The sequence below is a fragment of the Schistocerca americana genome, chromosome 2 (assembly GCF_021461395.2).
Source record: "Schistocerca americana isolate TAMUIC-IGC-003095 chromosome 2, iqSchAmer2.1, whole genome shotgun sequence".
Taxonomy (NCBI): domain Eukaryota; kingdom Metazoa; phylum Arthropoda; class Insecta; order Orthoptera; family Acrididae; genus Schistocerca; species Schistocerca americana.
In genome coordinates this window covers 1128466472-1128538560 of record NC_060120.1, presented here as the reverse complement: position 1 = coordinate 1128538560, position 72089 = coordinate 1128466472, and positions in this window count along the sequence as shown.

Sequence of the window (72089 nt, the reverse complement as noted above, 5' to 3'; positions counted from 1 at the left end):
AAGTACAAGTAATCTGACGTTTCTTACTGTTTATGTTTTGAACCATTCCTGTGACACTAGTTATAGATTCTGATGCTTCACTTCAGGTTTACTGTATCAATCTGATCTTCTTATTGACGATGAAACACAGATATTGCATCGGAATAAAAATCCAAAAGGCACAATGCCGACTTAAGTACAAGAAGTCTGACCTTTCTTACTGTCTATGTTTTAACCATTCCTGTGACACTAGTTATAGATTCCGATGCTTCACTTCAGGTTTACTGTATCCCTCTGACCTTCTTATAGACGATGAAACACAGAAATTGCATCGGAAATAAATACAAAAGGCACAATGCCGACTTAAGGACAAGAAAACTGACTCTTCTTACTGTCTATGTTTTGAACCATTCCTGTGACACTAGTTATAGATTCAGATGCTTCACTTCAGTTATACTGTATCCCTCCGACCGTCTTATTGACGATGAAACACAGAAATTGCATCGGATTTAAATACAAAAGGCACAATGCCGACTCAAGTACCAGAAGACTGGCTCTTCTTACTGTCTATGTTATGAACCTTTCCTGTGAGACCGGTTTTAGATTCCGATGCTTCACATCAGGTTTACTGTTTCCCTTGGACCTTCTTATTGACGACGAAACACAGAAATTGCATCGGAATTAAATAGAAACGGAACAATGACGGGTTAAGTACAAGAAAACTGAATCTTCATACTGTCTATGTTTTGAACCATTCCTGTGACACTAGTTATAGATTCCGATGTTTCACATCAGGTTTACTGTATCCCTCTGACCTTCTTATTGACGATGAAACACAGAATTGCATCGGAATTAAATACAAAAGGTACAATGCCGAATTAAGTACAAGTTAACTGACTCTTCTTACTGTCTATGATTTGCACCATTCCTGTGACACTAGTTATAGATTCCGAAGCTTCACTGCAGGTTTACTGTATACCTCTGACCTTCTTATTGACGATGAAACACAGAAATTGCATCAGAATTAAATACAAAATGCACAATGCAGACATAAGTACAAGAAAATTTACTCTTCTTACTGTGTATTTTTTGAACCATTCCTGTGACACTAGTTATAGATTCCGATGCTTCACTTCAGGTTTCCTGTATTCCTCTGACCTTCTTATTGACGATGAAACACAGAAATTGCATCGGAATCAAATACAAAAGGCACAATGCCGACTTAAGTACAAGAAAACTGACGCTTCTATCTGTCTATGATTTGAACGATTCCTGTGACACCAGTTATAGATTTCGATACTTCACTTCAGGTTTACTGTATCCCTCTGACCTTCTTATTGACGATGAAACCCAGAAATTGCATCGGAATTGGATACAAAAGGCACAATGCCGTCTTAGGTACGAGAAGACTAACCTTTCTTACTGTCTAGGTTTAGAAGCATTCCTGTGACACTAGTTATAGATCCCGTTGCTTCACTTCAGGTTTACTGTATCGCTCTGACCTACTTATTGACGATGAAACACAGAAATTCCATCGGAATTCAATACAAAAGGCACAATGCCGACTTAAGAACAAAAAGACTGACTCTTCTTACTCTCTACGTTTTGAACCATTCCTGTTACACTAGTTAGCGATTCCGATGCTTCACTTCAGGTTTACTGTATCACTCTGACCTTCTTATTGGCGATGAAGCACAGAAATTGCATCGGAATTAAATAGAAAAGGCACAATGCCGATTTAAGTACAAGAAGACTGACACTTCTTACTATCTACGTATTGAACCATTCCTGTGACACTAGTTATAGATTCCGAAGCTGCACTTCAGGTTTACTGTATACCTCTGACCTTCTTATTGACGATGAAGCACAGAAATTGCATCGGAATTAAATAGAAAAGGCACAATGCCGACTCAAGTACAAGAAGACTGGCTCTTCTTACTGTCTATGTTTTGAACCATTCCTGTGACAGTAGTTACGGATTCCGATGCTTCACTTCAGGTTTACTGTATCCCTCTGACCTTCTTATTGACGAAGAAACACGGAAATTGCATCGGAATTAAATACAAGAGGCAGAATGCCGAATTAAGTACAAGTAAACTGACTCTTCTTACTGTCTATGATTTGAACCATTCCTGTGACACTAGTTATAGATTCCGATGCTTCACATCAGGTTTACTGTATCCCTCTGACCTTCCTATTGACGATGAAACACAGAAATTTCATCGGAATTAAATAGAAAAGCCACAATGCCGACATAAGTACAAGAAAACCGACTCTTCTTAATGTCTATGTTTTGAACCATTCCTGTGTCACTAGTTATAGATTCCGATGCCTCACTTCAGGTTTACTGTATCCCTCTGACCTTCTTATTGACGATGAAACACAGAAATTGCAGCGGAATTAAATACAAAAGGCACATTGCCGACTTAAGTACAAGAAAACTGACGCTTCTTACTGTCTATGATTCGAACCATTCCTCTGACACTAGTTAAAGATTCCGATACTTCACTTCAGGTTTACTGTATCCCTCTGACCTTCTTATTGACGATGAAACACTGAAATTGCATCGGAATTAATTTCAAAAGGCACAATGCCGACCTAAGTACAAGAAAACTGACTCTTCTTACTGTCTATGTTCTGAACCAGTCCTGTGACACTAGTTATAGATTCCGATGCTTCACTTCAGGTTTACTGTATCCCTCTGACCTTCCTATTGACGATGAAACACAGATATTGCATGGGAATTCAATACAAAAGGCACAATGCCGACTCAAGTACAAGAAGATTGCCTCTTCTTACTATCTATGTTTTGAACCTTTTCTGTGAGACAGGTTTCAGATTCCAATGCTTCACTTCAGGTTTACTGTATGATTTGGACCTTCTTGTTGACGATGAAACACAGAAATTGCATCGGAATTAAATACAAAACGCACAATGCCGACCTAAGTACAAGAAAACTGACTCTTCTTACTGTCTATGTTTTGAACCATTCCTGTGACACTAGTTATAGATTCCGATGCTTCACTTCAGGATTACTGTATCCCTCTGACCTACTTATTAACGATGAAACACAGATATTGCATGGGAATTCAATACAAAAGGCTCATTGCCGGCTCAAGTACAAGAAGACTGCCTCTTCTTACTGTCTATGTTTTAAACCTTTCCTGTGAGACCGGTTATGGATTCCGATGCTTCACTTCAGGTTTACTGTATCCCTCTGACCTTCTTATTCACGATGAAACACAGATATTGCATGGGAATTCAATACAAAAGGCTCAATGCCGACCTAAGTACAAGAAAACTGACACTTCTTACAGTCTATGATTTGAAAAATTCCTGTGACACTAGTTATAGATTCCGATGCTTCACTTCAGGTTTACTGTATCCCTCTGACCTTCGTATTAACGATGAAACACAGAAATTGCATCGGAATTAAATAGAAGAGGCACAATGCCGACTTAAGTACAAGAAAACTGACTCTTCTTACTGTCTATGCTTTGAACCATTCATGTGACACTAGTTACAGTTTCCGATGCTTCACTTCAGGTTTACTGTATCCCTCTGACCTTCTTATTGACGATGAAACACAGAAATTGCATCGGAATTAAATACAAAAGGCACAATGCCGACGTATGTACAAGAAAACTGACTGTTCTTACTGTCTAAGTTTTGAACCACTCCTGTGACACTAGATATAGATTCCGATGCTTCACTTCAGGTTTACTGTATCCCTCTGACATTATTATTGACGATGAAACACAGAAATTGCATCGGAATTAAATAGAATATGCACAATGCCGACTTACGTACAAGAAAACTGACTCTTCTTACTGTCTATGTTTTGAACCATTCCTTTGACACTAGTTATAGATTCCGATGCTTCACTTCAGGTTTACTGTATCCCTCGGACCTTCTTATTGACGATGAAACACAGAAATTGCATCGGAATTAAATACAAAATGCACAATGCCGACTCAAGTACTAGAAAACTGGCTCTTCTTACTGTCTATGTTTTGAACCTTTCCTGTGAGACCTTTCCTGTGAGACCAGTTTTAGATTCCGATTCTTGACTTCAGGTTTACTGTATCCCTTGGACCCTCTTATTGACGATGAAACATAGAATTTGCATCGGAATTAAATAGGAAACGCACAATGCCAACTTAAGTACAAGAAAACTGACTCTTCTTCCTGTGTATGTTTTTAACCATTCCTGTGACTCTAGTTATAGATTCCGAAGCTTCACTTCAGGTTTACTGTATCCCTCTGACCTTCTTATTGACGATGAAAAACAGCGGTTGCATCGGAATTAAATACAAAACGCACAATGCCGACTTAAGTACAAGAAAACTGACTCTTCTTACTGTCTATGTTTTGAACCATTCCTGTGACACTAGTTATAGATTCCGATGCTTCACTTCAGTTTTACTGTATCCCTCTAACAATCTTATTCACGATGAAACACAGAAATTACATCGGAATTAAATACAAAAGGCACAATGGAGACTTAAGTACAAGAAAACTGACTCTTCTTACTATCTATGTTTTGAACCATTCCTGTGACACTAGTTATAGATTCCGATGCTTCACTTCAGGTTTACTGTATCCCTCTGACCTTCTTATTGACGATGAAACACAGAAAATGCATCGGAATTAAATACAAATGGGACAAAGCCGACTTAAGTACAAGAAAACTGACGCTTCTTACTGTCTATGGTTTGAACCATTCCTCTGACACTAGTTATAGATTCCGATACTTCACTTCAGGTTTACTGTATCCCTCTGACCTTCTTATTGACGATGAAACACTGAAATTGCATCGGAATTAAATACAAAAGGCACAATGCCGACTTAGGTACAAGAAAACTGACTCTTATTACTGTCTATGTTTTGAACCATTCCTGTGACACTAGTTATAGATTCCGTTGCTTCACTTCAGGTCTACTGTATCCCTCTGACCTTCTCATTGACGACGAAACACAGTAATTGCATGGGAATTCAATACAAAAGGATCAATGCCGACTCAAGTACAAGTAGACAGGCTCTTCTTACTGTCTATGTCTTGAACCTTTCCTGTGGCACCGGTTTTGGATTCCGATGCCTCACTTCAGGTTTACTGTATACCTTGGACCTTCTTATCGACGACGAAACACAGAAATTGCATCGGAATTAAATACAAAACACACAATGCCGACCTAAGTACAAGAAAACTGACACTTCTTAGTGTCTATGATTAGAACCATTCCTGTGACACTAGTTATAGATTCCGATGCTTCACTTCAAGTTTACTGTATCCCTCTGACCTTCGTATTGACGATGAAACACAGAAATTGCATCGGATTTAAATAAAAGAGGCACAATGCCGACTTAAGTACAAGAAAACTGACTCTTCTTACTGTCTATGTTTTGAACCATTCATGTGACACTAGTTATAGTTTCCGATGCTTCACTTCAGGTTTACTGTCTCCCTCTGACCTTCTTATTGACGATGTAACACAGAAATTGCATCGGAATTAAATACAAAAGGCACAATGCCGACGTATGTACAAGAAAACTGACTGTTCTTACTGTCTAAGTTTTGAACCACTCCTGTGACACTAGATATAGATTCCAATGCTTCACTTCAGGTTTACTGTATCCCTCTGACCTTCTTATTGACGATGTAACACAGAAATTGCATCGGAATTAAATACAAAAGGCACAATGCCGACGTATGTACAAGAAAACTGACTGTTCTTACTGTCTAAGTTTTGAACCACTCCTGTGACACTAGATATAGATTCCAATGCTTCACTTCAGGTTTACTGTATCCCTCTGACATTCTTATTGACGATGAAACACAGAAATTGCATCGGAATTAAATACAAAAGGCACAATGCCGACGTATGTACAAGAAAACTGACTGTTCTTACTGTCTATGTTTTGAAAGACTCCTGTGACACTAGATATAGATTCCGATGCTTCACTTCATTTTTACTGTATACGTCTGACATTCTTATTGACGATGAAACGCAGTAGTTGCATTGGAATTAAATAGAAAAGGCACTATGCCGACTTATGTACAAGAAAACTGACTCTTCTTACTGTCTATGTTTTGAACCATACCTGTGACACTAGTTATAGATTCCGATGCTTCACTTCAGGTTTACTCTATCCATGTGACCGTCTTATTGACGATGAAACACAGAAATTGCATCGGAATTAAACACAAAAGGCGCAATGCCGACTCAAGTGCCAGCGGAATGGCTTTTCTTACTGTCTCTGTTATGAACCTTTCCTGTGAGACCGGTGTTAGATTCCGATGCTTCACTTCAGGTTTACTGTATCCCTTGGACGTTCTTATTGACGACGAAACACAGAAATTGCATCGAAATTAAATAGAAAAGGCACAATGTCGGGTTAAGTGCAAGAAAACTGACTCCTGTTACTGTCTATGTTTTGAACCATACCTGTGACACTAGTTATAGATTCCGATGCTTCACTTCAGGTTTACTGTATCCCTCTGACCTTCTTATTGACGATGAAACACAGAAATTTCATCGGAATTAAATAGAAAAGCCACAATGCCGACATAAGTACAAGAAAACTGACTCTTCTTAATGTCTATGTTTTGAACCATTCCTGTGACACTAGTTATAGATTCCGATGCCTCACTTCAGGTTTACTGTATCCCTCTGACCTTCTTATTGACGATGAAACACAGAAATTGCAGCGGAATTAAATACAAAAGGCACATTGCCGACTTAAGTACAAGAAAACTGACGCTTCTTACTGTCTATGATTCGAACCATTCCTCTGACACTAGTTAAAGATTCCGATACTTCACTTCAGGTTTACTGTATCCCTCTGACCTTCTTATTGACGATGAAACACTGAAATTGCATCGGAATTAAATACAAAAGGCACAATGCCGACCTAAGTACAAGAAAACTGACTCTTCTTACTGTCTATGTTCTGAACCAGTCCTGTGACACTAGTTATAGATTCCGATGCTTCACTTCAGGTTTACTGTATCCCTCGACCTTCCTATTTACGATGAAACACAGATATTGCATGGGAATTCAATACAAAAGGCACAATGCCGACTCAAGTACAAGAAGATTGCCTCTTCTTACTATCTATGTTTTGAACCTTTCCTGTGAGACAGGTTTCAGATTCCAATGCTTCACTTCAGGTTTACTGTATGATTTGGACCTTCTTGTTGACGATCAAACACAGAAATTGCATCGGAATTAAATACAAAACGCACAATGCCGACATAAGTACAAGAAAACTGACTCTTCTCACTGTCTATGTATTGAACCATTCCTGTGACACTAGTTATAGATTCCGATGCTTCACTTCAGGATTACTGTATCCCTCTGACCTACGTATTAACGATGAAACACAGATATTGCATGGGAATTCAATACAAAAGGCTCATTGCCGGCTCAAGTACAAGAAGACTGCCTCTTCTTACTGTCTATGTTTGAAACCTTTCCTGTGAGACCGGTTATGGATTCCGATGCTTCACTTCAGGTTTACTGTATCCCTCTGACCTTCTTATTGACGATGAAACACAGATATTGCATGGGAATTGAATACAAAAGGCTCAATGCCGACTCAAGTACAAGAAGACTGCCACATCTTACTGTCTATGTTTTGAACCTTTCCTGTGAGATCGCTTTTAGATTCCGATGCTTCACTTCAGGTTTACTGTATGCCTTGGACCTTCTTATTGACGAAGAAACACAGAAATTGCATCGGAAGTAAATACAAAACGCACAATGCCGACCTAAGTACAATAAAAACTGACACTTCTTACAGTCTATGATTTGAAAATTCCTGTGACACTAGTTATAGATTCCGATGCTTCACTTCAGGTTTACTGTATCCCTCTGACCTTCGTATTAACGATGAAACACAGAAATTGCATCGGAATTAAATAGAAGAGGCACAATGCCGACTTAAGTACAAGAAAACTGACTCTTCTTACTGTCTATGCTGTGAACCATTCATGTGACACTAGTTACATTTTCCGATGCTTCACTTCAGGTTTACTGTATCCCTCTGACCTTCTTATTGACGATGAAACACAGAAATTGCATCGGAATTAAATACAAAAGGCACAATGCCGACGTATGTACAAGAAAACTGACTGTTCTTACTGTCTAAGTTTTGAACCACTCCTGTGACACTAGATATAGATTCCGATGCTTCACTTCAGGTTTACTGTATCCCTCTGACATTCTTATTGACGATGAAACACAGAAATTGCATCGGAATTAAATAGAATATGCACAATGCCGACTTATGTACAAGAAAACTGACTCTTCTTACTGTCTATGTTTTGAACCATTCCTGTGACACTAGTTGTAGATTCCGATGCTTCACTTCAGGTTTACTGTATCCCTCGGACCTTCTTATTGACGATGAAACACAGAAATTGCATCGGAATTAAATACAAAATGCACAATGCCGACTCAAGTACTAGAAAACTGGCTCTTCTTACTGTCTATGTTTTGAACCTTTCCTGTGAGACCAGTTTTAGATTCCGATGCTTGACTTCAGGTTTAGTGTATCCCTTGGACCCTCTTATTGACGATGAAACATAGAATTTGCATCGGAATTAAATAGGAAACGCACAATGCCAACTTAAGTACAAGAAAACTGACTCTTCTTCCTGTGTATGTTTTTAACCATTCCTGTGACTCTAGTTATAGATTCCGAAGCTTCACTTCAGGTTTACTGTATCCCTCTGACCTTCTTATTGACGATGAAAAACAGCGGTTGCATCGGAATTAAATACGAAACGCACAATGGAGACTTAAGTACAAGAAAACTGACTCTTCTTACTATCTATGTTTTGAACCATTCCTGTGACACTAGTTATAGATTCCGATGCTTCACTTCAGGTTTACTGTATCCCTCTGACCTTCTTATTGACGATGAAACACAGAAAATGCATCGGAATTAGATACAAAAGGCACAAAGCCGACTTAAGTACAAGAAAACTGACGCTTCTTACTGTCTATGATTTGAACCATTCCTCTGACACTAGTTATAGATTCCGATACTTCACTTCAGGTTTACTGTATCCCTCTGACCTTCTTATTGACGATGAAACACTGAAATTGCATCGGAATTAAATACAAAAGGCACAATGCCGACTTAGGTACAAGAAAACTGACTCTTATTACTGTCTATGTTTTGGACCATTCCTGTGACACTAGTTATAGAATCCGTTGCTTCACTTCAGGTCTACTGTATCCCTCTGACCTTCTTATTGACGATGAAACACAGTAATTGCATGGGAATTCAATACAAAAGGCTCAATGCCGACTCAAGTACAAGTAGACAGGCTCTTCTTACTGTCTATGTCTTGAACCTTTCCTGTGAGACCGGTTTTGGATTCCGATGCCTCACTTCAGGTTTACTGTATACCTTGGACCTTCTTATCGACGACGAAACACAGAAATTGCATCGGAATTAAATACAAAACACACAATGCCGACCTAAGTACAAGAAAACTGACACTTCTTAGTGTCTATGATTAGAACCATTCCTGTGACACTAGTTATAGATTCCGATGCTTCACTTCAAGTTTACTGTATCCCTCTGACATTCGTATTGACGATGAAACACAGAAATTGCATCGGATTTAAATAGAAGAGGCACAATGCCGACTTAAGTACAAGTAAACTGACTCTTCTTACTGTCTATGTTTTGAACCATTCATGTGACACTAGTTATAGTTTCCGATGCTTCACTTCAGGTTTACTGTATCCCTCTGACCTTCTTATTGACGATGAAACACAGAAATTGCATCGGAATTAAATACAAAAGGCACAATGCCGACATAAGTACATGAAAACTGACTGTTCTTACTGTCTATGTTTTGAACCACTCCTGTGACACTAGATATAGATTCCGATGCTTCATTTCATTTTTACTGTATACGTCTGACATTCTTATTGACGATGAAACGCAGTAGTTGCATCGGAATTAAATAGAAAAGGCACTATGCCGTCTTATGTACAAGAAAACTGACTCTTCTTACTGTCTATGTTTTGAACCACACCTGTGACACTAGTTATAGATTCCGATGCTTCACTTCAGGTTTACTCTATCCATGTGACCGTCTTATTGACGATGAAACCCAGAAATTGCATCGGAATTAAATACAAAAGGCGCAATGCCGACTCAAGTGCCAGAGGACTGGCTCTTCTTACTGTCTCTGTTATGAACCTTTCCTGTGAGACCGGTGTTAGATTCCGATGCTTCACTTCAGGTTTACTGTATCCCTTGGACCTTCTTATTGACGACGAAACACAGAAATTGCATCGGAATTAAATAGAAAAGGCACAATGTAGGGTTAAGTGCAAGAAAACTGACTCCTGTTACTGTCTATGTTTTGAACCATTCCTGTGACACTAGTTATAGATTCCGATGCATCACTTCAGGTTTACTGTATCCCTCTGACCTTCTTATTGACGCTGAAACACAGAAATTGCATTGGAATTAAATGAAAAAGGCACAATGACGACTTAATTATAAGAAAACTGACTCTACTTACTGTCTATGAATTGAGCCATTCCTGTGAGACTAGTTATAGATCCCGATGCTTCACTTCAGGTTTACTGTGTCCCTCTGACCTACTTATTGACCATGAAACACAGAAATTGCATCGGAAGTAAATACAAAAGGCACTTTGGCGACTCAAGTACAGGAAGATCGGCTCATTTTACTGTCTATGTTTTGAACCTTTCCTGTGAGACCGGTATTAGATTCCGATGCTTCACTTCTGGTTTACTGTATTCCTTGGACCTTCTTATTGACGACGAAACACAGAAATTGCATCGGAATTAAATAGAAAAGGCACAATGTCGGGTTAAGTGCAAGAAAACTGACTCCTGTTACTGTCTATGTTTTGAACCATTCCTGTGACACTAGTTATAGATTCCGATGCATCACTTCAGGTTTACTGTATCCCTCTGACCTTCTTATTGAAGATTGAAACACAAAAATTGCATCGGAATTAAATACAAAAGTCACAATGCAGACTTCAGTACAAGAAAACTGACTCTTCTTACTGTCTATGTTTTGAACCATTCCTGTGACGCTAGTTATAGATTCCGATGCTTCACTTCAGGTTTACTGTATCCCTCTGACCGCCTTATTGACGATGAAACACAGAAATTTCATCGGAATTAAATTCAAAAGGCACAATGCCAACTTAAGTACAAGTAAAATGACTCTTCTTACTGTCTATGTTTTGAACCTTTCCTGTGACAGTACTTATAGATTCCGATGCTTCACTTCAGGTTTACTGTATCCCTCTGACCTTCTAATTGACGATGAAACACAGAAATTGCAGCGGAACTAAATACAAAAGGCACAATACCGAATTAAGTACAACAAAACTGACTCTTCTTACTGTCTATGTTTTGAACCTTTCCTGTGACACTAGTTATAGCTTCCGATACTTCACTTAAGGTTTACTGTATCCCTCTGACCTTCTTCTTGGCGATGAAACCCAGAAATTGCAACGGAATTAAATACAAAAGGCACAATGCCGACTTAAGTACAAGAAAACTGACTCTTCTTACTGTCTATGTTTTGAACCATTCCTGTGACACTAGTGATAGATACCGATGCTTCACTTCAGGTTTACTGTATCCGTCTGACCTTCGTATTGACGATGAAACACAGAAATTGCATCGGAAATAAACACAAAAGGCACTTTGACGACTCAAGTACAGGCAGATCGGCTCATCTTACTGTCTATGTTTTGAACGTTTCCTGTGAGACCAGCTTTAGATTCCGATGCTTGACTTCAGGTTTTCTGTATCCCTTGGACCTTCGTATTGACGATCAAACACAGAAATTGCATCGGAATTAAATACAAAAGTCACAATGTCGACTTTAGTACAAGAAAACTGACTCTTCTTACAGTCTATGATTTGAACCATTCCTGTGACACTAGTTATAGATTCCGATGCTTCACATAAGGTTTACGGTATCCCTCCGACCTTCTTATTGACGATGTAACCCAGAAATTGCATCGGATTTAAATAGAAAACGCACAATGCCAACTTAAGTACCAGAAAACTGACTCTTCTTACTGTGTATGTTTTTAACCATTCCTGTGACTCTAGTTATAGATTCCGATGCTTCACTTCAGGTTTACTGTATCCCTCTGACCTTCTTATTGACGATGAGAAACAGCAGTTGCATCGGAATTAAATACAAAACGCACAATGCCGACTTAAGTACAAGAAAACTGACTCTTCTTACTGTCTATGATTTGAACCATTCCTGTATTACTAGTTATAGATTCCGATGCTTCACTTCAGGTTTACTGTATCCCTCTAACCTTCTTATTGACGATGGAACACAGAAATTACATCATAATTAAGTACAAAAGGCACAATGCCGACATAAATACAAGAAAACTGACTCTTCTTACTGCCTATGTTTTGAACCATTCCTGTGACACTAGTTATAGATTCCGATGCTTCACTTCAGTTTTACTCTATCCATGTGACCGTCTTATTGACGATGAAACACAGAAATTGCATCGGAATTAAATATAAAAGGCGCAATGCCGACCCAAGTGCCAGAGGACTGGCTCTTCTTACTGTCTCTGTTATGAACCTTCCCTGTGAGACCGGTATTAGATTCCGATGCTTCACTTCAGGTTTACTGTATCCCTTGGACCTTCTTATTGACGACGAAACACAGAAATTGCATCGGAATTAAATAGAAAAGGCACAATGTCGGGTTAAGTGCAAGAAAACTGACTCCTGTTTTTGTCTATGATTTGAACCATTCCTGTGACACTAGTTATAGATTCCGATGCATCACTTCAGGTTTACTGTATCCCTCTGACCTTCTTATTGACGCTGAAACACAGAAATTGCATTGGAATTAAATACAAAAGGCACAATGACGACTTAATTATAAGAAAACTTACTCTACTTACTGTCTATGAATTGAGCCATTCCTGTGAGACTAGTTATAGATCCCGATGCTTCACTTCAGGTTTACTGTATCCCTCTGACCTTCTTATTGACCATGAAACACAGAAATTGCATCGGAAGTAAATACAAAAGGCACTTTGGCGACTCAAGTACAGGAAGATCGGCTCATCTTACTGTCTATGTTTTGAACCTTTCCTGTGAGACCAGCTTTAGATTCCGATGCTTGACTTCAGGTATACTGTATCCCTTGGACCTTCTTATTGATGATCTAACACGGAAATTGCATCGGAATTAAATACAAAAGCCGCAATGCCGACTCAAGTGCCAGAGGACTGGCTCTTCTTACTGTCTATGTTATGAACCTCTCCTGTGAGACCGGTATTAGATTCCGATGCTTCACTTCTGGTTTACTGTATCCCTTCACCTTCTTATTGACGACGAAACACAGAAACTGCATCGGAATTAAATAGAAAAGGCACAATGTCGGGTTAAGTGCAAGAAAACTGACTCCTGTTACTGTCTATGTTTTGAACCATTCTGTGACACTAGTTATAGATTCCGATGCATCACTTCAGGTTTACTGTATCCCTCTGACCTTCTTATTGAAGATTGAAACACAGAAATTGCATCGGAATTAAATACAAAAGTCACAATGCAGACTTAAGTACAAGAAAACTGACTCTTCTTACTGTCTATGTTTTGAACCATTCCTGTGACGCTAGTTATAGATTCCGATGCTTCACTTCAGGTTTACTGTATCCCTCTGACCGCCTTATTGATGATGAAACACAGAAATTTCATCGGAATTAAATTCAAAAGGCACCATGCCAACTTAAGTACAAGTAAAATGACTCTTCTTACTGTCTATGTTTTGAACCTTTCCTGTGACCGTACTTATAGATTCCGATGCTTCACTTCAGGTTTACTGTATCCCTCTGACCTTCTAATTGACGATGAAACACAGAAATTGCATCGGAATTAAATACAAAAGGCACAATACCGAATTAAGTACAACAAAACTGACTCTTCTTACTGTCTATGTTTTGAACCTTTCCTGTGACACTAGTTATAGCTTCCGATACTTCACTTAAGGTTTACTGTATCCCTCTGACCTTCTTCTTGTCGATGAAACCCAGAAATTGCATCGGAATTAAATACAAAAGGCACAATGCCGACTCAAGTACAAGAAAACTGGCTCTTCTTACTGTCTATGTTTTGAACCATTCCTGTGACACTAGTGATAGATACCGATGCTTCACTTCAGGTTTACTGTATCCGCCTGACCTTCGTATTGACGATGAAACACAGAAATTGCATCGGAAATAAACACAAAAGGCACTTTGACGACTCAAGTACAGGAAGATCGGCTCATCTTACTGTCTATGTTTTGAACCTTTCCTGTGAGACCAGCTTTAGATTCCGATGCTTGACTTCAGGTTTACTGTATCCCTTGGACCTTCGTATTGACGATCAAACACAGAAATAGCATCGGAATTAAATACAAAAGTCACAATGTCGACTTAAGTACAAGAAAACCGACTCTTCTTACTGTCTATGATTTGAACCATTCCTGTGACACTAGTTATAGATTCCGATACCTCACTTCAGGTTTACTGCATCCCTCTGACCCTCTTATTGACGATGAAACACAGAAATTGCTTCGGAATGAAATACAAAAGGCACAATGCCGACTCAAGTACAAGAAGGCTGGCTCATCTTACTGTCTACGTTTTGAACCATTCCTGTGACACTAGTTATAGATTCCGATGCTTCACTTCAGGTTTACTGTATCCCTCTGACCTTCGTATTGACGATGAAACACAGAAATTGCGTCGGATTTAAACAGAAAAGTCACAATGTCGACTTAAGTACAAGAAAACTGACTGTTCTTACTGTCTATGTTTTGAACCATTCATGTGACACTAGTTATAGTTTCCGATGCTTCACTTCAGGTTTACTGTATCCCTCTGACCTTCTTATTGACGATGAAACACAGAAATTGCATCGGAATTAAATACAAAAGGCACAATGCCGACTTAAGTACAAGAGAACTGACTCTTCTTACTGTCTATGTTTTGAACCATTCCTGTGACAGCAGTTAGAGATTCCGATGCTTCACTTCAGGTCTACTGTATCCCTCTGACTTTCTTATTGACGATGAAACACAGAAATTGCATCGGTATTAAATACGAAAGGCACAATGCCGACGTAAGTACAAGAAAACTGACTCTACTTACTGTCTATGATCTGAACCATTCCTGTGACACTAGTTACGTATTCCGATGCTTCTTTTCAGGTTTACTGCATCCCTCCGACTTTCTTATTGGCGATGAAACACAGAAATTGCATCGGAATTAAATACAGAAGTCACAATGCCGACTTAATTATAAGAAAACTGACACTTCTTACTGTTTATGCATTGAACCATTCCTGTGACATTAATTATAGATTCCGATACTTCACTTCAGGTTTACTGTATCCCTTGGACCTTCATATTGACGATGAAACACAGAAATTGCATCGGAATTAAATACAAAAGGCACAATGCCGACTTAAGTACAAGAAGACTGACTCTTCCTACTGTCTAAGTTCAGAAAAATTCCTGTGACACTAGTTATAGATTCCGTTGCTTCACTTCAGGTCTACTGTATCCCTCTGACCTTCTTATTGACGATGAAACACAGTAATTGCATGGGAATTCAATACAAAAGGCTCAATGCAGACTCAAGTACAAGTAGACAGGCTCTTCTTACTGTCTATGTCTTGAACCTTTCCTGTGAGACCGGTTTTGGATTCCGATGCCTCACTTCAGGTTTACTGTATACCTTGTACCTTTTATCGACGACGAAACACAGAAATTGCATCGGAATTAAATACAAAACACACAATGCCGACCTAAGTACAAGAAAACTGACACTTCTTAGTGTCTATGATTAGAACCATTCCTGTGACACTAGTTATAGATTCCGATGCTTCACTTCAAGTTTACTGTATCCCTCTGACCTTCGTATTGACGATGAAACACAGAAATTGCATCGGATTTAAATAGAAGAGGCACAATGCCGACTTAAGTACAAGAAAACTGACTCTTCTTACTGTCTATGTTTTGAACCATTCATGTGACACTAGTTATAGTTTTCGATGCTTCACTTCAGGTTTACTGTATCCCTCTCAGCTACTTATTGACGATGAAACACAGAAATTGCATCGGAATTAAATACAAAAGGCACAATGCCGACTTATGTACAAGAAAACTGACTCTTCTTACTGTCTATGTTTTGAACCATACCTGTGACACTAGTTATAGATTCCGATGCTTCACTTCAGGTTTACTCTATCCATGTGACCGTCTTATTGACGATGAAACACAGAAATTGCATCGGAATTAAATACAAAAGGCGCAATGCCGACTCAAGTGCCAGAGGACTGGCTCTTCTTACTGTCTCTGTTATGAACCTTTCCTGTGAGACCGGTATTGGATTCCGATGCATCACTTCAGGTTTACTGTATCCCTTGGACTTTCTTATTGACGACGAAACACAGAAATTGCATCGGAATTAAATAGAAAAGGCACAATGTCGGGTTAAGTGCAAGAAAACTGACTCCTGTTACTGTCTATGATTTGAATAATTCCTGTGACACTAGTTATAGATTCCGATGCATCACTTCAGGTTTACTGTATCCCTCTGACCTTCTTATTGACGGTGAAACACAGAAATTGCATTGGAATTAAATACAAAAGGCACAATGACGATTTAATTATAAAAAAACTGACTCTACTTACTGTCTATGAATTGAGCCATTCCTGTGAGACTAGTTATAGATCCCGATGCTTCACTTCAGGTTTGCTGTATCCCTCTGACCTTCTTATTGACCATGAAACACAGAAATTGCATCGGAAGTAAATACAAAAGGCACTTTGACGACTCAAGTACAGGAAGATCGGCTCATCTTACTGTCTATGTTTTGAACCTTTCCTGTGAGACCAGCTTTAGATTCCGATGCTTGACTTCAGGTTTACTGAATCCTTTAGACCTTCTTATTGATGATCTAACACAGAAATTGCATCGGAATTAAATACAAAAGGCGCAATGCCGACTCAAGTGCCAGAGGACTGGCTCTTCTTACTGTCTATGTTATGAACCTTTCCTGTGAGACCGGTATTAGATTCCGATGTTTCACTTCTGGTTTACTGTATCCCTTGGACCTTCTTATTGACGACGAAACACAGAAATTGCATCGGAATTAAATAGAAAAGGCACAATGTCGGGTTAAGTGCAAGAAAACTGACTCCTGTTACTGTCTATGTTTGAACCATTCCTGTGACACTAGTTATAGATTCCGATGCATCACTTCAGGTTTACTGTATCCCTCTGACCTTCTTATTGAAGATTGAAACACAGAAATTGCATCGGAATTAAATACAAAAGTCACAATGCAGACTTAAGTACAAGAAAACTGACTCTTCTTACTGTCTATGTTTTGAACCATTCCTGTGACGCTAGTTATAGATTCCGATGCTTCACTTCAGGTTTACTGTATCCCTCTGACCGCCTTATTGACGATGAAACACAGAAATTTCATCGGAATTAAATTCAAAAGCCACAATGCCAACTTAAATACAAGTAAAATGACTCTTCTTACTGTCTATGCTTTGAACCTTTCCTGTGACAGTACTTATAGATTCCGATGCTTCACGTCAGGTTTACTGTATCCCTCTGACCTTCTAATTGAAGATGAAACACAGAAATTGCATCGGAATTAAATACAAAAGGCACAATACCGAATTAAGTACAACAAAACTGACTCTTCTTACTGTCTATGTTTTGAAACTTTCCTGTGACACTAGTTATAGCTTCCGATACTTCACTTAAGGTTTACTGTATCCCTCTGACCTTCTTCTTGTCGATGAAATCCAGAAATTGCCTCGGAATTAAATACAAAAGGCACAATGCCGACTTAAGTACAAGAAAACTGACTCTTCTTACTGTCTATGTTTTGGACCATTCCTGTGACACTAGTGATTGATACCGATGCTTCACTTCAGGTTTACTGTATCCGCCTGACCTTCGTATTGACGATGAAACACAGAAATTGCATCGGAAATAAACACAAAAGGCACTTTGACGACTCAAGTACAGGAAGATCGGCTCATCTTACTGTCTATGTTTTGAACCTTTCCTGTGAGACCAGCTTTAGATTCCGATGCTTGACTTCAGGTTTACTGTATCCCTTGGAACTTCTTATTGACGATCAAACACAGAAATTGCATCGGAATTGAATACAAAAGTCACAATGTCGACTTAAGTACACGAAAACTGACTCTTCTTACTGTCTATGATTTGAACCATTCCTGTGACACTAGTTATAGATTCCGATGCTTCACTTAAGGTTTACTGTATCCCTCCGACCTTCTTATTGACGATGAAACCCAGAAATTGCATCGGAATTAAATAGAAAACGCACAATGCTAACTTAAGTACAAGAAAACTGACTCTTCTTACTGTGTATGTTTTTAACCATTCCTGTGACTCTAGTTATATATTCCGATGCTTCACTTCAGGTTTACTGTATCCCTCTGACCTTCTTATTGACGATGAGAAACAGCAGTTGCATCGGAATTAAATACACAACGCAGAATGCCGACTTAAGAACAAGAAAACTGACTCTTTTTACTGTCTATGATTTGAACCATTCCTGTATCACTAGTTATATATTCCGATGCTTCACTTCAGGTTTACTGTATCCCTCTAACCTTCTTATTGACGATGAAACACAGAAATTACATCATAATTAAATACAAAAGGCACAATGCCGACATAAATACAAGAAAACTGACTCTTCTTACTGCCTACGTTTTGAACCATTCCTGTGACACTAGTTATAGATTCCGATGCTTGACTTCAGGTTTACTGTATCCCTCTGACCTTCTTATTGACGATGAAACACAGAAAATGCATCGGAATTAAATACAAAAGGCACAATGCCGACTTTAGTACAAAAAACTGACGCTTCTTATTGTCTATGATTTGAACCATTCCTCTGACACTAGTTATAGATTCCGATACTCCACTTCAGGTTTACTGTATCCCACTGACCTTCTTATTGACGATGAAACACTGACATTGCATCGGAATTAAATACAAAAGGCACAATGCCGACTTAAGTACAAGAAAACTGACTCTTCTTACTGTCTATGTTTTGAACCATTCCTGTGACACTATTTATAGATTCCGTTGCTTCACTTCAGGTTTACTATATCCCTCTGACCTTCTTATTGACAATGAAACACAGTAATTGCATGGGAATTCAATACAAAAGTCTCAATGTCGACTCAAGTACAAGTAGACAGGCTCTTCTTACTGTCTATGTCTTGAACGTTTCCTGTGAGACCGATTTTGGATTCCGATGCTTCACTTCAGGTTTACTGTATCCCTTGGACCTTCTTATCGACGACGAAACACCGAAATTGCATCGGAATTAAATACAAAACGCATAATGCCGTCGTAAGTACAAGAAAACTGACACTTCTTAGTGTCTATGATTAGAACCATTCCTGTGACACTAAATATAGATTCCGATACCTCACTTCAGGTTTACTGTATCCCTCTGACCCTCTTATTGACGATGAAACACAGAAATTGCTTCGGAATGAAATACAAAAGGCACAATGCCGACTCAAGTACAAGAAGGCTGGCTCATCTTACTGTCTACGTTTTGGACCATTCCTGTGACACTAGTAATAGATTCCGATGCTTAACTTCAGGTTTACTGTATCCCTCTGACCTTCGTATTGACGATGAAACACAGAAATTGCATCGGATTTAAATAGAAAAGTCACAATGTCGACTTAAGTACAAGAAAACTGACTCTTCTTGCTGTCTATGTTTTGAACCATTCATGTGACACTAGTTATAGTTTCCGATGCTTCACTTCAGGTTTACTGTATCCCTCTGACCTTCTTATTGACGATGAAACACAGAAATTGCATCGGAATTAAATACAAAAGGCACAATGCCGACTTAAGTACAAGAGAACTGACTCTTCTTACTGTCTATGTTTTGAACCATTCCTGTGACAGCAGTTAGAGATTCCGATGCTTCACTTCAGGTCCACTGTATACCTCTGACTTTCTTATTGACGATGAAACACAGAAATTGCATCGGTATTAAATACGAAAGGCACAATGCCGACGTAAGTACAAGAAAACTGACTCTACTTACTGTCTATGATCTGAACCATTCCTGTGACACTAGTTATAGATTCCGATGCTTCTTTTCAGGTTTACTGTATCCCTCCGACTTTCTTATTGGCGATGAAACACAGAAATTGCATCGGAATTAAATACAAAAGTCACAATGGCGACTTAATTATAAGAAAACTGACACTTCTTACTGTTTATGCATTGAACCATTCCTGTGACATTAATTATAGATTCCGATACTTCACTTCAGGTTTACTGTATCCCTTGGACCTTCATATTGACGATGAAACACAGAAATTGCATCGGAATTAAATACAAAAGGCACAATGTCGGCTTAAGTACAAGAAGACTAACTCTTCCTACTGTCTAAGATTTGAACCATTCCTGTGACACTAGTTATAGATTCCGATGCCTCACTCCAGGTTTACTGTATCCCTTGGACCTTCTTATTGACGATGAATTACAGAAATTGCATCGGAATTAAATACAAAAGGCACAATGCCGACTGAAGTACAAGAAGACTGACTCTTCCTACTGTCTAAGTTCAGAAAAATTCCTGTGACACTAGGTATAGATTCCGATGCTTGACTTCAGGTTTACTGTATCCCTCTGACCTTCCTATTGACGATGAAACACAGAAATTGCATCGGAATTAAATACAAAAGGCACAATGCCGAAGTAAGTACAAGTAAACTGACTCTTCTTACTGTCTATGTTTTGAACCTTTCCTGTGACTGTAGATATAGATTCCGATGCTTCACTTCAGGTTTACTGTATCCCTCTGACCTTCTTATTGACGATGAAACACAGAAATTGCATCGGAATTAAATACAAAATGCACAATGCCGACTTAAGTACAAGAAAACTGACTCTTCTTACTGTCTATGTTTTGAACCATTCCTGTGACACTAGTGATAGATACCGATGCTTCACTTCAGGTTTACTGTATCCGCCTGACCTTCGTATTGACGATGAAACACAGAAATTGCATCGGAAATAAACACAAAAGGCACTTTGACGACTCAAGTACAGGAAGATCGGCTCATCTTACTGTCTATGTTTTGAACCTTTCCTGTGAGACCAGCTTTAGATTCCGATGCTTGACTTCAGGTTTACTGTATCCCTTGGAACTTCTTATTGACGATCAAACACAGAAATTGCATCGGAATTAAATACAAAAGTCACAATGTCGACTTAAGTACACGAAAACTGACTCTTCTTACTGTCTATGATTTGAACCATTCCTGTGACACTAGTTACAGATTCCGATGCTTCACTTAAGGTTTACTGTATCCCTCCGACCTTCTTATCGACGATGAAACCCAGAAATTGCATCGGAATTAAATAGAAAACGCACAATGCTAACTTAAGTACAAGAAAACTGACTCTTCTTACTGTGTATGTTTTTAACCATTCCTGTGACTCTAGTTATATATTCCGATGCTTCACTTCAGGTTTACTGTATCCCTCTGACCTTCTTATTGACGATAAGAAACAGCAGTTGCATCGGAATTAAATACACAACGCAGAATGCCGACTTAAGTACAAGAAAACTGACTCTTCTTACTGTCTATGATTTGAACCATTCCTGTATCACTAGTTATATATTCCGATGCTTCACTTCAGGTTTACTGTATCCCTCTAACCTTCTTATTGACGATGAAACACAGAAATTACATCATAATTAAATACAAAATGCACAATGCCGACATAAATACAAGAAAACTGACTCTTCTTACTGCCTATGTTTTGAACCATTCCTGTGACACTAGTTATAGATTCCGATGCTTGACTTCAGGTTTACTGTATCCCTCTGACCTTCTTATTGACGATGAAACACAGAAAATGCATCGGAATTAAATACAAAAGGCACAATGCCGACTTTAGTACAAAAAACTGACGCTTCTTATTGTCTATGATTTGAACCATTCCTCTGACACTAGTTATAGATTCCGATACTCCACTTCAGGTTTACTGTATCCCACTGACCTTCTTATTGACGATGAAACACTGAAATTGCATCGGAATTAAATACAAAAGGCACAATGCCGACTTAAGTACAAGAAAACTGACTCTTCTTACTGTCTATGTTTTGAACCATTCCTGTGACACTATTTGTAGATTCCGTTGCTTCACTTCAGGTTTACTATATCCCTCTGACCTTCTTATTGACAATGAAACACAGTAATTGCATGGGAATTCAATACAAAAGGCTCAATGTCGACTCAAGTACAAGTAGACAGGCTCTTCTTACTGTCTATGTCTTGAACGTTTCCTGTGAGACCGATTTTGGATTCCGATGCTTCACTTCAGGTTTACTGTATCCCTTGGACCTTCTTATCGACGACGAAACACCGAAATTGCATCGGAATTAAATACAAAACGCATAATGCCGTCGTAAGTACAAGAAAACTGACACTTCTTAGTGTCTATGATTAGAACCATTCCTGTGACACTAAATATAGATTCCGATACCTCACTTCAGGTTTACTGTATCCCTCTGACCCTCTTATTGACGATGAAACACAGAAATTGCTTCGGAATGAAATACAAAAGGCACAATGCCGACTCAAGTACAAGAAGGCTGGCTCATCTTCCTGTCTACGTTTTGAACCATTCCTGTGACACTAGTAATAGATTCCGATGCTTAACTTCAGGTTTACTGTATCCCTCTGACCTTCGTATTGACGATGAAACACAGAAATTGCATCAGATTTAAATAGAAAAGTCACAATGTCGACTTAAGTACAAGAAAACTGACTCTTCTTGCTGTCTATGTTTTGAACCATTCATGTGACACTAGTTATAGTTTCCGATGCTTCACTTCAGGTTTACTGTATCCCTCTGACCTTCTTATTGACGATGAAACACAGAAATTGCATCGGAATTAAATACAAAAGGCACAATGCCGACTTAAGTACAAGAGAACTGACTCTTCTTACTGTCTATGTTTTGAACCATTCCTGTGACAGCAGTTAGAGATTCCGATGCTTCACTTCAGGTCTACTGTATACCTCTGACTTTCTTATTGACGATGAAACACAGAAATTGCATCGGTATTAAATACGAAAGGCACAATGCCGACGTAAGTACAAGAAAACTGACTCTACTTACTGTCTATGATCTGAACCATTCCTGTGACACTAGTTATAGATTCCGATGCTTCTTTTCAGGTTTACTGTATCCCTCCGACTTTCTTCTTGGCGATTAAACACAGAAATTGCATCGGAATTAAATACAAAAGTCACAATGCCGACTTAATTATAAGAAAACTGACACTTCTTACTGTTTATGCATTGAACCATTCCTGTGACATTAATTATAGATTCCGATACTTCACTTCAGGTTACTGTATCCCTTGGACCTTCATATTGACGATGAAACACAGAAATTGCATCGGAATTAAATACAAAAGGCACAATGTCGGCTTAAGTACAAGAAGACTAACTCTTCCTACTGTCTAAGATTTGAACCATTCCTGTGACACTAGTTATAGATTCCGATGCCTCACTCCAGGTTTACTGTATCCCTTGGACCTTCTTATTGACGATGAAACACAGAAATTGCATCGGAATTAAATACAAAAGGCACAATGCCGACTGAAGTACAAGAAGACTGACTCTTCCTACTGTCTAAGTTCAGAAAAATTCCTGTGACACTAGGTATAGATTCCGATGCTTGACTTCAGGTTTACTGTATCCCTCTGACCTTCCTATTGACGATGAAACACAGAAATTGCATCGGAATTAAATACAAAAAGCACAATGCCGAAGTAAGTACAAGTAAACTGACTCTTCTTACTGTCTATGTTTTGAACCTTTCCTGTGACTGTAGATATAGATTCCGATGCTTCACTTCAGGTTTACTGTATCCCTCTGACCTTCTTATTGACGATGAAACACAGAAATTGCATCGGAATTAAATACAAAATGCACAATGCCGACTTCAGTACAAGAAAACTGACGCTTCTTACTGTCTATGCTTTGAACCATTCCTGTGACACTTGTTATAGTTGCCGATACTTCACTTCATGTTTATTGTATCCCTCTGACCTTCTTATTGACGATGAAACCCAGAAATTGCATCGGAATTAAATACAAAAGGCACAATGCCGACTTAAGTACAAGAAAACTGACTCTTCTTACTGTCTATGTCTTGAACCATTCCTGTGACACTAGTTATAGATACCGATGCTTCACTTCAGGTTTATTGTGTCCCTCTGACCTTCGTATTGACAATGAAACACAGAAATTGCACCCGAAATAAACACAAAAAGCACTTTGACGACTCAAGTACAGGAAGATCGGCCCTTCTTACTGTCTATGTTTTGAACCTTTCCTGTGAGACCAGTTTTAGATTCCGATGCTTGACTTCAGGTTTACTGTATCCCGTGGACCTTCTTATTGACGATGAAACACAGAAATTGCATAGGAATTAAATAGTAAACGCACAATGCCAACTTAAGTACAACAAAACTGACTCTTCTTACTGTGTATGTTTTTAACCATTCCGGTGACACTAGTTATAGATTCCGATGCTTCACATCAGGTTTACTGTATCCCTCTGACCATCTTATTGACGATGAAAAACAGCTATTGCATCGGAATTAAATACAAAACGCACAATGCCGACTTATGTACAAGAAAACTGACTCTTCTTACTGTCTATGTTTTGAACCATTCCTGTGACACTAGTTATAGATTCCGATGCTTCACTTCAGGTTTACTGTATCCCTCTGACCTTCTTATTGACGATGAAAAACAGCAGTTGCATCGGAATTAAATACAAAACGCACAATGCCGACTTAAGTACAAGAAAACTGACTCTTCTTACTGTCTGTGTTTTGAACCATTCCTGTATCACTAGTTATAGATTCCGATGCTTCACTTCAGGTTTATTGTATCCCTCTAACCTTCTTATCGACGATGAAACACAGAAATTACATCATAATTACATACAAAAGGCACAATGCCGACATAAATACAAGAAAACTGTCTCTTCTTACTGTCTATGTTTTGAACCATTCCTGTGACACTAGTTATAGATTCCGATGCTTCACTTCAGGTTTACTGTATCCCTCTGACCTTCTTATTGACGATGAAACACAGAAAATGCATCGGAATTAAATACAAAAGGCACAATGCCGACTTAAGTACAAGAAGACTGACTCTTCTTACTGTCTATTTTTGAACCATTCCTGTGACACTATTTATAGATTAAGTTGCTTCACTTCAGGTTTACTGTATCCCTCTGACCTTCTTATTGACAATGAAACACAGTAATAGCATGGGAATTCAATACAAAAGGCTCAATGCCGACTCATGTACAAGTAGACAGGCTCTTCTTACTGTCTATGTCTTGAACCTTTCCTGTGAGACCGGTTTTGGATTCCGATGCTTCACTTCAGGTTTACTGTATCCCTTGGACCTTCTTATCGACGACGAAACACCGAAATTGCATCGGAATTAAATACAAAACGCACAATGCCGACCTAAGTACAAGAAAACTGACACTTCTTAGTGTCTATGATTAGAACCATTTCTGTGTCACTAGTTATAGATTCCGATGCCTCACTTCAGGTTTACTGTATCCCTCTGACCCTCTTAATGACGATGAAACACAGAAATTGCTTCGGAATTAAATACAAAAGGCACAATGCCGACTCAAGTACAAGAAGGCTGGCTCATCTTACTGTCTACATTTGAACCATTCCTGTGACACTAGTTGTAGATTCCGATGCTTCACTTCAGGTTTACTGTATCCCTCTGACCTTCTTATTGACGATGAAACACAGAAATTGCATCGGATTTAAATAGAAAAATCACAATGTGGACTTAAGTACAAGAAAACTGACTCTTGTTACTGCCTATGTTTTGAACCATTCATGTGACACTAGTTATAGTTTCCGATGCTTCACTTCAGGTTTACTGTATCCCTCTGACCTTCTTATTGACGATGAAACACAGAAATTGCATCGGAATTAAATACAAAAGGCACAATGCCGACTTAAGTACAAGAGAACTGACTCTTCTTACTGTCTATGTTTTGAACCATTCCTGTGACAGCAGTTAGAGATTCCGATGCTTCACTTCAGGTCTACTGTATCCATCTGACTTTCTTATTGACGATGAAACACAGAAATTGCATCGGAATTAAATACAAAAGTCACAATGCCGACTTAATTATAAGAAAACTGACACTTCTTACTGTTTATGCATTGAACCATTCCTGTGACATTAGTTATAGATTCCGATACTTCACTTCAGGTTTAGTGTATCCCTTGGACCTTCATATTGACGATGTAACACAGAAATTGCATCGGAATTAAATACAAAAGGCACAATGCCGACTTAAGTACAAGAAGACTGACTCTTCCAACTGTCTAAGTTCAGAACAATTCCTGTGACACTAGTTATAGATTCCGATGCTTCATTTCAGGTTTACTGTATCCCTCTGACCTTCTTATTGACGATGAAACACAGAAATTGCATCGGAATTAAATACAAAAGGCACAATGCCGAAGTAAGTACAAGTAAACTGACTCTTCTTACTGTCTATGTTTTGAACCTTTCCTGTGACTCTAGTTATAGATTCCGATGCTTCACTTCAGGTTTACTGTATCCCTCTGACCTTCTTACTGACGATGAAACACAGAAATTGCATCGGAATTAAATACAAAAGGCACAATGCCGACTTCAGTACAAGAAAACTGACGCTTCTTACTGTCTATGCTTTGAATCATTCCTGTGACCCTAGTTATAGATGCCGATACTCCACTTCATGTTTATGTATCCCTCTGACCTTCTTATTCACGATGAAACCCAGAAATTGCATCGGAATTAAATACAACAGGCTCAATGCCGACTTAAGTACAAGAAAACTGACTCTTCTTACTGTCTATGTCTTGAACCATTCCTGTGTCACTAGTTATAGATACTGATGCTTCACTTCAGGTTTACTGTATCCCTCTGACCTTCGTATTGACAATGAAACACAGAAATTGCATCGGAATTAAAAACAAAAGTCACAATGCCGACTTAATTATAAGAAAACTGACACTTCTTACTGTTTATGCATTGAACCATTCCTGTGACATTAGTTATAGATTCCGATACTTCACTTCAGGTTTAGTGTATCCCTTGGACCTTCATATTGACGATGTAACACAGAAATTGCATCGCAATTTAATACAAAAGGCACAATGCCGACTTAAGTACAAGAAGACTAACTCTTCCTACTGTCTAAGATTTGAACCATTCCTGTGACACTAGTTATAGATTCCGATGGCTCACTCCAGGTTTACTGTATCCCTTGGACCTTCTTATTGACGATGAAACACAGAAATTGCATCGGAATTAAATACAAAAGGCACAATGGTGACTTAAGTACAAGAAGACTGACTCTTCCTACTGTCTAAGTTCAGAACAATTCCTGTGACACTAGTTATAGATTCCGATGCTTCACTTCAGGTTTACTGTATCCCTCTGACCTTCTTATTGACGATGAAACACAGAAATTGCATCGGAATTAAATACAAAAGGCACAATGCCGAAGTAAGTACAAGTAAACTGACTCTTCTTACTGTCTATGTTTTGAACCTTAACTGTGACTCTATTTATAGATTCCGATGCTTCACTTCAGGTTTACTGTATCCCTCTGACCTCCTTATTGACGATTAAACACAGAAATTGCATCGGGATTAAATACAAAAGGCACAATGCCGACTTCAGTACAAGAAAACTGACGCTTCTTACTGTCTATGCTTTGAACCATTCCTGTGACACTAGTTATAGATACCGATGCTTCACTTCAGGTTTACTGTATCCCTCTGACCTTCATATTGGCGATGAAACACAGAAATTGCATCGGAAATAAACACAAAAGGCACTTTGGCGACTCAAGTACAGGAAGACTGACTCTTCCTACTGTCTATGTTTAGAACCATTCCTGTGACACTAGTCATAGATTCCGATGCTTCACTTCCGGTTTACTGCATCCCTCTGAACTTCCTATTGACGATGAAACACAGGAATTGCTTTGGAATTAAATACAAAAGGCACAATGCCGACTCAAGTACAAGAAAACTGACGCTTCTATCTGTCTACGATTTGAACCATTCCTGTGACACTAGTTATAGATTTTGATACTTCACTTCAGGTTTACTGTATCCCTCTGACATTCTTATTCACGATGAAACACGGAAATTGCATCGGAATTAAATACAAAAGGCACAATGCCGAATTAAGTACAAGTAAACTGACTCTTCTTACTGTCTACGTTTTTAACCATTCCTGTGACACTAGTTATAGATTCCGATGCATCACATCCGGTTTACTGTATCCCTCTCACCTTCTTATTGACGATGAAAAACAGAAATTGCATGGGAATTAAATACAAAAGGCACAATGCCGACTCAAGTACAAGAAGACTGGCTCTTCTTACTGTCTATGTTTTGAACCTTTCCTCTGTGACCGGTTTAGATTCCGATGCTTCACTTTACGTTTACTGTATTCCTTGGCCCTTCTTATTGACGACGAAACACAGACATTGCATCGGAATTAAATAGAAAAGGCACAATGCCGACTTAAGTACAAGAAAACTGACTCTTCTTACTGTCTATGATTTGAACCATACCTGTGACACTAGTTATAGACTCCGATGCTTCACTTCAGGTTTACTCTATCCCTCTGACCGTCTTATTGACGATGAAACGCAGGAATTTCATTGGAATTAAATACAAAAGGCACAATGCCAACTTAAGTACAAGTAAACTGACTCTTCTTACTGTCTAAGTTCTGAACCAATCCTGTGACAGTAGTTATGGATTCCGATGCTTCACTACAGGTTTACTGTATCCCTCTGACTTTCTTATTGACGAAGAAACACGGAAATTGCATCGGAATTAAATACAAAAGGCACAATGCCGAATTAAGTACAAGTGAACTGACTCTTCTTACTGTATATGTTTTGAACCATTCCTGTGACACTAGTTATAGATTCCGATGCTTCACATCCGGTTTACTGTATCCCTCTCACCTTCTTATTGACGATGAAAAACAGAAATTGCATCGGAATTAAATACAAAAGGCACAATGCCGGCTCTAGTACAAGAAGGATGGCTCATCTTACTGTCTATGTTTTGAACCATTCCTGTGACACTAGTTATAGATTCCGATGCTTCACTTCAGGTTTACTGTATCCCTCTGACCTTCGAATTGACGATGAAAAACAGCAGTTGCATCGGAATTAAATACAAAACGCACAATGCCGACTTAAGTACAAGAAAACTGACTCTTCTTACTGTCTATGTTTTGAACCATACCTGTGACACTAGTTATAGATTCCGATGCTTCACTTCAGGTTTACTCTATCCATCTGACCGTCTTATTGACGATGAAACACAGAAATTGCATCGGAATTAAATACAAAAGGCACAATGCCGACTCATGTGCCAGAAGACTGGCTCTTCTTACAGTCTATGCTATGATACTTTCCTGTGAGACCGGTTTTAGATTCCGATGCTTCACTTCAGGTTTACTGTATCCCTTGGACCGTCTTATTGACGACGAAACACAGAAATTGCATCGGAATTAAATAGAAAAGGCACGATGCCGGGATAAGTACAAGAAAACTGACTCCTCCTACTGTCTATGTTTGGAACCATTCCTGTGACACTAGTTATAGATTCCGATGCATCACTTCAGGTTTACTGCATCCCTCTGACCTACGTATTAACGATGAAACACAGAATTTGCATCGGAATTAAATAGAAGAGGCACAATGCCGACTTAAGTATAAGAAAACTGACTCTTCTTACTGTCTATGCTTTGAACCATTCATATGACACTAGTTACAGTTTCCGACGCTTCACTTCAAGTTTACTGTATCCCTCTGACCTTCTTATTGACGATGAAACACAGAAATTGCATCGGAATTAAATACAAAAGGCACAATGCCGACGTATGTACAAGAAAACTGACTGTTCTTACTGTCTAAGTTTTGAACCACTCCTGTGACACTAGATATAGATTCCGATGCTTCACTTCAGGTTTACTGTATCCCTCTGACATTCTTATTGACGATGAAACACAGAAATTGCATCGGAATTGAATAGAATATGCACAATGCCGACTTATGTACAAGAAAACTGATTCTTCTTCCTGTGTATGTTTTCAACCATTCCTGTGACTCTAGTTATAGATTCCGAAGCTTCACTTCAGGTTTACTGTATCCCTCTGACCTTCTTATTGACGATGAAAAACAGCAGTTGCATCGGAATTAAATACAAAACGCACAATGCCGACATAAGTACAAGAAAACTGACTCTTCTTACTGTCTATGTTTTGAACCATTCCTGTGACACTAGTTATAGATTCCGATGCTTCACTTCAGGTTTACTGTATCCCTCTAACCTTCTTATTGACGATGAAACACAGAAATTACATCGGAATTAAATACAAAAGGCACAATGCCGACATAAGTACAAGAAAACTGACTCTTCTTACTATCTATGTTTTGAACCATTCCTGTGACACTAGTTATAGATTCCGATGCTTCACTTCAGGTTTACTGTATCCCTCTGACCTTCTTATTGACGATGAAACACAGAAAATGCATCGGAATTAAATACAAAAGGCACAAAGCCGACTTAAGTACAAGAAAACTGACGCTTCTTACTGTCTATGATTTGAACCATTCCTCTGACACTAGTTATAGATTCCGATACTTCACTTCAGGTTTACTGTATCCCTCTGACCTTCTTATTGACGATGAAACACTGAAATTGCATCGGAATTAAATACAAAAGGCACAATGCCGACTTAGGTACAAGAAAACTGACTCTTATTACTGTCTATGTTTTGAACCATTCCTGTGACACTAGTTATAGATTCCGTTGCTTCACTTCAGGTCTACTGTATCCCTCTGACCTTCTTATTGACGATGAAACACAGTAATTGCATGGGAATTCAATACAAAAGGCCCAATGCCGACTCAAGTACAAGTAGACAGGCTCTTCTTACTGTCTATGTCTTTAACCTTTCCTGTGAGACCGGTTTTGGATTCCGATGCTTCACGTCAGGTTTACTGTATACCTTGGACCTTCTTATCGACGACGAAACACAGAAATTGCATCGGAATTAAATACAAAACGCACAATGCTGACCTAAGTACAAGAAAAGTGACACTTCTTAGTGTCTATGATTAGAACCATTCCTGTGACACTAGTTATAGATTCCGATGCTTCACATCAGGTTTACTGTATCCCTCTGACCTTCGTATTGACGATGAAACACAGAAATTGCATCGGATTTAAATAGAAGAGGCACAATGCCGACTTAAGTACAAGAAAACTGACTGTTCTTACTGTCTATGTTTTGAACCATTCATGTGACACTAGTTATAGTTTCCGATGCTTCACTTCAGGTTTACTGTATCCCTCTGACCTTCTTATTGACGATGAAACACAGAAATTGCATCGGAATTAAATACAAAAGGCACAATGCCGACATAAGTACAAGAAAACTGACTGTTCTTACTGTCTATGCTTTGAACCACTCCTGTGACACTAGATATAGATTCCGATGCTTCACTTCATTTTTACTGTATACCTCTGACATTCTTATTGATGATGAAACGCAGTAGTTGCATCGGAATTAAATAGAAAAGGCACAATGCCGACTTATGTACAAGAAAACTGACTCTTCTTACTGTCTATGATTTGAACCATACCTGTGACACTAGTTATAGATTCCGATGCTTCACTTCAGGTTTACTCTATCCATGTGACCGTCTTATTGACGATGAAACACAGAAATTGCATCGGAATTAAATACAAAAGGCGCAATGCCGACTCAAGTGCCAGAGGACTGGCTCTTCTTACTGTCTATCTTATGAACCTTTCCTGTGAGACCGGTATTAGATTCCGATGATTCACTTCAGGTTTACTGTATCCCTTGGACCTTCTTATTGACGACGAAACACAGAAATTGCATCAGAATTAAATAGAAAAGGCACAATGTCGGGTTAAGTGCAAGAAAACTGACTCCTCTTACTGTCTATGTTTTTAACCATTCCTGTGACACTAGTTATAGATTCCGATGCATCACTTCAGGTTTACTGTATCCCTCTGACCTTCTTATTGACGCTGAAACACAGAAATTGCATTGGAATTAAATACAAAAGGCACAATGCCGACTTAATTATAAGAAAACTGACTCTACTTACTGTCTATGATTTGAACCATTCCTGTGAGACTAGTTATAGATCCCGATGCTTCACTTCAGGTTTACTGTATCCCTCTGACCTTCTTATTGACCATGAAACACAGAAATTGCATCGGAAGTAAATACAAAAGGCACTTTGGCGACTCAAGTACAGGAAGACTGGCTCTTCTTACTGTCTATGTTTGAACCTTTCCTGTGAGACCAGTTTTAGATTCCGATGCTTGACTTCTGGTTTACTGTATCCCTTGGACCTTCTTATTGAAGATTGAAACACAGAAATTGCATCGGAATTAAATACAAAAGTCACAATGCAGACTTAAGTACAAGAAAACTGACTCTTCTTACTGCCTATGTTTTGAACCATTCCTGTGACGCTAGTTATAGATTCCGATACTTCACTTCAGGTTTACTGTATCCCTCTGACCTTCTAATTGACGATGAAACACAGAAATTGCATCGGAATTAAATACAAAAGGCACAATACCGAATTAAGTACAACAAAACTGACTCTTCTTACTGTCTATGTTTTGAACCTTTCCTGTGACAGTAGTTATAGCTTCCGATACTTCACTTAAGGTTTACTGTATCAATCTGAGCTTATTCTTGTCGATGAAACCCAGAAATTGCATCGGAATTAAATACAAAAGGCACAATGCCGAATTAAGTACAAGAAAACTGACTCTTCTTACTGTCTATGTTTTGAACCATTCCTGTGACACTAGTGATAGATACCGATGCTTCACTTCAGGTTTACTGTATCCGCCTGACCTTCGTATTGACGATGAAACACAGAAATTGCATCGGAAATAAACACAAAAGGCACTTTGACGACTCAAGTACAGGAAGATCGGCTCATCTTACTGTCTATGTTTTGGACCTTTCCTGTGAGACCAGCTACAGATTCCGATGCTTGACTTCAGGTTTACTGTATCCCTTGGACCTTCTTATTGACGATCAAACACAGAAATTGCATCGGAATTAAATACAAAAGTCACAATGTCGACTTAAGTACAAGAAAACTGACTCTTCTTACTGTCTATGTTTTGAACCATTCCTGTATCACTAGTTATAGATTCCGATGCTTCACTTCAGGTTTACTGTATCCCTCTGACCTTCTTATTGACGATGAAACACAGAAAATGCATCGGAATTAAATACAAAAGGCACAATGCCGACTTTAGTACAAGAAAACTGACGCTTCTTACTGCCTATGATTTGAACCATTCCTCTGACACTAGTTATAGATTCCGATGCTTCACTTCAGGTTTACTGTATCCCTCTGACCTTCTTATTGACGATGAAACACAGAAAATGCATCGGAATTAAATACAAAAGGCACAATGCCGACTTTAGTACAAAAAACTGACGCTTCTTATTGTCTATGATTTGAACCATTCCTCTGACACTAGTTATAGATTCCGATACTCCACTTCAGGTTTACTGTATCCCTTGGACCTTCTTATCGACGACGAAACACCGAAATTGCATCGGAATTAAATACAAAACGCACAATGCCAACCTAAGTACAAGAAAACTGACACTTCTTAGTGTCTATGATTAGAACCATTCCTGTGCAACTAGTTATAGATTCCGATGCCTCACTTCAGGTTTACTGTATCCCTCTGACCCTCTTATTGACGATGAAACACAGAAATTGCTTCGGAATTAAATACAAAAGGCACAATGCCGACTCAAGTACAAGAAGGCTGGCTCATCTTACTGTCTACGTTTTGAACCATTCCTGTGACACTAGTTATAGATTCCGATGCTTCACTTCAGGTTTACTGTATCCCTCTGACCTTCGTATTGACGATGAAACACAGAAATTGCATCGGATTTAAATAGAAAAGTCACAATGTCGACTTAAGTACAAGAAAACCGACTCTTCTTACTGTCTATGTTTTGAACCATTCATGTGACACTAGTTATAGTTTCCGATGCTTCACTTCAGGTTTACTGTATCCCTCTGACCGTCTTATTGACGATGAAACACAGAAATTGCATCGGAATTAAATACAAAAGGCACAATGCCGACTTAAGTACAAGAGAACTGACTCTTCTTACTGTCTATGTTTTGAACCATTCCTGTGACAGCAGTTAGAGATTCCGATGCTTCACTTCAGGTCTACTGTATCCCTCTGACTTTCTTATTGACGATGAGACACAGAAATTGCATCGGAATTAAATACAAAAGTCACAATGCCGACTTAATTATAAGAAAACTGACACTTCTTACTGTTTATGCATTGAACCATTCCTGTGACATTAGTTATAGATTCCGATACTTCACTTCAGGTTTACTGTATCCATTGGACCTTCATATTGACGATGAAACACAGAAATTGCATCGGAATTAAATACAAAAGGCACAATGCCGACTTAAGTACAAGAAGACTAAGTCTTCCTACTGTCTAAGATTTGAACCATTCCTGTGACACTAGTTATAGATTCCGATGCCACACTCCAGGTTTACTGTACCCCTTGGACCTTCTTATTGACGATGAAAAACAGAAATTGCATCGGAATTAAATACAAAAGGCACAATGCCGACTTAAGTACAAGAAGACCGACTCTTCCTACTGTCTAAGTTCAGAACAATTCCTGTGACACTAGTTATAGATTCCGATGCTTCACTTCAGGTTTACTGTATCCCTCTGACCTTCTTATTGACGATGAAACACAGAAATTGCATCGGAATTAAATACAAAAGGCACAATGCCGAAGTAAGTACAAGTAAACTGACTCTTTTTACTGTCTATGTTTTGAACCTTTCCTGTGACTCTAGTTATAGATTCCGATGCTTCACTTCAGGTTTACTGTATCCCTCTGACCCTCTTATTGACGATTAAACACAGAAATTGCATCGGAATTAAATACAAAACGCACAATGCTGACTTCAGTACAAGAAAACTGACGCTTCTTACTGTCTATGCTTTGAACCATTCCTGCGACACTAGTTATAGATGCCGATACTTCACTTCATGTTTATTGTATCCCTCTGACCTTCTTATTGACGATGAAACCCAGAAATTGCATCGGAATTAAATACAAAAGGCACAATGCCGACTTAAGTACAAGAAAACTGACTCTTCTTACTGTCTATGTGTTGAACCATTCCTGTGACACTAGTTATAGATACCGATGCTTCACTTCAGGGTTACTGTATCCCTCTGACCTTCGTATTGACAATGAAACACAGAAATTGCATCGCAATTAAATTGAAAACGCACAATGCCAACTTAAGTACAACAAAACTGACTCTTCTTACTGTGTATGTTTTTAACCATTCCTGTGACACTAGTTATTGATTCCGATGCTTCACATCAGGTTTACTGTATCCCTCTGACCATCTTATTGACGATGAAAACAGCTATTGCATCGGAATTAAATACAAAACGCACAATGCCGACTTATGTACAAGAAAACTGACTCTTCTTACTGTCTATGTTTTGAACCATTCCTGTGACACTAGTTATAGATTCCGATGCTGCACTTTAGGTTTACTGTATCCCTCTGCCCTTCTTATTGACGATGAAAAACAGCAGTTGCATCGGAATTGAATACAAAAGGCACAATGCCGAATTTAGTACAAGAAAACTGACGCTTCTTACTGTCTATGATTTGAACCATTCCTCTGACACTAGTTATAGATTCCGATACTTCACTTCAGGTTTAGTGTATCCCTCTGACCCTCTTATTGACGATGAAACACAGAAATTGCTTCGGAATTAAATACAAAAGGCACAATGCCGACTTAAGTACAAGAGAACTGACTCTTCTTACTGTCTATGTTTTGAACCATTCCTGTGACAGCAGTTAGAGATTCCGATGCTTCACTTCAGGTCTACTGTATCCCTCTGACTTTCTTATTGACGATGAAACACAGAAATTGCGTCGGAATTAAATACAAAAGTCATAATGCCGACTTAATTATAAGAAAACTGACACTTCTTACTGTGTATGCATTGAACCATTCCTGTGACATTAGTTATAGATTCCGATATTTCAATTCAGTTTTACTGTATCCCTTGGACCTTCATATTGACGATGAAACACAGAAATTGCATCGGAATTAAATACAAAAGGCACAATGCCGACTTAAGTACAAGAAGACTAACTCTTCCTACTGTCTAAGATTTGAACCATTCCTGTGACACTAGTTATAGATTCCGATGCCTCACTCCAGGTTTACTGTATCCCTTGGACCTTCTTATTGACGATGAAACACAGAATTTGCATCGGAATTAAATACAAAAGGCACAATGCCGACTTAAGTACAAGAAGACTGACTCTTCCTACTGTCTAAGTTCAGAACAATTCCTGTGACACTAGTTATAGATTCCGATGCTTCACTTCAGGTTTACTGTATCCCTCTGACCTTCTTATTAACGATGAAACACAGAAATTGCATCGGAATTAAATACAAGAGGCACAATGCCGAAGTAAGTACAAGTAAACTGACTCTTCTTACTGTCTATGTTTTGAACCTTTCCTGTGACTCTAGTTATAGATTCCGATGCTTCACTTCAGGTTTACTGTATCCCTCTGACCTTCTTATTGACGATGAAACACAGAAATTGCATCGGAATTAAATACAAAAGGCACAATGCCGACTTCAGTACAAGAAAACTGACGCTTCTTACTGTCTATGCTTTGAACCATTCCTGTGACACTAGTTATAGATGCCGATACTTCACTTCATGTTTATTGTATTACTCTGACCTTCTTATTGACGATGAAACCCAGAAATTGCATCGGAATTAAATACAAAAGGCACAATGCCGACTTAAGTACAAGAAGACTAACTCCTCCTAATGTCTAAGTTTTGAACCACTCCTGTGACACTACTTATAGATTCCGATGCTTCACTTCAGGTTTACTGTTTACCTTGGACCTTCTTATTGACGATGAAACACAGAAATTGCATCGGAATTAAATACAAAAGGCACAAAGCAGACTTAAGTACAAGATGACTGACTCTTCCTACTGTCTAAGTTTTGAACCATTCCAGAGACACTAGTTATAGATTCCGATGCTTCACTCCAGGTTTACTGTATTTCGTGGACCTTCTTATTGACGATGAAACACAGAAATTGCATCGGAATTACATAGAAAACGTACAATGCCAACTTAAGTACAAGAAAACAGACTCTTCTTACTGTGTATGTTTTTAACCTTTCCTGTGACACTAGTTATAGATTCCTATGCTTCACTTCAGGTTTACTGTATCCCTCTGACCATCTTATTGACGATGAAAAACAGCTATTGCATCGGAATTAAATACAAGACGCACAATGCCGACTTATGTACAAGAAAACTGACTCTTCTTACTGTCTATGTTTTGAACCATTCCTGTGACACTAGTTATAGGTTCCGATGCTTCACTTCAGGTTTACTGTATCCCTCTGACCTTCTTATTGGCGATGAAACACAGAAAACTCATCGGAATTAAATACAAAAGGCACAATGCCGACATAAGTACAAGAAAACTGACTCTTCTTACTGTGTATGTCTTGAACCATTCCTGTGACACTAGTTATAGATTCCGATGCTTCACTTCAGGTTTACTGTATCCCTCTGACCTTCTTATAGACGATGAAACACAGAAATTGCTTCGGAATTAAATACAAAAGGCACAATGCCGACTCAAGTACAAGAAGGCTGGCTCATCTTACTATCTCCGTTTTGAACCATTCCTGTGACACTAGTTATAGATTCCGATGCTTCACTTCAGGTTTACTGTATCCCTCTGACCTTCGTATTGACGATGAAACACAGAAATTGCATCGGATTTAAATAGAAAAGTCACAATGCCGACTTAAGTACAAGAAAACTGACTCTTCTTACTGTCTATGTTTTGAACCATTCATGTGACACTAGTTATAGTTTCCGATGCTTCACTTTGGGTTTACTGTATCCCTCTGACCTTATTGACGATGAAACACAGAAATTGCATCGGAATTAAATACAAAAGGCACAATGCCGACTTAAGTACAAGAGAACTGACTCTTCTTACTGTCTATGTTTTGAACCATTCCTGTGACAGCAGTTAGAGATTCCGATGCTTCACTTCAGGTCTACTGTATCCCTCTGACTTTCTTATTGACGATGAAACACAGAAATTGCATCGGAATTAAATACAAAAGTCACAATGCCGACTTAATTATAAGAAAACTGACACTTCTTACTGTTTATGCATTGAACCATTCCTGTGACATTAGTTATAGATTCCGATACTTCACTTCAGGTTTACTGTATCCCTTGGAACTTCATATTGACGATGAAACACAGAAATTGCATCGGTATTAAATACAAAAGGCACAATGCCGACTTAAGTACAAGAAGACTAACTCTTCCTACTGTCTAAGATTTCAACCATTCCTGTGACACTAGTTATAGATTCCGATGCCCCACTCCAGGTTTACTGTATCCCTTGGACCCTCTTATTGACGATGAAACACAGAAATTGCATCGGAATTAAATACAAAAGGCACAATGCCGACTTAAGTACAAGAAGACTGACTCTTCCTACTGTCTAAGTTCAGAACTATTCCTGTGACACTAGTTATAGATTCCGATGCTTCATTTCAGGTTTACTGTATCCCTCTGACCTTCTTATTGACGATGAAACACAGAAATTGCATCGGAATTAAATACAAAAGGCACAATGCCGAAGTAAGTACAAGTAAACTGACTCTTCTTACTGTCTATGTTTTGAACCTTTCCTGTGACTCTAGTTATAGATTCCGATGCTTCACTTCAGGTTTACTGTATCCCTCTGACCTTCTTATTGACGATGAAACACAGAAATTGCATCGGAATTAAATACAAAAGGCACAAAGCAGACTTAAGTACAAGATGACTGACTCTTCCTACTGTCTAAGTTTTGAACCATTCCAGAGACACTAGTTATAGATTCCGATGCTTCACTCCAGGTTTACTGTATCCCGTGGACCTTCTTATTGACGATGAAACACAGAAATTGCATCGGAATTAAATAGAAAACGTACAATGCCAACTTAAGTACAAGAAAACAGACTCTTCTTACTGTGTATGTTTTTAACCTTTCCTGTGACACTAGTTATAGATTCCTATGCTTCACTTCAGGTTTACTGTATCCCTCTGACCATCTTATTGACGATGAAAAACAGCTATTGCATCGGAATTAAATACAAAACGCACAATGCCGACTTATGTACAAGAAAACTGACTCTTCTTACTGTCTATGCTTTGAACCATTCCTGTGACACTAGTTATAGGTTCCGATGCTTCACTTCAGGTTTACTGTATCCCTCTGACCTTCTTATTGGCGATGAAACACAGAAAACTCATCGGAATTAAATACAAAAGGCACAATGCCGACATAAGTACAAGAAAACTGACTCTTCCTACTGTGTATGTCTTGAACCATTCCTGTGACACTAGTTATAGATTCCGATGCTTCACTTCAGGTTTACTGTATCCCTCTGACCTTCTTATAGACGATGAAACACAGAAATTGCTTCGGAATTAAATACAAAAGGCACAATGCCGACTCAAGTACAAGAAGGCTGGCTCATCTTACTATCTCCGTTTTGAACCATTCCTGTGACACTAGTTATAGATTCCGATGCTTCACTTCAGGTTTACTGTATCCCTCTGACCTTCGTATTGACGATGAAACACAGAAATTGCATCGGATTTAAATAGAAAAGTCACAATGCCGACTTAAGTACAAGAAAACTGACTCTTCTTACTGTCTATGTTTTGAACCATTCATGTGACACTAGTTATAGTTTCCGATGCTTCACTTTGGGTTTACTGTATCCCTCTGACCTTATTGACGATGAAACACAGAAATTGCATCGGAATTAAATACAAAAGGCACAATGCCGACTTAAGTACAAGAGAACTGACTCTTCTTACTGTCTATGTTTTGAACCATTCCTGTGACAGCAGTTAGAGATTCCGATGCTTCACTTCAGGTTACTGTATCCCTCTGACTTTCTTATTGACGATGAAACACAGAAATTGCATCGGAATTAAATACAAAAGTCACAATGCCGACTTAATTATAAGAAAACTGACACTTCTTACTGTTTATGCATTGAACCATTCCTGTGACATTAGTTATAGATTCCGATACTTCACTTCAGGTTTACTGTATCCCTTGGAACTTCATATTGACGATGAAACACAGAAATTGCATCGGAATTAAATACAAAAGGCACAATGCCGACTTAAGTACAAGAAGACTAACTCTTCCTACTGTCTAAGATTTCAACCATTCCTGTGACACTAGTTATAGATTCCGATGCCCCACTCCAGGTTTACTGTATCCCTTGGACCCTCTTATTGACGATGAAACACAGAAATTGCATCGGAATTAAATACAAAAGGCACAATGCCGACTTAAGTACAAGAAGACTGACTCTTCCTACTGTCTAAGTTCAGAACTATTCCTGTGACACTAGTTACAGATTCCGATGCTTCATTTCAGGTTTACTGTATCCCTCTGACCTTCTTATTGACGATGAAACACAGAAATTGCATCGGAATTAAATACAAAAGGCACAATGCCGAAGTAAGTACAAGTAAACTGACTCTCCTTACTGTCTATGTTTTGAACCTTTCCTGTGACTCTAGTTATAGATTCCGATGCTTCACTTCAGGTTTACTGTATCCCTCTGACCTTCTTATTGACGATGAAACACAGAAATTGCATCGGAATTAAATACAAAAGGCACAATGCCGACTTCAGTACAAGAAAACTGACGCTTCTTACTGTCAAAGTTTTGAACCATTCCAGAGACACTAGTTATAGATTCCGATGCTTCACTCCAGGTTTACTGTATCCCGCGGACCTTCTTATTGACGATGAAAGACAGAAATTGCATCGGAATTAAATACAAAAGGCACAATGCCGACTTAAGTACAAGAAAACTGACGCTTCTTACTGTCTATGATTTTAACCATTCCTCTGACACTAGTTATAGATTCCGATACTTCACTTCAGGTTTACTGTATCCCTCTGACCTTCTTATTGACGATGAAACACTGAAATTGCATCAGAATTTAATACAAAAGGCACAATGCCGCCTTAAGTACAAAAAAACTGACTCTGCTTACTGTCTATGTTTTGAACCATTCCTGTGACACTAGTGACAGATTCCGATGCTTCACTTCAGGTTTACTGTATCCCTCTGTCCTTCTTATTGACGATGAAACACAGTAATTGCATGGGAATTCAATACAAAAGGCTCAATGCCGACTCAAGTACAAGAAGACTGGCTCTTCCTACTGTCTATGCTTTGAACCTTTCCTGTGAGACCGGTTTTGAATTCCGATGCTTCACTTCAGGTTTACTGTATCCCTTGGACCTTCTTATCGACGACGAAACACAGAAATTGCATCGGAATTAAATACAAAACGCACAATGCCGACCTAAGTACAAGAAAACTGACACTTCTTACTGTCTATGATTAGAACCATTCCTGTGACACTAGTTATAGATTCCGATGCCTCACTTCAGGTTTACTGTATCCCTATGACTTTCGTATTGACGATGAAACACAGAAATTGCATCGGATTTACATAGAAAAGGCACAATGGCGACTTAAGTACAAGAAAACTGACTCTTCTTACTGTCTATGTTTTGAACCATTCATGTGACACTAGTTATAGTTTCCGATGCTTCACTTTGGGTTTACTGTATCCCTCTGACCTTATTGACGATGAAACACAGAAATTGCATCGGTATTAAATACGAAAGGCAAAATGCCGACGTAAGTACAAGAAAACTGACTCTACTTACTGTCTATGATCTGAACCATTCCTGTGACACTAGTTATAGATTCCGATGCTTCTTTTCAGGTTTACTGTATCCCTTGGAACTTCATATTGACGATGAAACACTGAAATTGCATCGGAAATAAATACAAAAGTCACAATGCCGACTTAAGTACAAGAAGACTGACTCTTCCTACTGTCAAAGATTTGAACCATTCCTGTGACCCTAGTTATAGATTCCGATGCCTCACTCCAGGTTTACTGTATCCCTTGGACCTTCTTATTGACGATGAAACACAGAAATTGCATCGGAATTAAATACAAAAGGCACAATGCCGACTTAAGTACAAGAAGACTGACTCTTCCTACTGTCTAAGTTTAGAACAATTCCTGTGACACTAGTTATAGATTCCGATGCTTCACTTCAGGTTTACTGTATCCCTCTGACCTTCTTATTGACGATGAAACACAGAAATTGCATCGGAATTAAATACAAAAGGCACAATGCCGACTGAAGTACAAGAGAACTGACTCTTCTTACTGTCTATGTTTTGAACCTTTCCTGTGACTCTAGTTATAGATTCCGTTGCTTCACTTCAGGTTTACTGTATCCCTCTGACCTTCTCATTGACGATGAAACACAGAAATTGCATCGGAATTAAATACAAAAGGCACAATGCCGACTTCAGTACAAGAAAACTGACGCTTCTTACTGTCTATGATTTGAACCATTCCTCTGACACTAGTTATAGACTCCGTAGCTTCACTTCAGGTTTACTGTATCCCTCTGACCTTCTTATTGGCGATGAAACACAGAAAATTCATCGGAATTAAATACAAAAGGCACAATGCCGACATAAGTACAAGAAAACTGACTCTTCTTACTGTCTATGTCTTGAACCATTCCTGTGACACTAGTTATAGATTCCGATGCTTCACTTTAGGTTTACTGTATCCCTCTGACCTTCTTATTGACGATGAAACACAGAAATTGCATCGGAATTAAATACAAAAGTCACAATGCCGACTTACGTACAAGTAAACTGACGCTTCTTACTGTCTATGATTTGAATCATTCCTCTGACACTAGTTATAGATTACGATACTTCACTTCAGGTTTACTGTATCCCTCTGACCTTCGTATTGACGATGAAACACAGAAATTGCATCGGATTGAAATACAAAAGTCACAATGTCGACTTAAGTACAAGAAAACTGACTCTACTTACTGTCTATGTTTTGAAACATTCTTGTGACACTAGTTACAGTTTCCGATGCTTCACTTCAGGTTTACTGTATCCATCTGACCTTCATATTGACGATGAAACACAGAAACTGCATCGGAATTAAATACAAAAGGCACAATGCTGACTTAAGTACAAGAGAACTGACTCCTCTTACTGTCTATGTTTTGAACCATTCCTGTGACAGCATTTATAGATTCCAATGCTTCACTTCAGGCCTTCTGTATCCCTCTGACTTTCTTATTGACGATGAAACACAGAAATTGCATCGGTATTAAATACGAAAGGCACAATGCCGACTTAAGTAAAAGAAGACTGACTCTTCCTACTGTCTAAGTTTAGAACAATTCCTGCGACACTAGTTATGGATTCCGATGCTTCACTTCAGGTTTACTGTATCCCTCTGACCTTCTTATTGACGATGAAACATAGAAATTGCATCGGAATTAAATACAAAAGGCAGAATGCCGAAGTAAGTACAAGTAAACTGACTCTTCTTACTGTCTATGTTTTGAACCTTTCCTGTGACTCTAGTTATAGATTCCGATGCTTCACTTCAGGTTTACTGTATCCCTCTGACCTTCTTATTGACGATGAAACACAGAAATTGCATCGGAATTAAATACAAAAGGCACAATGCCGACTTCAGTACAAGAAAACTGACGCTTCTTACTGTCTATGCTTTGAACCATTCCTGTGACACCAGTTATAGATGCCGATACTTCACTTCATGTTTATTGTATCCCTCTGACCTTCTTATTGACAATGAAACCCAGAAATTGCATCGGAATTAAATACAAAAGGCACAATGCCGACTTAAGTACAAGAAAACTGACTGTTCTTACTGTCTATGTTTTGAACCATTCCTGTGACACTAGTTATAGATTCTGATGCTTCACCTCAGGTTTACTGTACCCTCTGACCTTCTTATTGACGATGAAACACAGAAATTGCATCGGAATTAAATACAAAAGGCACAATGCTGACTTAAGTACAAGAGAACTGACTCTTCTTACTGTCTATGTTTTGAACCATTCCTGTGACAGTAGTTATAGATTCCGATGCTTCACTTCAGGTCTACTGTATCCCTCCGACTTTCTTATTGGCGATGAAACACAGAAATTGCATCGGAATTAAAGTCAAAAGTCACAATGCCGACTGAATTATAAGAAAACTTACACTTCTTACTGTTTATGCTTTGAACCATTCCTGTGACATTAGTTATAGATTCCATTACTTCACTTCACGTTTACTGTATCCCTTGAACCTTCTTGTTGACGATGAAACACAGAAATTGCATCGGAATTAAATACAATAGACGCAATGCCGACAGAGTACAAGAGGACTGACTCTTCCTACTGTCTAAGATTTGAACCATTCCTGTGACACTAGTTATAGATTCCGATGCCTCACTCCAGGTTTACTGTATCCCTTGGTCCTTCTTATTGACGATGAAACTCAGAAATTGCATCGGAATTAAATACAAAAGGCACAATGCCGACTTAAGTACAAGAAGACTGACTCTTCCTACTGTCTAAGTTCAGAACAATTCCTGTGACACTAGTTATAGATTCCGATGCTTCACTTCAGGTTAACTGTATCCCTCTGACCTTCTTATTGACGATGAAACACAGAAATTGCATCGGAATTAAATACAAGAGGCACAATGCCGAAGTAAGTACAAGTAAACTGACTCTTCTTACAGTCTATGTTTTGAACCTTTCCTGTGACTCTAGTTATTGATTCCGATGCTTCACTTCAGGTTTACTGTATCCCTCTGACCTTCTTATTGACGATGAAACACAGAAATTGCATCGGAATTAAATACAAAAGGCACAATGCCGGCTCTGTACAAGAAAACTGACGCTTCTTACTGTCTATGCTTTGAACCATTCCTGTGACACTAGTTATAGATGCCGATACTTCACTTAATGTTTATTGTATCCCTCTGACCTTCTTATTGACGATGAAACGCAGAAGTTGCATCGGAATTAAATACAAAAGGCACAATGCCGACTTAAGTACAAGAAAACTGACTCTTCTTACTGTCTATGTCTTGAACCATTCCTGTGACACTAGTTGTAGATACCGATGCTTCACTTCAGGTTTACTGTATCCTTCTGACTTTCGTATTGACAATGAAACACAGAAATTGCATCGGAAATAAACACAAAAAGCACTTTGACGACTCAAGTCCAGGAAGATCGGCCATTCTTACTGTCTATGTTTTGAACCTTTCCTGTGAGACCGGTTTTGAATTCCGATGCTTCACTTCAGGTTTACTGTGTCCCTCTGACCTTCTTATTGACGATGAAACACTGAAATTGCATCAGAATTTAATACAAAACGCACAATGCCGACTTATGTACAAGAAAACTGACTCTTCTTACTGTCTATGTCTTGAACCATTCCTGTGACACTAGTTATAGACTCCGATGCTGCACTTTAGGTTTACTGTATCCCTCTGACCTACTTATTGACGATGAAACACAGAAATTGCATCGGAATTAAATAGGAAAGGCACAATGCCGACTTAAGTACAAGAAAACTGACGCTTCTTACTGTCTATGATTTGAACCATTCCTCTGACACTAGTTATCGATTCCGATACTTCACTTCAGGTTTACTGTATCCCTCTGACCTTCTTATTGACGATGAAACACTGAAATTGCATCAGAATTAAATACAAAAGGCACAATGCCGCCTTAAGTACAAAAAAACTGACTCTGCTTACTGTCTATGTTTTGAACCATTCCTGTGACACTAGTTACAGATTCGGATGCTTCACTTCAGGTTTACTGTATCCCTCTGACCTTCTTATTGACGATGAAACACAGTAAATGCATGGGATTTCAATACAAAAGGCTCAATGCCGACTCAAGTACAAGAAGACTGGCTCTTCTTACTGTCTATGTTTTGAACCTTTCCTGTGAGACCGGTTTTGAATTCCGATGCCTCTCTTCACGTTTACTGTATCCCTTGGACCTTCTTATCGACGACGAAGCACAGAAATTGCATCGGAATTAGATATAAAACGCACAATGCCGACCTAAGTACAAGAAAACTGACACTTCTTACTGTCTATGATTAGAACCATTCCTGTGACACTAGTTATATATTCTGATGCTTCACTTCAGGTTTTCTGCATCCCTCAGGACCTTCTCATTGACGATGAAGCACAGAAATTGCATCGAAATAAATACAAAAGGCACAATGCCGACTGAAGTACAAGAGAACTGACTCTTCTTACTGTCTATGTTTTGAACCATTCCTGTGACAGTAGTTATACATTCCGATGCTTCACTTCAGGTCTACTGTATCCCTCTGACTTTCTTATTGACGATGAAACACAGAAATTGCATCGGTATGAAACACGAAAGGCACAATGCCGACGTAAGTACAAGAAAACTGACTCTCCTTACTGTCTATGATTTGAACCATTCCTGTGACACTAGTTATTGATTCCGATGCTTCTTTTCAGGTTTACTGTATCCCTCCGACTTTCTTATTGGCGATGAAACACAGAAATTGAATCGGAATTAAATTCAAAGGTCACAATGCCGACTGAATTTTAAGAAATTTACACTTCTTACTGCATATGGTTTGAACCATTCCTGTGACATTAGTTATAGAATCCATTACTTCACTTCAGGTTTACTGTATCACTTGGACCTTCTTATTGACGATGAAACACAGAAATTGCATCGGAATTAACTACAGTAGACACAATGCCGACAGAAGTACAAGAAGACTGACTCTTCCTACTGTCTAAGATTTGAACCATTCCTGTGACACTAGTTGTAGATTCCGATGCCTCACTCCAGGTTTACTGTATCCCTTGGCCCTTCTTATTGACGATGAAACACAGAAATTGCATCGGAATTAAATACAAAAGGCACAATGCCGACTTAAGTACAAGAAGACTGACTCTTCCTACTGTCTAAGTTTAGAACAATTCCTGTGACACTAGTTATAGATTCCGATGCTTCACTTCAGGTTTACTGTATCCCTCTGACGTTCTTATTGACGATGAAACACAGAAATTGCATCGGAATTAAATACAAAAGGCACAATGCCGAAGTAAGTACAAGTAAACTGACTCTTCTTACTGTCTATGTTTTGAACCTTTCCTGTGACACTAGTTATAGATTCCGATGCTTCACTTCAGGTTTACTGTATCCCTCTGACCTCCTTATTGACGATGAAACACAGAAATTGCATCGGAATGAAATACAAAAGGCACAATGCTGACTTAAGTACATGAGAACTGACTCTTCTTACTGTCTATGTTTTGAACCATTCATGTGACACTAGTTATAGTGTCCGTTGCTTCACTTCAGGTTTACTGTATCCCTCTGACCTTCTTATCGACGATGAAGCACAGAAATTGCATCGGAATTAAATACTAAAGGCACAATGCTGACTTAAGTACAAGAGAACTGACTCTTCTTACTGTCTATGATTTGAACCATTCCTGTGACAGCAGTTATAGATTCCGATGCTTCACTTCAGGTCTACTGTATCCCTCTGACTTTCTTATTGACGATGAAACACAGAAATTGCATTGGTATTAAATACGAAAGGCACAATGCAGACGTAAGTACAAGAAAACTGACTCTACTTACTGTCTATGATCTGAACCATTCCTGTGACACTAGTTATAGATTCCGATGCTTCTTTTCAGGGTTACTGTACCCCTCCGACTTTCTTATTGGCGATGAAACACAGAAATTGCATCGGAATTAAATACAAAAGTCACAATGCCGACTTAATTATAAGAAAACTGACTCTCCTTACTGTCTATGATTTGAACCATTCCTGTGACACTAGTTATTGATTCCGATGCTTCTTTCAGGTTTACTGTATCCCTCCGACTTTATTATTGGCGATGAAACACAGAAATTGAATCGGAATTAAATTCAAAGGTCACAATGCCGACTGAATTATAAGAAAACTTACACTTCTTACTGTATATGGTTTGAACCATTCCTGTGACATTAGTTATAGAATCCATTACTTCACTTCAGGTTTACTGTATCCCTTGGACCTTCTTATTGACGATGAAACACAGAAATTGCATCGGAATTAACTACAGTAGACACAATGCCGACAGAAGTACAAGAAGACTGATTCTTCCTACTGTCTAAGATTTGAACCATTCCTGTGACACTAGTTGTAGATTCCGATGCCTCACTCCAGGTTTACTGTATCCCTTGGTCCTTCTTATTGACGATGAAACACAGAAATTGCTTCGGAATTAAATACAAAAGGCACAATGCCGACTTAAGTACAAGAAGACTGACTCTTCCTACTGTCTAAGTTTAGAGCAATTCCTGTGACACTAGTTATAGATTCCGATGCTTCACTTCAGGTTAACTGTATCCCTCTGACCTTCTTATTGACGATGAAACACAGAAATTGCATCGGAACTAAATACAAAAGGCACAATGCCGAAGTAGGTACAAGTAAACTGACTCTTCTTACAGTCTATGTTTTGAACCTTTCCTGTGACTCTAGTTATAGATTCCGTTGCTTCACTTCAGGTTTACTGTATCCCTCTGACCTTCTTATTGACGATGAAACACAGAAATTGCATCGGAATTAAATACAAAAGGCACAATGCCGGCTTCTGTACAAGAAAACTGACGCTTCTTACTGTCTATGCTTTGAACCATTCCTGTGACACTAGTTATAGATGCCGATACTTCACTTAATAAATATTGTATCCCTCTGACCTTCTTATTGACGATGAAACCCAGAATTTGCATCGGAATTAAATAGAAAAGGCACAATGCCGACTTAAGTACAAGAAAACTGACTCTTCTTACTGTCTATGTCTTGAACCATTCCTGTGACACTAGTTATAGATACCGATGCTTCACTTCAGGTTTACTGTATCCCTCTGACCTTCGTGTTGACAATGAAACACAGAAATTGCATCGGAAATAAACACAAAAAGCACTTTGACGACTCAAGTCCAGGAAGATCGGCCATTCTTACTGTCTATGTTTTGAACCTTTCCTGTGAGACCAGTTTTAGATTCCGATGCTTGACTTCAGGTTTACTGTATCCCGTGGACCTTCTTATTGACGATGAAACACAGAAATTGCATCGGAATTAAAAAGAAAACGCACAATGCCAACTTTAGTACGAGAAAACTGACTCTTCTTACTGTGTATGTCTTGAACCATTCCTGTGACACTAGTTGTAGATTCCGTTGCTTCACTTTAGGTTTACTGTATCCCTCTGACCTTCTTATTGACGATGAAACACAGAAATTGCATCGGAATTAAATACAAAATGCACAATGCCGACTTAAGTACATGAAAACTGACGCTTCTTACTGTCTATGATTTGAACCATTCCTCTGACACTAGTTATAGATTCCGATACTTCACTTCAGGTTTACTGTATCCCTCTGACCTTCTTATTGACGACGAAACACTGATATTGCATCAGAATTAAATACAAAAGGCACAACGCCGCCTTAAGTACAAAAAAACTGATTCTGCTTACTGTCTATGTATTGAACCATTCCTGTGACACTAGTTACAGATTCCGATGCTTCACTTCAGGTTTACTGTATCCCTCTGACCTTCTTATTGACGATGAAACACAGTAATTGCATGGGAATTCAATACAAAAAGCTCAATGCCGACTCAAGTACAAGAAGACTGGCTCTTCTTACTGTCTATGTTTTGAACCTTTCCTGTGAGACCGGTTTTGAATTCCGATGCTTCACTTCAGGTTTACTGTGTCCCTCTGACCTTCTTATTGACGATGAAACACAGAAATTGCATCGGAATTAAATACAAAAGTCACAATGCCGACTTAATTATAAGAAAACTGACACTTCTTACTGTTTATGCATTGAACCACTCCTGTGACATTAGTTATAGATTCCGATACTTCACTTCAGGTTTACTGTATCCCTTGGACCTTCATATTGACGATGAAACACAGAAATTGCATCGGAATTAAATACAAAAGGCACAATGCCGACTTAAGTACAAGAAGACTAACTCTTCCTACTGTCTAAGATTTGAACCATTCCTGTGACACTAGTTATAGATTCCGATGCCTCACCCCAGGTTTACTGTATCCCTTGGACCTTCTTATTGACGATGAAACACAGAAATTGCATCAGAATTAAATACAAAAGGCACAATGCCGACTTAAGTACAAGAAGACTGACTCTTCCTACTGTCTAAGTTTAGAACAATTCCTGTGACACTAGTTATAGATTCCGATGCTTCACTTCAGGTTTACTGTATCCCTCTGACCTTCTTATTGACGATGAAACACAGAAATTGCATCGGAATGAAATACAAAAGGCACAATGCTGACTTAAGTACATGAGAACTGACTCTTCTTACTGTCTATGTTTTGAACCATTCATGTGACACTAGTTATAGTGTCCGTTGCTTCACTTCAGGTTTACTGTATCCCTCTGACCTTCTTATCGACGATGAAGCACAGAAATTGCATCGGAATTAAATACTAAAGGCACAATGCTGACTTAAGTACAAGAGAACTGACTCTTCTTACTGTCTATGATTTGAACCATTCCTGTGACAGCAGTTATAGATTCCGATGCTTCACTTCAGGTCTACTGTATCCCTCTGACTTTCTTATTGACGATGAAACACAGAAATTGCATTGGTATTAAATACGAAAGGCACAATGCAGACGTAAGTACAAGAAAACTGACTCTACTTACTGTCTATGATCTGAACCATTCCTGTGACACTAGTTATAGATTCCGATGCTTCTTTTCAGGGTTACTGTATCCCTCCGACTTTCTTATTGGCGATGAAACACAGAAATTGCATCGGAATTAAATACAAAAGTCACAATGCCGACTTAATTATAAGAAAACTGACACTTCTTACTGTTTATGCATTGAACCACTCCTGTGACATTAGTTATAGATTCCGATACTTCACTTCAGGTTTACTGTATCCCTTGGACCTTCATATTGACGATGAAACACAGAAATTGCATCGGAATTAAATACAAAAGGCACAATGCCGACTTAAGTACAAGAAGACTAACTCTTCCTACTGTCTAAGATTTGAACCATTCCTGTGACACTAGTTATAGATTCCGATGCCTCACCCCAGGTTTACTGTATCCCTTGGACCTTCTTATTGACGATGAAACACAGAAATTGCATCAGAATTAAATACAAAAGGCACAATGCCGACTTAAGTACAAGAAGACTGACTCTTCCTACTGTCTAAGTTTAGAACAATTCCTGTGACACTAGTTATAGATTCCGATGCTTCACTTCAGGTTTACTGTATCCCTCTGACCTTCTTATTGACGATGAAACACAGAAATTGCATCGGAATTAAATACAAAAGGCACAATGCCGAAGTAAGTACAAGTAAACTGACTCTTCTTACTGTCTATGTTTTGAACCTTTCCTGTGACTCTAGTTATAGATTCCGATGCTTCACCTCAGGTTTACTGAATCCCTCTGACCTTCTTATTGACGATGAAACACAGAAATTGCATTGGAATTAAATACAAAAGGCACAATGCCGACTTCAGTACAAGAAAACTGACGCTTCTTACTGTCTATGCTTTGAACCATTCCTGTGACACTAGTTATAGATGCCGATACTTCACTTCATGTTTATTGTATCCCTCTGACCTTCTTATTGACGATGAAACCCAGAAATTGCATCGGAATTAAATACAAAAGGCACAATGCCGACTTAAGTACAAGAAAACTGACTCTTCTTACTGTCTATGTCTTGAACCATTCCTGTGACACTAGTTATAGATACCGGTGCTTCACTTCAGGTTTACTGTATCCTTCTGACCTTCGTATTGACAATGAAACACAGAAATTGCATCGGAAATAAACACAAAAAGCACTTTGACGACTCAAGTCCAGGAAGATCGGCCATTCTAACTGTCTATGTTTTGAACCTTTCCTGTGAGAACAGTTTTAGATTCCGATGCTTGGCTTCAGGTTTACTGTATCCCGTGGACCTTCTTATTGACGATGAAACACAGAAATTGCATCGGAATTAAAAAGAAAACGCACAATGCCAACTTAAGTACGAGAAAACTGACTCTTCTTACTGTGTACGTCTTGAACCATTCCTGTGACACTAGTAATAGATTCCGATGCTTCACTTTAGGTTTACTGTATCCCTCTGACCTTCTTATTGACGATGAAACACAGAAATTGCATCGGAATTAAATACAAAAGGCACAATGCCGACTTAAGTACAAGAAAACTGACGCTTCTTACTGTCTATGATTTGAACCATTCCTCTGACACTAGTTATAGAATCCAAAACTTCACTTCAGGTTTACTGTATCCCTCTGACCTTCTTATTGACGATGAAACACTGAAATTGCATCAGAATTAAATACAAAAGGCACAATGCCGCCTTAAGTACAAAAAAACTGACTCTGCTTACAGTCTATGTTTTGAACCAATCCTGTGACACTAGTTACAGATTCCGATGCTTCACTTCAGGTCTACTGTATCCCTCTGACCTTCTTATTGACGATGAAACACAGTAATTGCATGGGAATTCAATACAAAAGGCTCAATGCCCACTCAAGTACAAGAAGACTGGCTCTTCTTACTGTCTATGCTTTGAACCTTTCCTGTGAGACCGGTTTTGAATTCCGATGCTTCACTTCAGGTTTACTGTATCCCTTGGACCTTCTTATCGACGACGAAACACAGAAATTGCATCGGAATTAAATACAAAACGCACAATGCCAACCTAAGTAAAAGAAAACTGACACTTCTTACTGTCTGTGATTAGAACCATTCCTGTGACACTAGTTATAGATTCCGATGCCTCACTTCAGGTTTACTGTATCCCTCTGACCTTCGTATTGCCGATGAAACACAGAAATTGCATCGGATTTAAATAAAAAAGGCACAATGCCGACTTAAGTACAAGAAAACAGACTCTTCTTACTGTCTATGTTTTGAACCATTCATGTGACACTAGTTATAGTTTCCGATGCTTCACTTCAGGTTTACTGTATCCCTCTGACCTTCTTATTGACAATGAAACACAGAAATTGCATCGGAATTAAATACAAAAGGCACAATGCCGACTTAAGTACAAGAAAACTGACTGTTCTTACTGTCTATGTTTTGAACCATTCCTGTGACACTAGTTATAGATTCTGATGCTTCACTTCAGGTTTACTGCATCCCTCGGGACCTTCTTATTGACGATGAAACACAGAAATTGCATCGGAATAAATACAAACGGCACAATGCCGACTTAAGTACAAGAGAACTGACTCTTCTTACTGTCTATGTTTTGAACCATTCCTGTGACAGCAGTTATAGATTCCGATGCTTCACTTCAGGTCTACTGTATCCCTCTGACTTTCTTATTGACGATGAAACACAGAAACTGCATAGGTATTAAATACGAAAGGCACAATGCAGACGTAAGTACAAGAAAACTGACTCTACTTACTGGCTATGATCTGAACCATTCCTGTGACACTAGTTATAGATTCCGATGCTTCTTTTCAGGGTTACTGTATCCCTCCGACTTTCTTATTGGCGATGAAACACAGAAATTGCATCGGAATTAAATACAAATGTCACAATGCCGACTTAATTATAAGAAAACTGACACTTCTTACTGTTTATGCATTGAACCACTCCTGTGACATTAGTTATAGGTTCCGATACTTCACTTCAGGTTTACTGTATCCCTTGGACCTTCATATTGACGATGAAACACAGAAATTGCATCGGAATTAAATACAAAAGGCACAATGCCGACTTAAGTACAAGAAGACTAACTCTTCCTACTGTCTAAGATTTGAACCATTCCTGTGACACTGGTTATAGATTCCGATGCCTCACTCCAGGTTTACTGTATCCCTTGGACCTTCTTATTGACGATGAAACACAGAAATTGCATCGGAATTAAAAAGAAAACGCACAATGCCAACTTAAGTACGAGAAAACTGACTCTTCTTACTGTGTACGTCTTGAACCATTCCTGTGACCCTAGTTATAGATTCCGATGCTTCACTTTAGGTTTACTGTATCCCTCGGACCTCCTTATTGACAATGAAACACAGAAATTGCATCGGAATTAAATACAAAAGGCACAATGCCGACTTAAGTACAAGAAAACTGACTGTCCTTACTGTCTATGTTTTGAACCATTCCTGTGATACTAGTTATAGATTCTGATGCTTCACTTCAGGTTTACTGCATCCCTCGGGACCTTCTTGTTGACGATGAAACACAGAAATTGCATCGGAATTAAATACAAAAGGCACAATGCCAATGTAAGTACAAGTAAACTGACTCTTCTTACTGTCTATGTTTTGAACCTTTCCTGTGACACTAGTTATAGATTCCGATGCTTCACTTCAGGTTTACTGTATCCCTCTGACCTTCTTATTGACGATGAAACACAGAAATTGCATCGGAATTAAATACAAAAGGCACAATGCTGACTTAAGTACAAGAGAACTGACTCTTCTTACTGTCTATGCTTTGAACCATTCCTGTGACAGCAGTTATAGATACCGATGCTTCACTTCAGGGCTACTGTATCCCTCTGACTTTCTTATTGACGATGAAACACAGAAATTGCATCGGTATTAAATACGAAATGCACAATGCCGACGTAAGTACAAGGAAACTGACTTTACTTACTGTCTATGACCTGAACCATTCCTGTGACACTAGTTATAGATTCCGATGCTTCTTTTCAGGTTTACTGTATCCCTCCGACTTTCTTATTGGCGATGAAACACAGAAATTGCATCGGAATTAAATTCAAAAGTCACAATGCCGATTTAATTATAAGAAAACTGACACTTCTTACTGTTTATGCATTGAACCATTCCTGTGACATTAGTTATAGATTCCGACACTTCACTTCAGGTTTACTGTATCCCTTGGACCTTCATATTGACGATGAAACACAGAAATTGCATCGGAATTAAATACAAAAGGCACAATGCCGACTTAAGTACAAGAAGACTAACTCTTCCTACTGTCTAAGATTTGAACCATTCCTGTGACACTAGTTATAGATTCCGATGCTTCACTTCAGGTTTACTGTATCCCTTGGACCTTCTTATTGACGATGAAACACAGAAATTGCATGGGAATTAAATACAAAAGGCACAATGCCGACTTAAGTACAAGAAGACTGACTCTTCCTACTGTCTAAGTTTAGAACAATTCCTGTGACACTAGTTATAGATTCCGATGCTTCACTTCAGGTTTACTGTATCCCTCTGACCTTCGTATTGACAATGAAACACAGAAATTGCATCGGAAATAAACACAAAAAGCACTTTGACGACTCAAGTCCAGGAAGATCGGCCATTCTTACTGTCTATGATTTGAACCTTTCCTGTGAGACCAGTTTTAGATTCCGATGCTTGACTTCAGGTTTACTGTATCCCGTGGACCTTCTTATTGACGATGAAACACAGAAATTGCATCGGAATTAAAAAGAAAACGCACAATGCCAACTTAAGTACGAGAAAACTGACTCTTCTTACTGTGTATGTCTTGAACCATTCCTGTGACACTAGTTATAGATTCCGATGCTTCCCTTTTGGTTTACTGTATCCCTCTGACCTTCTTATTGACGATGAAACACAGAAATTGCATCGGAATTAAATACAAAAGGCACAATGCCGACTTACGTACTAGAAAACTGACGCTTCTTACTGTCTATGATTTGAACCATTCCTCTGACACTAGTTATAGATTCCGATACTTCACTTCAGGTTTACTGTATCCCTCTGACCTTCTTATTGACAATGAAACACAGAAATTGCATCGGAATTAAATACAAAGGGCACAATGCCGACTTCAGTACAAGAAAACTGACGCTTCTTACTGTCTATGCTTTGAACCATTCCTGTGACACTAGTTATAGATGCCGATTCTTCACTTCATGTTTATTGTATCCCTCTGACCTTCTTATTGACGATGAAACCCAGAAATTGCATCGGAATTAAATACAAAAGGCACAATGCCGACTTAAGTAGAAGAAAACTGACGCTTCTTACCGTCTATGATTTGAACCATTCCTCTGACACTAGTTATAGATTCCGATACTTCACTTCAGGTTTACTGTATCCCTCTGACCTTCTTATTGACGATGAAACACTGAAATTGCATCAGAATTAAATACAAAAGGCACAATGCCGCCTTAAGTACAAAAAAACTGACTCTACTTACAGTCTATGTTTTGAACCATTCCTGTGACACTAGTTACAGATTCCGATGCTTCACTTCAGGTTTACTGTATCCCTCTGACCTTCTTATTGACGATGAAACACAGTAATTGCATGGGAATTCAATACAAAAGGCTCAATGCCCACTCAAGTACAAGAAGACTGGGTCTTCTTACTGTCTACGTTTTGAACCTTTCCTGTGAGACCGGTTTTGAATTCCGATGCTTCACTTCAGGTTTACTGTATCCCTTGGACCTTCTTATCGACGACGAAACACAGAAATTGCATCGGAATTAAATACAAAACGCACAATGCCGACCTAAGTACAAGAAAACTGACACTTCTTACTGTCTGTGATTAGAACCATTCCTGTGACACTAGTTATAGATTCCGATGCCTCACTTCAGGTTTACTGTATCCCTCTGACCTTCGTATTGACGATGAAACACAGAAATTGCATTGGATTTAAATAGAAAAGGCACAATGCCGACTTAAGTACAAGAAAACTGACTCTTCTTACTGTCTATGTTTTGAATCATTCATGTGACACTAGTTATAGTTTCCGATGCTTCACTTCAGGTTTACTGTATCCCTCGGACCTCCTTATTGACAATGAAACACAGAAATTGCATCGGAATTAAATACAAAAGGCACAATGCCGACTTAAGTACAAGAAAACTGACTGTTCTTACTGTCTATGTTTTGAACCATTCCTGTGATACTAGTTATAGATTCTGATGCTTCACTTCAGGTTTACTGCATCCCTCGGGACCTTCTTGTTGACGATGAAACACAGAAATTGCATCGGAATTAAATACAAAAGGCACAATGCCAATGTAAGTACAAGTAAACTGACTCTTCTTACTGTCTATGTTTTGAACCTTTCCTGTGACACTAGTTATAGATTCCGATGCTTCACTTCAGGTTTACTGTATCCCTCTGACCTTCTTATTGACGATGAAACACAGAAATTGCATCGGAATTAAATACAAAAGGCACAATGCTGACTTAAGTACAAGAGAACTGACTCTTCTTACTGTCTATGCTTTGAACCATTCCTGTGACAGCAGTTATAGATACCGATGCTTCACTTCAGGGCTACTGTATCCCTCTGACTTTCTTATTGACGATGAAACACAGAAATTGCATCGGTATTAAATACGAAATGCACAATGCCGACGTAAGTACAAGGAAACTGACTTTACTTACTGTCTATGACCTGAACCATTCCTGTGACACTAGTTATAGATTCCGATGCTTCTTTTCAGGTTTACTGTATCCCTCCGACTTTCTTATTGGCGATGAAACACAGAAATTGCATCGGAATTAAATTCAAAAGTCACAATGCCGATTTAATTATAAGAAAACTGACACTTCTTACTGTTTATGCATTGAACCATTCCTGTGACATTAGTTATAGATTCCGACACTTCACTTCAGGTTTACTGTATCCCTTGGACCTTCATATTGACGATGAAACACAGAAATTGCATCGGAATTAAATACAAAAGGCACAATGCCGACTTAAGTACAAGAAGACTAACTCTTCCTACTGTCTAAGATTTGAACCATTCCTGTGACACTAGTTATAGATTCCGATGCTTCACTTCAGGTTTACTGTATCCCTTGGACCTTCTTATTGACGATGAAACACAGAAATTGCATGGGAATTAAATACAAAAGGCACAATGCCGACTTAAGTACAAGAAGACTGACTCTTCCTACTGTCTAAGTTTAGAACAATTCCTGTGACACTAGTTATAGATTCCGATGCTTCACTTCAGGTTTACTGTATCCCTCTGACCTTCGTATTGACAATGAAACACAGAAATTGCATCGGAAATAAACACAAAAAGCACTTTGACGACTCAAGTCCAGGAAGATCGGCCATTCTTACTGTCTATGATTTGAACCTTTCCTGTGAGACCAGTTTTAGATTCCGATGCTTGACTTCAGGTTTACTGTATCCCGTGGACCTTCTTATTGACGATGAAACACAGAAATTGCATCGGAATTAAAAAGAAAACGCACAATGCCAACTTAAGTACGAGAAAACTGACTCTTCTTACTGTGTATGTCTTGAACCATTCCTGTGACACTAGTTATAGATTCCGATGCTTCCCTTTTGGTTTACTGTATCCCTCTGACCTTCTTATTGACGATGAAACACAGAAATTGCATCGGAATTAAATACAAAAGGCACAATGCCGACTTACGTACTAGAAAACTGACGCTTCTTACTGTCTATGATTTGAACCATTCCTCTGACACTAGTTATAGATTCCGATACTTCACTTCAGGTTTACTGTATCCCTCTGACCTTCTTATTGACAATGAAACACAGAAATTGCATCGGAATTAAATACAAAGGGCACAATGCCGACTTCAGTACAAGAAAACTGACGCTTCTTACTGTCTATGCTTTGAACCATTCCTGTGACACTAGTTATAGATGCCGATTCTTCACTTCATGTTTATTGTATCCCTCTGACCTTCTTATTGACGATGAAACCCAGAAATTGCATCGGAATTAAATACAAAAGGCACAATGCCGACTTAAGTACAAGAAAACTGACTCTTCTCACTGTCTATGTCTTGAACCATTCCTGTGACACTAGTTATATATACCGATGCTTCACTTCAGGTTTACTGTATCCCTCTGACCTTCGTATTGACAATGAAACACAGAAATTGCGTCGGAAATAAACACAAAAAGCACTTTGACGACTCAAGTCCAGGAAGATCGGCCATTCTTACTGTCTATGTTTTGAACCTTTCCTGTGAGACCAGTTTTAGATTCCGATGCTTGACTTCAGGTTTACTGTATCCCGTGGACCTTCTTATTGCCGATGAAACACAGAAATTGCATCGGAATTAAAAAGAAAAGGCACAATGCCAACTTAAGTTCGAGAAAACTGACTCTTCTTACTGTGTATGTCTTGAACCATTCCTGTGACACTAGTTATAGATTCCGATGCTTCACTTTAGGTTTACTGTATCCCTCTGACCTTCTTATTGACGATGAAACACAGAAATTGCATCGGAATTAAATACAAAATGCACAATGCCGACTTAAGTACAAGAAAACTGACGCTTCTTACTGTCTATGATTTGAACCATTCCTCTGACACTAGTTATAGATTCCGATACTTCACTTAAGGTTTACTGTATCCCTCTGACCTTCTTATTGACGATGAAACACTGAAATTGCATCAGAATTAAACACAAAAGGCACAATGCCGCCTTAAGTACAAAAAAACTGACTCTGCTTACTGTCTATGTTTTGAACCATTCCTGTGACACTAGTTACAGATTCCGATGCTTCACTTCAGGTTTACTGTACCCCTCTGACCTTCTTATTGACGATGAAACACAGTAATTGCATGGGAATTCAATACAAAAGGCTCAATGCCGACTCAAGTACAAGAAGACTCGCTCTTCTTACTGTCTATGTTTTCAACCTTTCCTGTGAGACCGGTTTTGAATTCCAATGCTTCACTTCAGGTTTACTTTATCCCTTGGACCTTCTTATCGACGACGAAACACAGAAATTGCATCGGAATTAAGTCCAAAACGCACAATGCCGACCTAAGTACAAGAAAACTGACACTTCTTACTGTCTATGATTAGAACCATTCCTGTGACACTAGTTATAGATTCCGATGCCTCACTTCAGGTTTACTGTATCCCTCTGACCTTCGTATTGACGATGAAACACAGAAATTGCATCGGATTTAAATAGAAAAGGCACAATGCCGACTTAAGTACAAGAAAACTGACTGTTCTTACTGTCTATGTTTTGAACCATTGCTGTGACACTAGTTATAGATTCTGATGCTTCACTTCAGGTCTACTGCATCCCTCGGGACCTTCTTATTGACGATGAAACACACAAATTGCATCGGAATAAATACAAAAGGCACAATGCCGACTTAAGTACAAGAGAACTGACTCTTCTTACTGTCTATGTTTTGAACCATTCCTGTGACAGTAGTTATAGATTCCGATGCTTCACTTCAGGTCTACTGTATCCCTCTGACTTTCTTATTGACGATGAAACACAGAAATTGCATCGCTATTAAATACGAACGGCACAATGCCGACGTAAGTACAAGAAAACTGACTCTCCTTACTGTCTATGATTTGAACCATTCCTGTGACACTAGTTATTGATTCTGATGCTTCTTTTCAGGTTTACTGTATCCCTCCGACTTTCTTATTGGCGATGAAACACAGAAATTGCGTCGGAATTAAATTCAAAAGTCACAATGCCGACTGAATTATAAGAAAACTTACACTTCTTACTGTTTATGCTTTGAACCATTCCTGTGACATTAGTTATTGAATCCATTACTTCACTTCAGGTTTACTGTATCCCTTGGACCTTCATATTGACGATGAAACACAGAAATTGCATCGGAATTAAATACAAAAGGCACAATGCCGACTTAAGTACAAGAAGACTAACTCATCCTACTGTCTAAGATTTGAACCATTCCTGTGACACTAGTTATAGATTCCGATGCCTCACTTCAGGTTTACTGTATCCCTTGGACCTTCTTATTGACGATGTAACACAGAAATTGCATCGGAATTAAATACAAAAGGCACAATGCCGACTTAACTACAAGAAGACTGACTTTTCCTACTGTCTAAGTTTAGAACAATTCCTGTGACACTAGTTATAGATTCGGATGCTTCACTTCAGGTTTACTGTATCCCTCTGACCTTCGTATTGACAATGAAACACAGAAATTGCATCGGAAATAAACACAAAAAGCACTTTGACGACTCAAGTCCAGGAAGATCGGCCGTTCTTACTGTCTATGTTTTGAACCTTTCCTGTGAGACCAGTTTTAGATTCCGGTGCTTGACTTCAGGTTTACTGTATCCCGTGGACCTTCTTATTGACGATGAAACACAGAAATTGCATCGGAATTAAAAAGAAAACGCACAATGCCAACTTAAGTACGAGAAAACTGACTCTTCTTACTGTGTATGTCTTGAACCATTCCTGTGACACTAGTTATAGATTCCGATGCTTCCCTTTTGGTTTGCTGTATCCCTCTGACCTTCTTATTGACGATGAAACACAGAAATTGCATCGGAATTAAATACAAAAGGCACAATGCCGACTTACGTACTAGAAAACTGACGCTTCTTACTGTCTATGATTTGAACCATTCCTCTGACACTAGTTATAGATTCCGATACTTCACTTCAGGTTTACTGTATCCCTCTGACCTTCTTATTGACAATGAAACACAGAAATTGCATCGGAATTAAATACAAAGGGCACAATGCCGACTTCAGTACAAGAAAACTGACGCTTCTTACTGTCTATGCTTTGAACCATTCCTGTGACACTAGTTATAGATGCCGATTCTTCACTTCATGTTTATTGTATCCCTCTGACCTTCTTATTGACGATGAAACCCAGAAATTGCATCGGAATTAAATACAAAAGGCACAATGCCGACTTAAGTACAAGAAAACTGACTCTTCTCACTGTCTATGTCTTGAACCATTCCTGTGACACTAGTTATATATACCGATGCTTCACTTCAGGTTTACTGTATCCCTCTGACCTTCGTATTGACAATGAAACACAGAAATTGCATCGGAAATAAACACAAAAAGCACTTTGACGACTCAAGTCCAGGAAGATCGGCCATTCTTACTGTCTATGTTTTGAACCTTTCCTGTGAGACCAGTTTTAGATTCCGATGCTTGACTTCAGGTTTACTGTATCCCGTGGACCTTCTTATTGACGATGAAACACAGAAATTGCATCGGAATTAAATAGAAAAGGCACAATGCCAACTTAAGTTCGAGAAAACTGACTCTTCCTACTGTGTATGTCTTGAACCATTCCTGTGACACTAGTTATAGATTCCGATGCTTCACTTTAGGTTTACTGTATCTTTCTGACCTCCTTATTGACGATGAAACACAGAAATTGCATCGGAATTAAATACAAAAGGCACAATGCCGACTTAAGTACAAGAAAACTGACGCTTCTTACTGTCTATGATTTGAACCATTCCTCTGACACTAGTTATAGATTCCGATACTTCACTTAAGGTTTACTGTATCCCTCTGACCTTCTTATTGACGATGAAACACTGAAATTGCATCAGAATTAAATACAAAAGGCACAATGCCGCCTTAAGTACAAAAAAACTGACTCTGCTTACTGTCTATGTTTTGAACCATTCCTGTGACACTAGTTACAGATTCCGATGCTTCACTTCAGGTTTACTGTATCCCTCTGACCTTCTTATTGACGATGAAACACAGTAATTGCATGGGAATTCAATACAAAAGGCTCAATGCCGACTCAAGTACAAGAAGACTGGCTCTTCTTACTGTCTATGTTTTCAACCTTTCCTGTGAGACCGGTTTTGAATTCCGATGCTTCACTTCAGGTTTACTGTATCCCTTGGACCTTCTTATCGACGACGAAACACAGAAATTGCATCGGAATTAAGTCCAAAACGCACAATGCCGACCTAGGTACAAGAAAACTGACACTTCTTACTGTCTATGATTAGAACCATTCCTGTGACACTAGTTATAGATTCCGATGCCTCACCTCAGGTTTACTGTATCCCCCTGACCTTCGTATTGACGATGAAACACAGAAATTGCATCGGATTTAAATAGAAAAGGCACAATGCCGACTTAAGTACAAGAGAACTGACTCTTCTTACTGTCTATGCTTTGAACCATTCCTGTGACAGTAGTTATAGATTCCGATGCTTCACTTCAGGTCTACTGTATCTTTCTGACTTTCTTATTGACGATGAAACACAGAAATTGCATCGGTATTAAATACGAAAGGCACAATGCCGACGTAAGTACAAGAAAACTGACTCTCCTTACTGTCTATGATTTGAACCATTCCTGTGACACTAGTTATTGATTCTGATGCTTCTTTTCAGGTTTACTGTATCCCTCCGACTTTCTTATTGGCGATGAAACACAGAAATTGCATCGGAATTAAATTCAAAAGTCACAATGCCGACTGAATTACAAGAAAACTTACACTTCTTACTGTTTATGCTTTGAACCATTCCTGTGACATTAGTTATTGAATCCATTACTTCACTTCAGGTTTACTGTATCCCTTGGACCTTCTTATTGATGATGAAACACAGAAATTGCATCGGAATTAAATACAATAGACACAATGCCGACAGAAGTACAAGAAGACTGACTCTTCCTACTGTCTAAGATTTGAACCATTCCTGTGACACTAGTTGTAGATTCCGATGCCTCACTCCAGGTTTACTGTATCCCTTGGTCCTTCTTATTGACGATGAAACACATAAATTGCATCGGAATTAAATACAAAATGCACAATGCCGACTTAAGTACAAGAAGACTGACTGTTCCTACTGTCTAAGTTTAGAACAATTCCTGTGACACTAGTTATAGATTCCGATGCTTCACTTCAGGTTTACTGTATCCCTCCGACCTTCTTATTGACGATGAAACACAGAAATCGCATCGGAATTAAATACAAAAGGCACAATGCCGAAGTAGGTACAAGTAAACTGACTCTTCTTACTGTCTATGTTTTGAACCTTTCCTGTGACACTAGTTATAGATTCCGATGCTTCACTTCAGGATTACTGTATCCCTCTGACCTTCTTATTGACGATGAAACACAGAAATTGCATCGGAATTAAATACAAAAGGCACAATGCTGACTTAAGTACAAGAGAACTGACTCTTCTTACTGTCTATGTTTTGAACCATTCATGTGACACTAGTTATAGTTTCCGATGCTTCACTTCAGGTTTACTTTATCCCTCTGACCTTCTTATTGACGATGAAACACAGAAATTGCATCGGAATTAAATACAAAAGGCACAATGCTGACTTAAGTACAAGAGAACTGACTCTTCTTACTGTCTATGTTTTGAACCATTCCTGTGACAGCAGTTATAGATTCCGATGCTTCACTTCAGGTCTACTGTATCCCTCTGACTTTCTTATTGACGATGAAACACAGAAATTGCATCGGTATTAAATACGAAAGGCACAATGCCGACGTAAGTACAAGAAAACTGACTCTACTTACTGTTTATGATCTGAACCATTCCTGTGACACTAGTAATAGATTCCGATGCTTCTTTTCAGGTTTACTGTATCCCTCCGACTTTCTTATTTATCGATGAAACACAGAAATTGCATCGGAATTAAATACAAAAGTCACAATGCCGACTTAATTATAAGAAAACTGACACTTCTTACTGTTTATGCATTGAACCATTCCTGTGACATTAGTTATAGATTCCGATACTTCACTTCAGGGTTACTGTATCCCTTGGACCTTCATATTGACGATGAAACACAGAAATTGCATCGGAATTAAATAGAAACGGCACAATGCCGACTTAAGTACAAGAAGACTAACTCTTCCTACTGTCTAAGATTTGAACCATTCCTGTGTCACTAGTTATATATTCCGATGCCTCAGTCCAGGTTTACTGTATCCCATGGACCTTCTTATTGACGAAGAAACACAGAAATTGGATCGGAATTAAATACAAAAGGCACAATGCCGACTTAAGTACAAGAAGACTGACTCTTCCTACTGTCTAAGTTTAGAACAATTCCTGTGACACTAGTTATAGATCCCGATGCTTCCCTTCAGGTTTACTGTATCCCTCTGACCTTCTCATTGACGATGAAACACAGAAATTGCATCGGAATCAAATACAAAAGGCACAATGCCGAAGTAAGTACAAGTAAACTGACTCTTCTTACTGTCTATGATTTGAACCTTTCCTGTGGCTCTAGTTATAGTTTCAGATGCTTCACTTCAGGTTTACTGTATCCCTCTGACCTTCTTATTGGCGATGAAACACAGAAATTGCATCGGAATTAAATACAAAAGGCACAATGCCGACTTCAGTACAAGAAAACTGACGTATCTTACTGTCTATGCTTTGAACCATTCCTGTGACACTAGTTATAGATGCCGATACTTCACTTCATGTTTATTGTATCCCTCTGACCTTCTTATTGACGATGAAACCCAGAAATTGCATCGGAATTAAATACGAAAGGCACAATGCCGACTTAAGTACAAGAAAACTGACTCTTCTTACTGTCTATGTCTTGAACCATTCCTGTGACACTAGTTATAGATACCGATGCTTCACTTCAGGTTTACTGTATCCCTCTGACCTTCGTATTGACAATGAAACACAGAAATTGCATCGGAAATAAACACAAAAAGCACTTTGGCGACTCAAGTACAGGAAGATCGGCCCTTCTTACTGTCTATGTTTTGAACATTTCCTGTGAGACCAGTTTTAGATTCCGATGCTTGACTTCAGGTTTACTGTATCCCGTGGACCTTCTTATTGACGATGAAACACAGAAATTGCATCGGAATTAAAAAGAAAACGCACAATGCCAACTTAAGTACGAGAAAACTGACTCTTCTTACTGTGTATGTTTTTAACCATTCCTGTGACACTAGTTATAGATTCCGATGCTTCACTTCAGGTTTACTGTATCCCTCTGACCATCTTATTGACGATGAAAAACAGCTATTGCATCGGAATTAAATACAAAACGCACAATGCGACTTATGTACAAGAAAACTGACTCTTCTTACTGTCTATATCTTGAACCATTCCTGTGACACTAGTTACAGATTCCGATGCTTCACTTCAGGTATACTGTATCCCTCTGACCTTCTTATTGACGATGAAACACTGAAATTGCATCAGAATTAAATACAAAAGGCACAATGCCGCCTTAAGTACAAAAAAACTGACTCTGCTTACTTTCTATGTTTTGCACCATTCCTGTGACACTAGTTACAGATTCCGTTGCTTCACTTCAGGTTTACTGTATCCCTCTGACCTTTTTATTGACGATGAAACACAGTAATTGCATGGGAATTCAATACAAAAGGCTCAATGCCGACTCAAGTACAAGAAGACTGGCTCTTCTTACTGTCTATGTTTTGAACCTTTCCTGTGAGACCGGTTTTGAATTCCGATGCTTCACTTCAGGTTTACTGTATCCCTTGGACCTTCTTATCGACGACGAAACACAGAAATTGCATCGGAATTAAATACAAAACGCACAATGCCGACCTAAGTACAAGAAAACTGACACTTCTTACTGTCTATGATTAGAACCATTCCTGTGACACTAGTTATAGATTCCGATGCCTCACTTCAGGTTTACTGTATCCCTCTGACCTTCGTATTGACGATGAAACACAGAAATTGCATCGGATTTAAATAGAAAAGGCACAATGCCGACTTAAGTACAAGAAAACTGACTCTTCTTACTGTCTATGTTTTGAACCATTCATGTGACACTAGTTATAGTTTCCGATGCTTCACTTCAGGTTTACTGTATCCCTCTGACCTTCTTATTGACGATGAAACACAGAAATTGCATCGGAATTAAATACAAAAGGCACAATGCCGACTCAAGTACAAGAAAACTGACTGCTCTTACTGTCTATGTTTTGAACCATTCCTGTGACACTAGTTATAGATTCTGATGCTTCACTTCAGGTTTACTGTATACCTCGGGACCTTCTTATTAACGATGAAACACAGAAATTGCATCGGAATAAATACAAAAGGCATAATGCCGACTTAAGTACAAGAGAACTGACTCTTCTTACTGTCTATGTTTTAAACCATTCCTGTGACAGTAGTTATAGATTCCGATGCTTCACTTCAGGTCTACTGTATCCCTCTGACTTTCTTATTGACGATGAAACACAGAAATTGCATCGGTATTAAATACGAAAGGCACAATGCCGACGTTATTACAAGAAAACGGACTCTACTTACTGTTTATGATCTGAACCATTCCTGTGACACTAGTTATAGATTCCGATGCTTCTTTTCAGGTTTACTGTATCCCTCCGACTTTCTTATTTATCGATGAAACACAGAAATTGCATCGGAATTAAATACAAAAGTCACAATGCCGACTTAATTATAAGAAAACTGACACTTCTTACTGTTTATGCATTGAACCACTCCTGTGACATTAGTTATAGATTCCGATACTTCACTTCAGGTTTACTGTATCCCTTGGACCTTCATATTGACGATGAAACACAGAAATTGCATCGGAATTAAATAGAAAAGGCACAATGCCGACTTAAGTACAAGAAGACTAACTCTTCCTACTGTCTAAGATTTGAACCATTCCTGTGTCACTAGTTATAGATTCCGATGCCTCAGTCCAGGTTTACTGTATCCCATGGACCTTCTTATTGACGAAGAAACACAGAAATTGGATCGGAATTAAATACAAAAGGCACAATGCCGACTTAAGTACAAGAAGACTGACTCTTCCTACTGTCTATGTCTTGAACCATTCCTGTGACACTAGTTATAGATACCGATGCTTCACTTCAGGTTTACTGTGTCCCTCTGACCTTCGTATTGACAATGAAACACAGAAATTGCATCGGAAATAAACATAAAAAGCACTTTGGCGACTCAAGTACAGGAAGATCGGCCCTTCTTACTGTCTATGTTTTGAACCTTTCCTGTGAGACCAGTTTTAGATTCCGATGCTTGACTTCAGGTTTACTGTATCCCGTGGACCTTCTTATTGACGATGAAACACAGAAATTGCATCGGAATTAAAAAGAAAACGCACAATGCCAACTTAAGTACGAGAAAACTGACTCTTCTTACTGTGTATGTTTTTAACCATTCCTGTGACACTAGTTATAGATTCCGATGCTTCACTTCAGGTTTACTGTATCCCTCTGACCATCTTATTGACGATGAAAAACAGCTATTGCATCGGAATTAAATACAAAACGCACAATGCGACTTATGTACAAGAAAACTGACTCTTCTTACTGTCTATATTTTGTACCATTCCTGTGACACTAGTTACAGATTCCGATGCTTCACTTCAGGTATACTGTATCCCTCTGACCTTCTTATTGACGATGAAACACTGAAATTGCATCAGAATTAAATACAAAAGGCACAATGCCGCCTTAAGTACAAAAAAAATGACTCTGCTTACTTTCTATGTTTTGCACCATTCCTGTGACACTAGTTACAGATTCCGTTGCTTCACTTCAGGTTTACTGTATCCCTCTGACCTTTTTATTGACGATGAAACACAGTAATTGCATGGGAATTCAATTCAAAAGGCTCAGTGCCGACTCAAGTACAAGAAGACTGGCTCTTCTTACTGTCTATGTTTTGAACCTTTCCTGTGAGACCGGTTTTGAATTCCGATGCTTCACTTCAGGTTTACTGTATCCCTTGGACCTTCTTATCGACGACGAAACACAGAAATTGCATCGGAATTAAATACAAAACGCACAATGCCGACCTAAGTACAAGAAAACTGACACTTCTTACTGTCTATGATTAGAACCATTCCTGTGACACTAGTTATAGATTCCGATGCTTCACTTCAGGTTTACTGTATCCCTCTGACCTTCGTATTGACGATGAAACACAGAAATTGCATCGGATTTAAATAGAAAAGGCACAATGCCGACTTAAGTACAAGAAAACTGACTCTTCTTACTGTCTATGTTTTGAACCATTCATGTGACACTAGTTATAGTTTCCGATGCTTCACTTCAGGTTTACTGTATCCCTCTGACCTTCTTATTGACGATGAAACACAGAAATTGCATCTAAATTAAATACAAAAGGCACAATGCCGACTCAAGTACAAGAAAACTGACTGTTCTTACTGTCTATGTTTTGAACCATTCCTGTGACACTAGTTATAGATTCTGATGCTTCACTTCAGGTTTACTGTATCCCTCGGGACCTTCTTATTAACGATGAAACACAGAAATTGCATCGGAATAAATACAAAAGGCACAATGCCGACTTAAGTACAAGAGAACTGACTCTTCTTACTGTCTACGTTTTGAACCATTCCTGTGACAGTAGTTACAGATTCCGATGCTTCACTTCAGGTCTACTGTATCCCTCTGACTTTCTTATTGACGATGAAACACAGAAATTGCAACGGTATTAAATACGAAAGGCACAATGCCGACGTAAGTACAAGAAAACTGACTCTACTTACTGTCTATGATTTGAACCATTCCTGTGACACTAGTTATTGATTCCGATGCTTCCTTTCAGGTTTACTGTATCCCTCTGACTTTCTTATTGGCGATGAAACACAGAAATTGCATCGGAATTAAATTCAAAAGCCACAATGCCGACTTAAGTACAAGAAGACTGACTCTTCCTACTGTCTAAGTTTAGAACATTTCCTGTGACACTAGTTATAGATTCCGATGCTTCACTTCAGGTTTACTGTATCCCTCTGACCTTCTTATTGACGATGAAACACAGAAATTGCATCGGAATTAAATACAAAAGGCACAATGCCGAAGTAAGTACAAGTAAACTGACGCTTCTTACTCTCTATGCTTTGAACCATTCCTGTGACACTAGTTATAGATGCCGATACTTTACATCAGGTTTACTGTATCCCTCTGACCTTCTTATTGACGATGAAACCCAGAAATTGCATCGGAATTAAATACAAAAGGCACAATGCCGACTTAAGAACAAGAAAACTGACTCTTCTTACTGTCTATGTTTTGAACCATTCCTGTAACACTAGTTATAGATTCCGATGCTTCACATCAAGTTTACTGTATCCCTCCGACCTTCTTATTGACAATGAAACACAGAAATTGCATCGGAATTAAATAGAATACGCACAATGCCAACTTAAGTACAAGAAAACTGACTCTTCTTACTGTGTATGTTTTTAACCATTCCTGTGACACTAGTTATAGATTTCGATGCTTTACTTCAGGTTTACTGTATCCCTCTGACCATCATATTGACGATGAAAAACAGCTATTGCATCGGAATTAAATACAAAACGCACAATGCCGACTTATGTACAAGAAAACCGACTCTTCTTACTGTCTATATTTTGAACCATTCCTGTGACACTAGTTATAGATTCCGATGCTTCACTTCAGGTTTACTGTATCCCTCTGACCTTCTTATTGACGATGAAACACAGAAATTTCATCGGAATTAAATACAAAAGGCACAATGCCGAAGTAAGTACAAGTAAACTGACGCTTCTTACTCTCTATGATTTGAACCATTCCTGTGACACTAGTTATAGATGCCGATACTTTACATCAGGTTTACTGTATCCCTCTGACCTTCTTATTGACGATGAAACCCAGAAATTGCATCGGAATTAAATACAAAAGGCACAATGCCGCCTTAAGAACAAGAAAACTGACTCTTCTTACTGTCTATGTTTTGAACCATTCCTGTAACACTAGTTATAGATTCTGATGCTTCACTTCAGGTTTACTATATCCCTCTGACCTTCTTATTGACGATGAAACACTGAAATTGCATCGGAATTAAATACAAAAGTTACAATGCCGACATAAGAACAAGAAAACTGACTCTTCTTACTGTCTATGTTTTGAACCATTCCTGTGACACTAGTTATAGATACCGATGCTTCACTTCAGGTTTACTGTGTCCCTCTGACCTTCGTATTCACGATGAAACACAGAAATTGCATCGGAAATAAACACAAAAAGCACTTTGACGACTCAAGTACAGGAAGATCGGCTCTTCTTACTGTCTATGTTTTGAACCTTTCCTGTGAGACCAGTTTTAGATTCCGATGCTTCACTACAGGTTTACTGTATCCCTTGGACCTTCTTATTGACGATGAAACACAGAAATTGCATCGGAATTAAATACAAAAGTCACAATGCCGACTTAAGAACAAGAAAACTGACTCTTCTTACTGTCTATGTTTTGAACAATTCCTGTAACACTAGTTATAGATTCCGATGCTTCACTTCAAGTGTACTGTATCCCTCCGACCCTCTTATTGACGATGAAACACAGAAATTGCATCGGAATTAAATAGAAAACGCACAATGCCAACTTAAGTAGAAGAAAACTGACTCTTCTTACTGTGTATGTTTTTAACCATTCCTGTGCCACTAGTTATAGATTCCGATGCTTCACTTCAGGTTTACTGTATCCCTCTGACCATCTTATTGACGATGAAAAACAGCTATTGCATCGGAATTAAATACAAAACGCACAATGCCGACTTATGTACAAGAAAACTGACTCTTCTTACTGTCTATGGTTTGACACATTCCTGTGACACTAGTTATAGATTCCGATGCTTCACTTCAGGTTTACTGTATCCCTCTGCCCTTCTTATTGACGATGAAACACAGAAATTTCATCGGAATTAAATTCAAAAGGCACAATGCCGACATAAGTACAAGAAAACTGACTCTTCTTACTGTCTATGTCTTGAGCCATTTCTGTGACACTAGTTATAGATTCCGATGCTTCACTTCAGGTTTACTGTATCCCTCTGACCTACTTATTGACGATGAAACACAGAAATTGCATCGGAATTAAATACAAAAGGCACAATGCCGACTTATGTACATGAAGACCGACACTTCCTACTGACT